At 39.8% G+C, this 72,089-nt stretch overlaps 1 protein-coding gene across 1 annotated transcript; it reads left to right on the forward strand.

Annotated features, from left to right (window-relative positions):
• The first annotated feature begins 10,266 nt into the window (after positions 1 to 10,266).
• Positions 10,267 to 52,440, forward strand: LOC106084165 (homeotic protein empty spiracles). The gene is made up of 3 exons (XM_013247679.2): positions 10,267 to 11,685; positions 39,279 to 39,436; positions 51,479 to 52,440. Exons 1-3 carry the CDS (start codon positions 10,653 to 10,655, stop codon positions 51,998 to 52,000), a joined length of 1,713 nt encoding a protein of 570 aa, XP_013103133.2. The 5' UTR covers positions 10,267 to 10,652; the 3' UTR covers positions 52,001 to 52,440.
• The last annotated feature ends 19,649 nt before the right edge of the window (positions 52,441 to 72,089 follow it).

The following is a 72,089-nucleotide window of genomic DNA, read 5'->3' on the forward strand; positions in this document are numbered from 1 at the left end:
GAGACCGCCTAGGACCAGTATCCAATCATGTTCATCAAGCCTGGCATCAATTTATGTGTGACTTGTTATCACGAAAATATTTATGCTTTGGTACTAAGGGAACGCAAACATTTCGGTTGTAGACCATGAGCGTGCTAATAAGACTAGGAACCGTCATATGAAGCACGCTTAAAAGGTAAAAAAATCATGTTCCGCACTTTATTTCATCCACACAGTGGCTGTCCAATTCACCAGATGCCACTCCGATGGAGGAAGGTAAGAACAAAACAAGTAAAAGCGTGCTAAGTTCGGCCGAGCCGAATCTTGGGAACCCACCACCATGCTGAAAAATCTGCTAAAAATTTACACAAAATAAATTTAGTTGAAGGGCATAATTTTATTGTACATACCAAACTTCTGTCAAACTAGCAAAAATTTAAGCTTCTAGGAGCCGAACAAGGATGATCGAGAGACCGGCTGTACATGGAAGCAATATCAGGTTATAGACTGATTTGGATCGTATTTGGTACATTTAATGGAAGTCGTAACAGAACACCGCATTCAAAATTTCAGCCAAATTGGAAAAAATTGAGGCTTGTAAGGACTCTAGAAGTCAAATAAGGAGATCGGTTTATATAGGGGGCTATATCAGGTTATAGGCCGATTTAGACCGTAATTGGCACAGTTGTTGAAAAACGTAACAAACCGTAACACCAAATGCTTAATTTCAGCCAAATCGGGCGAATATTTCGTCTTTTAAGAGTTCAAGAAGTCAAATCGGGAGATCGGTTTCTATGGGAACTACATCAGGTTATAGGCCGATTCGGATCGTATATTCGCACAGTGATTGGAAGTCATAACGGAACATCACATGCAATATTTCAGCCAAATCGGACAAAAATTGCAGCTTGTAAAGGCTCAAAAAGTCAAATCGGGAGATCGGTTTATATGGGAGCTATATCAGGTTCTAGGCCGATTTAGACCGTTTACTCGCACAGTGAATGGGAGTCAAAACGAAATATCACATGCAAAATTTTAGCCAAATCGGACAAAAATTGCGGCTTGTAAAGGCTCAAGAAGTCAAATCGGGAGATCAGTTTATATGGGAGCTATATCAGGTTAAAGACCGATTCGGATCGTATATTCGCACAGTGGAACATCACATGCAAAATTTCAGCCAAAACGGTAAAAAATTGTGTCTTGTAAGGGCTCAGAAGTCAAATCGGGAGATCGGTTTATACGGAAGCTGCATCAGGTTAAAGACCGTTTTGGACCGTAATCAACACAGTTGTTGGATGTCATAACAGAACACTACATGCAAAATTTCAGCTAAATTGGACAAAAATTGCGGCTTCCAGGGGCTCAAGAAATCAAATAGGGTGATCGGTTTACATGGGGGCCATATCTAAATCTGAATCGATATGGCCCATTTGCAGTCCCCAATGACCTCTATCAATATTAAGTATCTGTGCAAAATATTATGCGTCTAGCTTTACGCACTCCACCGCTGTCGTGATTTCGACAGACGGACGGACGGACATGGCAAGATCGACTCAGAACGTCGAGATGATTAAGAATATATATACTCTATGGGGTCTTAGACGAATATTTCGCGATGTTACAAACGGAACGAATAGATTAGTATACCCCCATCCAATGGTGGTGGGTATAAAAATATGCCAGTATGGAAGCACTGGAGAAAACCATTGTATGGGCATGGATCAAGATACCGGCATATTACCTTAATACAGCTTGGAACTCCTTATTTAATCGACTCAGAGCAATAGTCAAGGCAAAAAAGGGTCATATCGAGCACAACTAAATGGATTCTGAAATCTGATTACTTTCACACATTTTTTGTCATTTAAATCAATGAAAACTTAAAGCACTACACTTAAAAATTAGCAAAAAATATTAATTCTACACCATTTAATTTCTTTCTTTTCGCTTTAGAAATGACCAAAAAAAACCTTCTCCAATTTTGAACTCATCTTCCTATATAAAGTCATTCATCGATTTAGCTTTTATAATGCATGTATTTCTCCATCATTTCGATACATAACGATTAATATCAGCTGGCTGGTCACACTGCTACACTTTATAATCGTTATTTCAAGTGCCTATATAAGTTCCCCACTAACTCCATATTTAAAGATTAAAAACTTCCTTCATCTTCATTCAACTCCAAATTACTCCTTTCATGTTAATAAGAAGAACCTCATTGTCGTCACATTTACAACGTCATCTGCAGGAAGGCAGCACATAACCAACACCATTACAAAGCAAAGCATGGAAGTTTTCCACAGCATCCATTCCCATCTCCATTTCCAACGAACATAGCAACTCCTTAAGATGAGGTGTTTATTACCAGGCACTTACTTACAGAAATGAACAAATAACACCTCCGCCAGCTACAACACAACGATGATGGTGATGATGATGAGGACCAACGACATCGATATTCAGCCACCACAGCCAACAGATGAGATGAATCCCCCTTTTTTTCTTAATGGCTGCGCCAAAGTTTAAACTCCCGACACTTTTTGGATTTGCAGCGCCAATGTTACAACAGCCATACACTCGTTTAGGTAACGCCCACATTTTCAAATAAATTTTTCAGGCAATGCCAACCAGAAAAGGTATGAAGCATTTCTGTAGGTATATGTGTGGACTGTCATACCATTGCATAGGTAAGTGTGTATGCAGACACATACATAATTGCTTGCAGAGTTATATGTACAGTGGCTATATGTACAAGAATCGGGTTGAGGATGATGAACAGTGTTTTAAAATCACAACAAAATAAACTCTTAGGTAGATGGAACTAGGAGAAACCTGCACCAGATTATGAGACTTGTAACTGGTATTGGTTTTGAGAAGAAAGTCTAGCTAGTAGCCTTCAATCTAATATCAAGGGAATAAAAAGGCTGGAAGTAACCATGATCTGTACACATCTGTGTAACATATTAGTTAACGTCGCCGTGTTTCCAATCTCTCCACATCTGTATTTCGGGGAGATCAGTCGTTGCGACCACCTGCCCCGACTCTCATTCATCCACCTTTGTTACCTAAAACTAACAAGTAAGAGCGTGCTAAGTTCGGCCGGGCCGAATCTTATATACCCTCCACCATGGATCGCATCTGTCGAGTTCTTTGCGCAATATCTCTTTTTAGGCAAACAAATAATAATGAATATGGACGGAGGAGGAGGTGGAGCTATATCAAGTTATAGTCCGATTCGGGGCTCAAGAAGCAAAATCGGGAGATCGGTTTATATGGGAGCTGAGTCAAGCTATAGATCGATTCAGACAATATTGCACACGTATGTTAAAGACCATGGGAGAAGCCGTTGTACAATATCTGTGCCAAACCGGGTGAGAATTGCGCTCTCTAGAGGCTTAAGAACTCAAAATCCCAGATCGGTTTATATAGCAGCTATATCAGGGTATAGACCGATTTGGACCATGCTTCGCATAAATGTAGGAAGTGATACCAAAACACCAAGTGCAAAATAACAGCCAAGATCGGTTTAAATATAACCTGATATAGCAGGTTAAGGACCGATCTAAACCATACTTCGCACAGTTGTTGCAAGTGATATCAAAACAATATGTGCAACATTTCAGTCAAATTGGATGAGAATTGCGCCCTCTAGGGGCTCAAGTAGTCAAGACCAAAGATCGGTTTATATGGCAGCTATATCAGGTTATGGACCGATTTGGACCATACTTCGCACAGTTGTTGGAAGTGATACCAAAACACTATGTGCAAAATTTCAGTCAAATCGGATTAGAAATCCGCCTACTAAAAGCTCAGGAAGTCAAGACCCAAGATCGGTTTATATGGCAGCTATACCAGGTTATGAACAGATTTGAACCATACTTAGCACAGTTGTTGGAAGTAATACCAAAACACTATGTGCAAAATTTCATTCAATTGCGCCCTCTAGTGGCTCAAGAAGTCAAGACCCAAGATCGGTTTATATGGCAGCTATATCATTTTATGGACCGATTTGGACCATACTTCGCACAGTTGTTGGAAGTGATACCAAAACACTATGTGCAAAATTTCAGTCAAATCGGATAAGAATTCCGCCTTCTAGAAGCTCAAGAAGTCAAGACCCAAGATCGGTTTATATGGCAGCTGTACCAGGTTATTAACTGATTTGAACCATACTTCGCACAGTTGTTGGAAGTAATACCAAAACGCTATGTGCTTTGATATCACTTCATTCAAATCGGACGAGAATTGCGTCCTCTAGTAGCTCAAGAAGTCAAGACCCAAGATCGGTTTATATGGCAGCTATATCAAAACATGGACCGATTTGGCCCATTTACAATCCCAACCGACCTACACCAATAAGACGTTTTTTTCAAGCGGCTAGCTCTACTCCTTCAAAAATTAGCGTGCTTTCGACAGACAGACGGAAAAAATGTCACGACAATCAAGAATATCCTATGGTGGAGGGTATCAAAATCTTATGAACATTCCATTATGGAACAGGGGATACTTCCCTCATATCTCTGAGTGCAGTCCGATTAAAGTTTTCAGCTCAATAATAAGGGACCTCCTTTTTTTATGCCGAGTCTGAACGGCGTGCCGCATAGCGACACCACGTGGTAGAGAAGTTTTAACATGGCAGGATATCTTACAAATATAGCCAGCATTAGTAAGGGGATAACCACCGCTGAAAATTTTCTGATGTCATAAGCGGACATTCTAACATCTGCGACACGGTGGCCACCTTTGTTACCATCTCTCCAAAAGTCTGCTCTAGAATGGTCTGTGTATGATCCGGTTGAGCATCGTGCGGCGTAGAACCTGGCCCGCTCCATTGCCTGTCAGTCTATCGGAACCATTTCAGCTATTGCAAGGGCTATGGACTGCGCCACTGTCCGGAAGGATGATATGACACGCCGTCCTCTGTACCGAGAGCACGGATTTCACTCAGCATGTTGTCTGCAGTGTTTGACCCCATACTTTGCTCCCATAGAGGAGGAAGATATTCCATGTTTCAATTAAGAGTCGGTGCGTCAAGACTCTTAAGTCTAAGAGGCCACCGTAGCGCAGAGTTTAACATGTCCGCCTATGACGCTGAACGCCTGGGTTCGACTCCTGGCGAGACCATAAAAAAAAATTTTCAGCGGTGGTTTTCCCCTCCTAAAGCTGGCAACATTTGTGAGGTATAATGCCATGTAAAAATTTTTCCCAAATAGGTGTCGCACTGGAGGCCCCTTATCATTGAGCCTAAACTCGAATCGGAAAGGAATGTTCATGCGTTTGCATTGTTGTCTAAGATTTTCTCTGTATATATCAGTTTTGTATCCAGTCGGATCTCTTGATTGATATCTTAGTCTCCACTAGTGTGGTGTCTATACCCATGTCCACTTCTACTGGGATATTTTTTCACGTTAGGAGTAGCAACTCCGTCTTTTGCATCGCAAGTTGCAAGCCGTGGGAGTCCAGACAGTCCTTTGTTCTTAGCATCACCTGCCGCAGTTTGCACTCTGCCCCCTTCGTGTCTCTTGACGTGATGACCACAGCAATATCGTCCACATATCCTATATTCACTCGTTCCATCCTCAGGGTTAGAGATCACTACCATGTCACGCAGATAGTTTCTGATTATTATTATCAGATACGCCGGTTTATTAAAAAATGACCAGAGAGCATCAGACCATCTGAAGCTACTGAATATGTTATTCACATCAAAGTGTGGCCAAGGGGACAGTTGGCATAGGGTAGTGGTTTCTACGTTTAGCTTTCTCTACTATGTCCACCAGACCACCACTCTACTACCTCCAGCACACTCTGAGAGTGCCGATAGTGGATTTTCCTCTCGGGAAACCACGTTGTCTCATTGGGAGTCCAACTTCTGAAGCTGTAGCTTCAAGAGTCGCTCTAAAATCTTGCTGGCCGAATCCAGCATACATAGTGGCCTATGTGAGGATGTGGAATTTGACCTTGCTTATGAGAACCCACTTTTGTCTCTCCCATACCTCCGGTAAAACAGTTTCCAATAAGCACCGGTTAAATATTTTCAGAAAAAATTCCGGACTGTTTTCAACATCTGCTTGATGACTTCAGCGGGTATTTCTTATGTACCGGGGGCTTCTCTTTTCTGGGTGCTGTGAGCCGCATTCCTAAACGCATTCTATCGTAAAATCATAAACTTAATTTTCTCTGAGGTCGTGCGGGAAGACTACATCTGTGTCTACATCACCGTCGTTGGGCTGTCTCCGTGTGCCAAGTTTTTCCACCACAATTTTGTACCTATGGCTCCAAAGGCTTCGGTTTATGTCCTCTCTTAATTCCTTCCACTTTTCTTTCCTGCTCCTTTCTATTACGGCACCTATGTCCACCATACTTCCGATGCGCATATCAAAATCATCCTGACTACACCTTCGTAAAGCCAGTGGACCAACGATAAATGCCTAAATGTGGTACTTTCAGTTCCATCTTCTGTCAAATATCGCGTACAAATTACCTCTATCCGATATTGAGATCGTTTTGTTTATAATCGGAAGATGATAGTCCTAACGTCCATTCCTGCATCCTACAGACAGATCTCTGCTGAGACTTCACAGCTTGGCCCAGTCGCATACTAATTTCATATGAGCATACCATTTAGGAGCAGGAAATACTTCTCTCATATCAATGAGTGCTCAATGATAAGGGGCCTCCTTTTTTATGCCGAATCCGAACGACACTACTTGGCAGAGAAGTTTAACAATGTTCACGCCGGGATTTGAACCCAGGCGCTCGGCGCATAGGCGGACATGCTAACCTCTGCGCCACGTTGGCCTCCACATGCCTGTCAAAAGTCCTTTTCGGACACAAAACAATGAATATCCTTGCCCTTCCTCCAGAAGTCAAATTAGTTCATATCCCACCTCGATGATAATCCTTAGGAAGCTGTTTAAAACAATCTCCCACATCCAGCAACACCGGAACTCGAACCTCTTTTGTGAGATCCAAAGGTTATTCCTACAGAAATCTTAATGCATAATTCCTATACACGCCGTCATAATTGATATGGCCTAATACGAGGCTGTGACCCTCTTTGGAGTATTCAGTTCATCTGTCGTTATACTCGACTAGAAGGTCCTAGCAATCCGGCAGCCGAATAGCAATTTCCATCATAACATCACCTCCACACTGGGTATCATGTCTCTCGTCGAGGATAACATGTCTCTCGCCTAGCATAACCCTTCCCAAAATTATGTCATGAGCCTGAAATCTTATCAGGTATTCTACACTTTCCCCAACGCATATCGACCCCACCGTCCTCGAATCCCGCCATCCTCCAGTTGATTCCATGATTCTCTGACAAAATAGTACAGATCCCCACCTTACCATTGCCTGAACGCATGTCATTCCCTCTACCAGGTTCAGTAGTTCACCAAATAACTCGAATGGCAGATTTGGAAGTAGTTCGCTCGCTTTGGAAGATCCATTTTATTATTTTCGTCCATTATTCCATTTCCTAGAATGCCACCGCTTTTAGCAAACCGAGTCAGAGTTGTACCATAAACCTGAACTTTATTCAGGGCATTTTGACCCCATCGACTTTTAAAGTTGATTCCAGAACTCTCTGACAGTAATCCGGCAGGCAAGTACAAATGCACACCCCACCATTGCCTCCACATTGCCAACTGGTGCAAATGCCAAGGACGGCCCATTTCAATTCCTGGAATTTTGATATACAGGTATTCAATAGATTTCGCAACCCATACTGATACTCGTACGTTGTTGTAGCCATATTTGCATGTAGAGGTGGCAATCCTTATCTAGCTCCTGTAGCTCGATCCGTGCCAAAGGGCCGATCGCTGCGGAAACAGGGTGGCCATTGGCTATTTAAAGGCGCCAATAATCCGCCTGGTCATATCGAGCATCATAGGGACTCAGTCTCTATGCAAGAGACGGTGCCGCTCGGCCTCCCCACTGAGACTCTCCACTCAATACAGCTAATTGTCTACGGCTGCCGTTGCAGCTACTCCGAATGGACCATTCCACTAACCGCAACCTGTGGATGCTCGCAGCTAAGCTCCTTGTGACAGCGATGAAGATCTGAACTCGATGTTCCAGCCCGTGTGGTGCTGACAGCTATCCCATGCCAAATAGAAGGGCTTGAGTGCCGCCTTTGTGTCCACTAAATCTTGAAAGACTGTAGAGTCCCATTCGGCACTATTAACGACATGTAGATATCACATACCTCTGAGTAGGCACCGTCGCAGACTTCATCGTGGAGCTATGAATGAAAATCAAAATGTCGCCGTCCTCATATACAGAATCCATCGCCAAAAAATCTGTGTTGGCAATGTGTATCATAAAGATTCTATCTCTCATCGGTCTCGTTCTCAAGTAGTCTGAGGACCATGCATATCATTCTCTGGTATCCATAATGGGTCTATAACCATACCAAGCATTCCGATTCAATTCCATATCTGTTCTTATGCAGCTTTTGGTGTGAACCTCAGTGGCCCCGTGGCTCTGACGTAAATCCATCATGCGAAAGCCCCATATGTCAGCATGAGTCTAGCGGTGGTGACGTACAACTCTTACTCCAACTCCAACTCCCCACTACCTACCGAAAATCTTCCTGCATGAGTTGAAGGCGCAAATTGCCTTAAAGATTCTATCACCTGTCTTCCAGTTGATCATCCTTATACTAACTCCCTACTATAGCGACTGCTTCTTTAATCCATATTTCTTTTCCAGGACAATTTCGAACCATGCCTAGGAAGGTATTACGCCTCCTTTGACAACTGCAGAATGGTCTCGTTCATACACGTGTCTCTAAATGTCGTTGTTTATAATTTAACCTTCTCTTAAACACTGTCTCTTCTCTACAATTGGCTTTGTACTTTGAGGCAGTGTAGCAAAAACTTTCAGCTCCTTGTCTTCTTCGTGATTGTTGTTCTTGTTTAGGATAAATGTATCCAACCACTGTAGTTGTTTGTTTTTTACACAACTACCTACAACCGTTTTGTTCTCCTTTTACCAACTTCATCTACTTCTTCTGCATCATCTTCGCTGTCATTAGCTGGTGTGAAAATGTTTGCAGAAAATATACAGCAAACAAATAAATTGTTCAATACCAAAAAAAAAGAGCCTTAAGGCTGCTCTCATCTCTTGGTATGCAACTGAGTGTGTGTGTGTGTGTGTGTGTGTGTGTGTTTGATGGTGTGCTCCCACAACTCTGTCTGTGGGGCATTGGCAAGAGATTCCTTTCAACACAACACCAATATGTCTCTCTTTACCAATTGAAGTGGGGGGATTTTGTTTTGCATAGGGAGAGAGAGAGCGCGAGTATACAAATCCCTCAACTTAAAGATGTTACCACCTTAGGATTTGTTCGACTCTTTCGCTCTCATCAAAAGCTTTTGGGTGGCATTTGGTGGCAACCGTCAGGCATTGCATTGGTTAGAAGGTAACAGCAAGACATGAGTAGCCAGTCTGGTTGGATTGTTGCCCTGCCGTTTGGCAACGAATGCTACGAGCAACCATTTGTTGTCGTCGTCATCATCGTTGCCGTTGTCGTCGTCGTCTTCGATTGTTCGATGAGTCCATCATCATTGTCCGTGTTCAGCAGCTTTCTGGTGTTCACTTTGGTTTTAGTAGAGTTTGCCAAGTCAATTACCGAACAGTGAACGAGAAGACTTTTAGCGCGCGTTACCGGTTCAAGCGGCACAAAATTCCGTAAAACCTTAGCCTAACCATAACAAAGCGTTGTGTTGTGGAGAGAGGCGCGTGAGAAGAGTAGAAACACTCTCACACACTTATAGAGCGCTTTGGTTGTGTAGTGAAAATGGCCCATTAATTCGAAATCCGCTAATTGCTGCCACAACAAAACAAAACCGGGCAAGGCAGCTTGAGCGTCAGCAACTGCGATAACGACAGAACGACAAATGAACGGCCGGGCCAAACGGACAGACGGGCGAACGAAACGTTATTAGCGTTACATGTCAACCCAAATGTTACAGTTACAAGTTAAACGTTAATGTGCGTGAGTGTGAGCATGTGTGTTTGTGTGCCTGTGTTTGTTGTGTGCATGCAACTTTTCTCTGTCGTGGCAAACATCGCAATTGAGTGAGTGCATGTGTGTGTGTGTGTGCGAGTGTAACGGCATTTAAAACAATTTGTTCAAATTACCTTACATTGCAAGCAAGCCGAAAGCGAACGTTACGCGATTGTCGCCTCATTAGCCGCCTTTGGCTAGTCATCGACCAGAATTGCCAACGCCGAACGTTAACCGCAAAACAATGGTCTCAATGTGCCTACAATTCATTAGCGGCCATCCGAGTTCCCTCTCTGGCTTTTGTATCTCGTTTTGAATAGCGTCGGAGTTTGACGAAAGCGGCAAGCGACTAAACCCCTAAAGGCATTGTTATGATCGCCAACATTTCTAAGTGAATGAGCAATTGACTCGTTGAGTGTTATTAGACCCCATTTAAAAAGTCTGAAAACAATAGTAAAAAAATAAACGTCAATGAATTGTCATACGTTTACAAGAGTTTCTTTTGTTGACATTTCCCTCTAACAAAACAAAAATGTGCCAAATAAATTGAAATAAACGAATTTGTGGTAACTCCTCAAAATAATACAAAAAAATATAACAAAATACATTAAAAAAAAGTGTCATTATAAAACCCATCCCCCACGCTTTGCCAATGGTCACGTGTAGCCGTCAACCATTAACAATGCTGCCCCTGGTGCCGATCAACCCTTTTGCCGTTGCCACCAAGCCCAGCCCGGCCACACCGACGGCAGCTGCACCGGTTAAAAGTGTGGCAACCACTATTCCCGTTAGCACGCATACTAAGCCCAAATTGGCTTTCACCATAGACGCCTTGGTGGGCGAGCGTAAAACGGAGCAGGCTCCTCCGATACCCTTGAACCCTCGGCTAAGAGTTATAGCGCCACCAATACGCAGCCCTCCCCAGGATCAACTGCTGGCTGGGGAGTTACAAGAACCCTTGGAATTAAGAAATAGCCGTTGTGTGGCTCCTCCATCACCTACGCATTCAAGAACCTCTGTGATAAATCAAAGGGATCAGGCAGACCCCGAAGGTTCCTCAGCCTCTCCCATAAGAGAATGCAACAGTTCTTCCAGGGATCAAACTCAATCACCTTTGGCACCTGATAACCAGCCACATAGTAGTCGTTCTACCACCCCCCTACATTCCCCCAGAGAGGCCATTTCCCCGGTAGTGACAGAGCAGCGAATGTTTAAAAGTCTGCCTTCTTTGCCCCCGGGTTTGGTAAGGCCTTTTCCTTTGCCTGCACCCGCCGCTAGTATACCTATAATACGTTCAGCGGATGGCCAAGGGCCAGCCCCATTGGGTCATTCACCTTCAACATCGCTAATGCCACCCTCAGTCAATGGTCCATCACCTTCAAATCCTCATTTGCTGGCAGCCCAATTTCAAATGGCCGCTGTTTTGGCTCATCATCAGCAGCAGCAACAACAACAGCAGCATCATCAACATCCAGGGGGACCACATCCTCCACCTCCACCAGGTCCACCACCGCCACCGCCCTCACACCTGCCTCCACATCTAATGCATGGCCATCATTTGGGTATTTTTCCACCAGGGCCTCATCATCCACCCTTTGGTAATCCTCATCTGATACGCGATACGTATCCCTTGTATCCTTGGTTATTATCGCGTCATGGGCGAATATTTTCACATCGTTTTCCAGGTAAGGCATAGATGTTTTGAAAAAATTTTGGTTAAATAGGATTATTATAACAAATAGTAAAATACATATATTTGAAAACTGAAGCTAATTGGAGAGGAACATAAGGCTCATGACAGATCATTGTCTGATTCTTAGCTCGGATCATATTTGGATATAGCTGCACATATATACCGATTTTCCGATATTATTTCAAATTTCTACAAAATTGAAATTTGATAACTATATCAGTATATTGTCCAAACTGCTCCACATTCGGTTCGGACCACGAAACGCCTAATCCAATTCCTGTTCTAAATTTCTGCAAAGTTTTACTGTCAAAATTTTCTGGAAAAGTACGCGAACAGATCTAATTTAAAGTAAAAGTGTGATAAGTTTAGCCGGACCGAATCTTATATACCCTCCACCATGGTTTGCATTCGTCAAGTTCTTCGCCCAGTATCTCCTCATAGACAAACAAAGGATAATGGATAAAAATGACCATGCTATTGTCGCCATATCACGTTATGGACCGATTCGGACCACACTTAGTTTAAATGCTGGAGACCATAGTAGCCAAATCGGATAATAATTGAGCCCTATGGGGGCTCAAGAAATAATATTGGAAGATCGGTTTATATGAGAGCTGTATCCAATTATAAACTGAAGGTTGTAAGAGAAGTCATTGTACAAAATTTTAGCCAAATCAAATAAGACTTACGCGCTCTCAAGGCTCAAGAAGTATAACGGGGAGATCAGGTTATATGGGAGTTATATCAGGTTACAAACCGATTTCAACAATACTTGCCAAAGATTTCATGCAACATTTTAGCATAAATCGGATAATAATTGCGCTCTCTACAGGCTCAAGAAGTCAAGTTCCGAAATCGGATTATATGATCGCTATATCAAGTTACGAACCGATTTTGATCATACTTAGAACAGTTATTAGAAGTCATAACAAAACAGCTCAGAAAAAAATGTCAGACACATCCCACAAGAATTGCGCCGTCTAGAGGATCAAGAAGTTAAGATCCAAAATCGGTTTATAAGGCAGCTATACCAAAACATAGACCGTCCAACCGAACTGCACTAGTAGGAAGTAGAATTGCCTAGCTTTACTCCTTCGAAAGTTAGACGGACGGACGAGGCTAAATCGACTTAGAATGTCAAGCCGATTAAGAATATATACACTTTGTTGGGTCTCAGATCAATATTTCGATGTGTTACAAACGGAATGATGAAATTAGTATACCCCCATCCTACGGTGGAGGGTATAAAAATGGGCATTGGGTTCCAATTTTTCTGGGCATTATGACCGCAACATGGGCTGTCTTAACACCCAATTCCATTTTTGGCTTTATGACCATTGTCTGTTATGACAGGTCGCCTTTATGTGATTTTTCGGTTCATCAAGAGTATGCTCTCAATATTTACTTAAATATTATAGTTAAACAAGAAAGGACGGCAATGATGAACTTTTGATACCCTACACCAAATGGTATAGGCACAAAGTCGTCAAAATTACTTGAATCTAGCCCACCCTGTAGCAGTGCCCTCTTTTACAATACACGGTACAAAAATTTCCCTATATTTATAATCTAAGCTTGTAGTTCTGAAGGGCACATTTTAGCTTCAAAAAATTTTCACTGCCTCTCTTTCGATTCTTTCAAAAGCTGCGGTTGCTACTTACGGTGCGGTCACCTATGATATCGATGTCGTTTGCATAGGCTGCTACTCGCCTTTGCAGACTCTACTCTTGTGACCGACCTATGATATCGATGTCGTCGGTATAGGCTGCTACTCGCCTATGCCGACTTTTATCTTGTGACCGACCTATGATATCGATGTCTTCGGCATAGGCTGCTACTTGCCTAAGCCCACTGTTCTCTTGTGAATAATGTGCCATATCTAATCACATCTGCATCTCGTATAATCTTCTCAAACAGGATGTTAAACAGATAACACGATAGGCTGTCTCCTTGTCTGAAATCTCGTTTGGTATGAAGATAAAATTTAGCAAGGATACCAAGCTCAGACATGGCTTGAAATACCTTTCAAAGGGTATCGAAAGTGTCTTTGTAGTCTACAAAGAGATGATAGGTATCGATTTTTCCCTTCTCGGGTCATTTCCAGGATTTGGCGCAGTATGAATATCTGGTCCAGGGTGGATTTACCAGGTCTAAAGCCGCATTGTTAGGGCCCAATTATCTCATTGACTTTAATCTTTCACACAATACGCTCGAAAGCATCTTGTATGCGATAGGGAGAGGACTTATTCTTCTGTAGTTGGCACATTCCGCCTTGTCTCCTTTCTTGTGTACGGGACATATTATGCTGAATTTCTAATCATCGGGTATGCGTTCTTCTAGCCAGATTCCGCAGACAAGCTGACACACCGATAAGGTGTATCCCGCCTTGGGTCTTAAATGGTTTAGCGGGTAACCCGTCGGCTCCTGCTACCTTGTTGTTCTTCAGTCGGGTGACTGCTACTTGGACCTCATTCTGACTAGGAGGTAAACATTCTATAACATTATGAGGGATTGCTTCTGCGATATTCTCTTTCCCGCATCGTCGGACACTAACAGTTGGGCAAAATGTTCTTTCTCTATCCTCAGCTTCTTTGTCTCTGCAGGACGATGTGCCTGTACCAAAGCCATCGGTTTAATGTTTAATTCTTTGCCAGATTTTCCGGATTTTATTCAGACTCCTGTACATCTCAATTCGCTCACACCCACGTTGATATTTTTGTTATATTTTATCAAAATTGATTTAGATTTATATTAAGGTCTACATACTTTCATATGTCGCCGTACTTGCACATATATTGGGTTGCCCAAAAAGTAATTGCGGATTTTTTAAAAGAAAGTAAATGCATTTTTAATAAAACTTAGAATGAATTTTGATCAAATATACTTTTTTTACACTTTTTTCTAAAGCAAGCTAAAAGTAATAGCTGATAACTGACAGAAGAAATAATGCAATTACAGAGTCACAAGCTGTGAAAAAATTTGTCAACGCCGACTATATGAAAAGTCCGCAATTACTTTTTTGGCAACCCAATAGAATCCTAGTTATTACAATTTGGAAGTCATTTGCACGAAATTTAATACGGTGTGCTTTACAACCAATTTTTCAATTTCCACTTATAGGATAGGTGTAGCGTATTATATAGTCGGCACCGCCCGACATTTGTCTTTCCTTAATTGTTTTAATTGAAAACATTTTTATTTCCTACGACATTTTTAACTGAAAACAAGTAAAAGCGTGCTAAGTTCGGCCGGGCCAACTCTCATATACCCTCCACCATGGATCGAGTTTGTCGAGTTTTATGCGCGGTATCTCTTTTTGGGCAAACAAAGAACAATGAATAAAAACTGTTATGCTATTGGAGCTATATCAAGTTATAGTCCGATTCGGACCATAAATGAATGAATGCTGAACATTGTAGAAGTCATTGTGTAATATTTCAGTTCATTCGGAAAGCAAAAAGCAAAATCGGCAGATCGGTTTATATGGAAGCTGTATCAAGCAATAGATCGATTCAGACAATATTTCACATGTACAGCGGTCAAAAAAAGTATTCATCATTAGCAAAATTGATAATAAATTCACTTATTTTGGGTAATTGAAGAAAATTTAAAGTAAACAAATAATGCAGTTTTATGCAATAGTTTATTTTTCGTAATATGTTTTAAAATAAATTCAAAAAATAAATTTAATTAGCGCAAAAAATGCAATTTCATATAATAACACCAAAAACAGAACAAAAAAAGTATTCATCATTGATGTGCTATCATCAAAGTCAAATTCAAATATTATTTGGGAATCCCCCTTTTCTGTTTTATTTAGTAAAGGAGGCTTTGCCCTTGACAGCAAATATTTAATTTCATTGAAAATATAGTTTTTGTCAAAATGGGTCGTAAGCAAAACGAGGTTTCTGATGAGGTAAAAGTTTTGATAATAAAACACCACAGGAATGGTTTAACTCAAAAAACTATCAGTGAAATATTAAATAGACCACGATCTACTATACAATCCATCATCAGAAAGTGGACAGAAACGAAAACTGTTGACAATAAACCAAGATCTGGTCGACCAAAAGCACTTTCAGTTGGAGATGTGCGTTGGCTAGTGCGGCAAGTTCAGAAAACTCCGAAGACAAATGCGACCATTCTTCGTTAAAACACTATGGAATATTTAGGGAAGGAAGTTACTACACAAACAATTCGAAATACACTCAAAAGGCATAGTTACAGAGGAAGAACTGCACGTAAGAAGCCCTTTATAAATAAAATAAACCGATTGAAAAGGCTAAACTTCGCAAAAATGTATGTAAAACAGCCCGAATCATTTTGGAAAACAGTCATTTTTGCAGACGAGAGCAAGTTTAATCTTTTTGGGTGCGATGGAAAGGTCATAGTGTACAGAAAACCAAATACAGAGCTTGAAGAACGAAACACAGTTGCTACTGTAAAACATGGTGGAGGTGGTTTAATGGTTTGGGGGTGTATGGCGGCTTCAGGAGCGGGAAATCTTGAAATTATTAATGGAGTAATGGATCATAAGTATTACATTGACATTTTAAAGAGGAATTTAAAAGATAGTGCTGTAAAACTTGGGCTTGGTAATAACTTTCAATATTATCAAGATAATGACCCCAAACATTCTGCTTTAAATACCAAGATGTGGATGCTGTATAACTGCCCCAAAGTCATTAAAACTCCTCCTCAAAGTCCCGACTTGAACCCAATTGAACATCTTTGGGAACATCTCGAACGCAAATTGAGAACGCGCAATTTTTCGAGCAAGAGTCAAATGCAACAGGTGATAATGGAGGAATGGACTAATATAGACCAAAATATAACCGCTAAATTAGTCCAATCGATGTCAAACCGTTTAAAAGAAGTTATAAGACGCGGTGGTCGAATAACAAAGTATTAATTTTTTTAAATTATGTTATTTATTTTTTTGTTTTTTTGCAATGATGAATACTTTTTTTGTTTAATTTTTTGTGTTCAGCTGTAAAATGGCCCTTTTTGTTCCAATAAATACTATTTTTTTCTTTAAAAACAATGAAATTGTGTACATATATATCACACAAGCACTACTGCATCATTAGTTTAATATGTTTTTATTCCAATTGTCTTTTGTAGACTTATTAAAAAAAAAACATTGAATGATGAATACTTTTTTTGACCGCTGTATGTTGAAGGTCATGGGAGAAGCCGTTGTACAAAATTTCTGCCAAATCGGATGAGAATGGCGCCCTCCAGGCGCCAAAAAAGTCAAGATCTAAAATCGGTTTATAGGCAGCTATATCAGGTAATAGACCGATTTGAACCATACTTAGCACAGTTGTTGGATATCATAACAAAATACGTCGTGCAAAATTTCATTTCGGTCGGATAAGAATTGCGCCCTCTGGAGGCTCAAGAAGTCAAGACCCAAGATCGGTTTATATGACAGCTATATGAGGTTATGGACCGATTTGAACCAAACTCAAGACAGTTGTTCGAAATCATAACAAAACACCTCTTGCAAAATTTCAGCTGGAACGGAAAAGAATTGCGTTCTCTAGTGGCTCAAGAAGTCAAAATCCCTGATGGGTTAATATGGCAGCTATATCAAAACATGGACCGATATAACCCATTTACAATCCCAACCGACCTACACTAATAAAAAGTATTTGTGCAAAATTTCAAGCGGATAGGTTTACTGCTTCGAAAGTTAGCGTGCTTTCAACAAACAGACGTATAGACGGACGGACAAGGCTAGATCGACTTAAAATGTCATAGCGATCAAGAATATATATACTTTATGGGGTCTTAGACGAATATTTCGATGAGTTATAAACAGAATGACGAAATTAGTGTACCCCCATCCTATGGTGAGAGTATAACAAGTAAGAGCGTGCTAAGTTCGGCCGGGCCGTATCTTATATACCCTCCACCATGGATCCCATTTGACGAGTATCTCGCAGTATCTCGGTTTATAGGCAAACAAAGAATAATGAATGAGAACTGTTATCAAGTTATAGTCCGATTCGGACCATACATAAATGAATGCTGAACATTGTAAAAGTCATTGTGTAATATTTCAGTTCATTCGGATAAGAATTGAGCCTTATAGGAGCTCAAGAAGCAAAATCGGGAGATCGGTTTATATGGGAGCTGTTTCAAGCTATAGATCGATACAGACCATATTGGACACGTATGTTGAAGTCCATGACAGAAGCCGTTGTACAAAATTTCTGCCAAATCGGATGAGAATGGCGCCCTCTAGAGGCTAAAGAAGTCAAGATCCCAGATCGGTTAATATGACAGCTATATCAGGTTATGTACCAATTTGCGCCATTCTTAGCACAATTATTGGAAGTCATAACAAAACACCTCATGCAAAATTTCAGCAAAATCAGAGGAGAATTGCGCACTCCAGCGACTAAAGATATCAGGTTATAGACCGATTTGAACCATATTTGGCACAGTTGTTGCAAATCATAACAAAACATTTCTTGCAAAATTTCAGTCGGATCGGATAAGAATTGCGCCCTCTAGTGGCTCAAGAAGTCAAAATCCCAGATCGGTTTATATGACAGCTATATAAGGTTATGGACCGATTTAAACCAAACGCAACACAGTTGTTGGAAATCATAACAAAATACCTCTTGCAAAATTTCAGCAAAATCAGATGAGAATTGCGCCCTCCAGCGGCTCGAGAAGTCAAGATTTAAGATCGGTTTATATGGCAGCTATATCAAAACATAGACCGATTTGAACCATATTTGACACAGTTGTTGGAAGTCATAACAAAACACGTCATGCAATTTCAGCCAAATCGGAAATGAATTGCGCCCTCTAGAGGCTTAAGAAGTCAAGACCCCAGATCGGTTTATATGAAAGCTATATCAGGTTATAAATCGATTTAAACCATACATAGCACAGCTGTTGGAAGTAATCCCAGATCGGTTTATATGGCAGTTATATCAGGTTATGTACCAATTTGCGCAATACTAAGCACAATTATTGGAAATCATAACAAAACACGTTATGCAAAATTTCAGCCAAATCGGAAATGAATTGCGCTCTCTAGAGGCTCAAGAAGTGAAGACCACAGATCGGTTTATATGACAGCTATATAAGGTTATGGACCGATTTGAACCAAACTCAACACAGTTGTTGGAAATCATAACAAAACACCTCTTGGAAAATTTCAGCCGGTTCGGATAAGAATTGAGTCCTCTAGTGGCTCAAGAAGTCAAAATCTCAGATGGGTTAATATGGCAGCTATATCAAAACATGGACCTATTTGGCCTATTTACAATCCCAACCGACCTAAACCAAATAAAAAGTATTTGTGCAAAATTTCAAGCGGCTAGCTTTACTCCTTCGAAAGTTAGCGTGTTTTCAACAAACAGAAGGGCGGACGGACTGACAGACAGACGGACGGACATGGCTAAATCGACTTAAAATGACATGACGAACAAGAATATATATACTTTATGGGGTCTTAGACGATAATTTCGAGGAGTTACAAACAGAATGACGAAATTAGTGTACCCCCATCCTATGGTGGAGGGTATAAAAAAGTTTGTGATATTTTTCTCTGTGTCTTAGAGCAACGCTTCAAGGTGGAACAAGACTCTAGTCCATGATTACTCAATTACGATTACGATAATCCAACGATAGATCAATTCCAAATAATTAATGATCTATCAATTGACCAATACAAGAAGATTTAGTCATAAACGCCTCCATGGGCAATTCTAATAACCCTTTTACACAGTACAGATCAAAAAATTCACATAATCATGGTGTGTTTTTTTAATACACGTTTGGTTATGGCTAATAAGAATCTCCTTTTTCCAGAGGAGGAATTTATCTTCTGGCACATTGCTAAGAAATTTTCGAGCGAATGTGCGTGTGTGTATTCTCGCATTCACTCAGTCATTCCTTTGGCCATATGGACGCTTATGTATATCTTTAGGATAATGATTATATTTATGGTCATTTTCTGATATGTTACCCCCAGACTAGGAATTAGAGCAAGAGTTGGTCTGGTAATTGCTTCTTAATTAATGCGTTGTTGCATCTACCACCACATTTGCCACAGTTCAGACTTTGAATTTCAGGTGACTGATTGGTGTTGTTGGGTTTGGTTTGGTTTGGTTCGGTGTGTAAGTGTTTACCAACTGATCTATGGTCTTGACATGATACTTGGCTTGATTATAAGGAGTCGTGCAACACCAGCAACAGCAACAACAACAGCAAAAAACATTAACAAATAATAATAAATGATGAAGTTTAAAGATGAGCATGCGAGTAGTATACCTTTGAATGTGTGTGTGTTTGTGTATGCTTGCTGGCTTGTTGGTTATTTGCTCTGGTAAACCCCCAATTAAAAATGCATTAGCGTTAGCCGCATTTCCACACACACATCATTTAGAGTTTTTATTTTTTGTATTTTTTTTTTCGAGCTGCTGCTGCTGTTCGGAAAAAACAAAAACAAATAAATAAATGCTGCTCAAATACTTGTAGTTATAGCGCCTCATAACATTAACCAAAACCACAAAAAAAAGTCTGGTCCCTGAAAAAAGGAGCAGTCTCAAGTATCCATCCATCCATCCATCTACTTGGAGAGAGCTTCCAAAGATCTTTGCGTGAAGTTGAGACTATCATCATTAGCATAACAACGGCTTGATCGCTAGCTGGCTCGCTCGCTCGTTTGCTGGCTCACATTCAACGCATTCACCAGAACGCCTGACAGCTGGACAGACAAATTGAGTGAATATGTGTGTGCAGCTTGTCTGCCTGACAAAAGTCCAAGAAGCGTTTGCTTGTTGTATGTGCCCATTTGGTTGTTTTTGTGCTGTGTTTTTTTTTTGCTGCTCGTTTTCTACTTCAGTGTTCGAATTTTAACATGAAACGTTTTGGTCTCTGATAATGACGTTTAAACAATTTAATTAAAATGTAATTAATTTCACAGCCATAATATAAACAGGGTTGGGTCCGATTGGGCCCCTTGTTCCCCCCAACCTATGTTTTTCTCTTTATTTGCATCTATCTCGCCCATAAAACTGACCGTGCATGCTTATTAGGCGCCAAAACCTAGTGTTTGATTAGGGGCTTAGTGTTTACAGTTTTTCAAATAAAATCAATAGAAATGGAAGAAAACATGAGATTTTACACATAAGAGACCCAAATTGTGCCATGAGCAAAAAGTAACAAGTGGAAAATCACTCAATTAGGCCGTGTCGAACTTTGGATACCCCACAACCGTGGGCTTATTTATTATTCTATTTATAATAACTATCTACTGTATCCAAACGGCTATGTGTTCTTCTTGCCAGATTGCGCACATAAGCTGATATCAGCGTGTCGCCTCCGATCTTAAATAGTTCAGCCGGTAACCCGTCGGCTACTGCTGCCTTGTTGTTCTTTAGTCGGGTCACTGCTACTTGGACCTCATTCTGACTAGAAGGTAAACATTCTATACCATCATCAGGGATTGGTTCCACGGTATCCTCTTCGCCGCCAACGTCTTTCCATATCCTCAGCATGTTATCTGTGTCAGTTACCAGATTTCCTTCTTTGTCTCTGCTGGAGGATGTGCCTGCACCAAAGCCATCAGTTTGATGTTTATAACTTTGGGAGAATTTCCGGACTTCATTCTCACTCCTGTACATCACAATTCGCTCACACTCACTCACGTCTTTCCATTTTCTTTCGGCGGAATAAACGTTTCTCCTCTCTCCTTTTCTCCTTATACCTCTCCATCATCTGGTGCATTGCTACTGATTGCAGGGTTTCTCTATATGACGCATTCTTGGCTTCAGTAGCATCTCGACACTCTTGGTCATACCATGGGTTTCTTTGAGGAGGCTTCCGGTAACCAAGTACGGATTTCGCGGCATTTTCCATGGTATGGGCAATAGTTTGCCACTACGCCATTATATCGTTGGAACAAGGAGTGCTTTCATCAAGCAGTTGGGTTCGTCGTGTGGAGTATGCCCCTGCCATTTGTTGTGTTTGCAGCTTTTCAATGTCCAGCTTCCGTGCAGTGTCAGATCGTACTTTCCTCGCCATGTTCAAACCGTTGCGAATCTTTGCTGCAACAAGGTAATGATCCGAATCTATATTCGCTCCACGGATCGATCGTACATCTAACACGCTGGATGAATGCCTTCCAGCTATAACAACGTGATCAATTTAGTTTCTCGTGTTTTGAAATCTGGTGCTACTAACTACCATGTTTTCTGCCGCTGCGAAATCTATCAGCCTCAACCCATTACTGGACGTTATCTCGTGGAGTCTAAACTTTTCGACTGTTGGACCAAAAATGTCTTCCTTCCCTGTCTTCGCATTAAAGTCTTCCAGAACGATTTTAATATAATGGGTGGGGCAGCGGTCATATTCTCTCTCTAGACGCTCGTAGAAAATATCCTTGGTCTGCTCGTCTTTGTCTTCCGTCGGGGCATGGGCACAAATAAGGCTGATGTTGAAGAATTTAGCTTTTAAGCGGATTGTGGCTAGCCTCTCATCCAACGGAGTAAAGCTGGAGACGAGGTGTTTCCGTCTCCGACTAACCACAAATCCACAGCCAAATTCATGCCTCGTGTTGTGGCAGCTATAGTATAATTCGTTACCGCTTGGTGTTGTAGTGACGCCTTAAGACGGTAATATCTGCCTTGTACTTCTCTAATAATCCGCCAGCACGTATACTGCACCTTCACTATAAAGAGTGGCAACATTCCAGGTGCTGATCCGCCAACCATGGTCCTTTTTTCGTTTGCGTGGGTCGTCAACGTTGGGGAGGTCCGTTTTTATACCCTCCACCAAAGGATGGGGTATACAAATATCGTCATTCTGTTTGTAACTCCTCGAAATATTCATCTAAGACCCCATAAATTATATATATTCTTGATCGTCGTGACATTTTATGTCGATCTAGCAATGTGCGTCCGTCTGTCCTTCTGTCTGTCGAAAGCACGCTAACTTTCGAAGGAGTAAAGCTAGCCACTTGAAAATTTTCCCAAATACTTTTTAATTAGTGTAGGTCTGTTGGGATTGTAAATGGGCCAAATCGGTTCATGTTTTGATATAGCTGCCATAATAACCGATCTTGGGTCTTGACTTCTTGATCCTCTAGAGGGCGCAATTTTTGTCCGATTTGACTGAAATTTTGCACGTGGTGTTTTGTGTCACTTCCAACAAATGTACTAAATATGATTCAATTCGGTTCATAATCTGGTACAGCTATCATATAAACCAATCTTGGATCTTGACTTCTTGAGCCAATAGAGCATGCAATTCTCATCCGATTTGGCTGAAATTTCGCATGACGTGTTTTATTATGACTTCCAATAACTGTGCTAAGTGTGGCGCAAATCGTTATTGAACATGATATAGCTGCCATATAAACCGATCTGGGATCTTGACTTCTTTAGCCTCTAGTGGGCGCAATTCTTATCCGATTTGGCTGAAATTTTGGACAACGGTTTCTCTCGTGGCCTTGAATATGTCTAATATGGTCTGAATCGATCAATAGCTTGATACAGCTCAATAAAAACCTATCTCCCGATTTTGCTTTTTGAGCTTCTACAAGGCGTAATTCTTATCCGAATGATCTGAAATATTACACAATGACTTCTACAATGTTCAGCATTCATTTATGGTCCGAATCAGACTATAACTTCTTCTATTATATTAAATCCTTCCTATTTTTGCAGAGATATTTATAGCCTACACCACCACTGTGGTACAGGGTATTATAAGTTTGTGCATTTGTTTTCAACGCTAAGAAGGAGAAGAGCTAGAACCATTGATAAGTATACCGATAGACTCAGAATCACTTTCTGATTCGATTTAGCAATGTCCGTCTGTCCGTCCGTCTGTGAGTCCATGTATTCTTGTAATCAAAGTGCAGGTCGTATTTGTTATCCAATCATCATGAAATTTTTCACATATCACCTTTTTGGCCCAAAAACGAACGCTATTGATTTTGGTAAAAATCTGTTCAGATTTAGATATGGCTCCCATATGTATGTATCGCCCGATCTTCACTTAAATGGCCGTAGTAACTACAATTTTTAACCGATCTGAACAAAATTTGGCACGGATTATTTTGTTACTGATCTTAATATATCTGCGAGATTTCATCAAAATCGGTTCAGATTTGGATATTGCTTCTATGTATATGTGTAGCTGTAATAAACACAATTTGTAACCGATCTGCACAAACTTTGGCACTGTAGTAACAAGAATTTTATTTTTTAGATATAGCTCTCATATACGTATTATATATATATATATATATATATATATATATATATATATATATATATATATATATATATATATATATATATATATATATATATATATATATATATATATATACGTATATGAGAGCTATATGTAAAAAATAAAATTGTTGTTACTACAGTGCCAAAGTTTGTGCAGATCGGTTACAAATTGTGTTTATTACAGCTACACATATACATAGAAGCAATATCCAAATCTGAACCGATTTTGATAAAATCTCTATCTATATATATATATATATATATATATATATATATATATATATATATATATATATATATATATATATATATATATATTTAAAAGTGTAGTGTAGGTGTAAGGTATTATATAGTCGGCTCCGTCCGACTTTTGCCTTTCCTTACTGGTTTTAATTGATGTTGGGATTTGCAAATAGGCCAAAACGTTTCACATTTAGAAAAAGTTACCATGAAAAATGGTTCTCCGCCTTGACTAAGTGGGTCTCTAGAAGCCGCATTCATTGTCCTATTTGGTGGAATATCGGCAAGTAGTATCGTTTCAATCGTTTTATAATCAGATATAGCAAAAATCAAAATAAAATAACGTTGACAGTTAGGAAACCGATCTTGGTGCAAGACAACAGTGAACCAAAGTTAAAGTCGCAAAATATATTTAAAATAGGATGGTCTCTAAATGTTTAATTTGTTTAGGTTAAGATGTTAAGTTTAAAAAAAAATGAATTTTTTGAAAAATAATATTTGGAAGTCCTATAGAAGTAAAATAAGATATGAAAAAAATAAGAATCAGCGATAAAAATTTAAAATCGATCGTCACGTCTGTTAGTAAATAGGAAATTAAATTTAAAGATGGCATTGTAATTTTAAAGTTTTGGTTCTTTGTCTAGTTTTCATTTCTTAATCCTACGAATAATGAAAAATCTTAAATTTTGTGGCTAAAGGAACAGTATAAAGTAATTGATATTTTTAAGATTTCAACTCATTTCATTAAAATGCTGTCGACAGAAATTACAATAAAATAGATTTTATATACCCTAAACATCATTAAAATAAATGCCTTTGTCATGACCAGAACTAATCTAATATTTCATTGTAATTTGGGTACAATTTGATGTATTTAATGACATGACATGAAACTCTTTCTTTTTCTAACTTGAAGTACACATCACAGACATGCAACAATAAACCCATGATGGGTTTTCCTTTGTAGTCCTTCAGAGAATGGAAACAATGTTGGGAGCACAATTCAATACCAATGTAACAGACATGCATAACAATTTCGTCCCTAGGCAATGGCGTAGGAATGAAATAAGATTTGAGGGAGAATACAAGAAATTTTGACTTAGCCTATGGAAAACATCTTATCTTATATATAATAAAAATCAATATATGTTTGTTTGTTGGTTTGTCCGTTTGTTTGTGTGTTCCGTATAGACTCAAAAACGGCTGAAGGGGAGGCGGACCCTCCCCCTTACCCTAATTTTCATAAACGCCAGATCTCGGAGATGGGTGATGCGATTTAAGCGAAATTTTGTGTGATCTCTTATAGTAACCTAAAATAAAAGATTTGGTATCTAAATTTCGGATGGGGTACCTAGGGGAGACGCCCCACCCCCAAAACCTACCAAATATATATAAAAAGCAATCACGACAATAGGGGACTCAAGTGAAAGATATTTAAGATTAGAAAACTTATCTGATATCCAATTGTCGGATCAAGTGTTTGGGGGACCGCCCCAACCCACAAAGGAACCCGAAATCGGGCATATATACCGACCATGGTAATATGGTACTCAAATAAAAGGTATTTGCGAGCAGAATACGAATATGGTGTCCAAATGTGCGAGCAAGTGTTTGGGGGGCCGCCCCTTCCCAAAAACACCCCCAAACAGGTCAAACTTACGACCATAACAATATGGGTCGCAAATGGAAGTTCTTTGGGAATAAAGCACGAATCTGATATCAATGATCGGGAAAAAGTGCCTATGGGGCCACCACACCCCCATAACACCATCTGAATAGGACGTATTTGCTGAGGATTACAATATGGGGCTCAATTATGAGGTATTTTAGAACAAAACATGAATCTGATAGATTCACACTTAAATCGGACCTATTTACCGACCCCAGCCCTACACTGACCTGTAGGGCTCAAATGAATTGGCCATTTCCACTTATTTACTGACCATCGTAATATGGGGCTTAAATAAAGGTATTTTGGAGTAGAATACGAATCTGATATCCAAATGTCTGACCATGTATTTGGGGCACGCCACAAAGAGTACAAATTTACCGACCATGGCAATATGTGGCTCAAATAAAAGGTATTTGGGATTAAAAAACGAATTTGATAACCAATTTTGTGGCCAAGTGTTGGGTGACTCCTCATCCCATAAACTCCCCTTATGACAATATGGGGTTTAAATAAATGGTAGGGTATTTTAGAGTAGAGCACGATGCAGATATTTTTTTCAGGCTAAGCGTACCACCTCAACTCTGAAAAAACGCTAAAACGGACATACCTATTTATCGCTCATGGCAATGTGGGGCTCAAATGAAAGGCACTTAGGAGTAGAGCACGAAATTCATACCCACTTTCAAAGATTTAGATAATTAACAAAACAAAAAAAAAATAAATAATGGTTAGGCGGTGCACCCGGACACCTCCCTCTAAAAGTGGACACTAAAATTGTTATTCCATCGAAATCGTAATTTCCGACCCAACGGGGTGTACCGGAGAAACTCGAAAAATCGGGTAAATTACGACCGCCATTGCGCACACACTGATTAAGTAGATTTTTGAAATTCGAGTCCCCTCTTTGCAGCATATCAATTGGTATGTTGGCAATGACTTTGCGAATGTTGTTCTTGAGGTAGTGCTGGCAAACTATCGAAATTCGAAACATTCGATATTTCCGATAATAAATACCGGTAGTATTGATACTATCGTTTATTTTCTATCACATACATTTAAAACGAAATGAGAAGTAAAAATCAGGATATCAGTTTATATAGGAACAATATCAATGCTCAAGAGTTAAAAACGGGATATTTAATAAGGAAGCTTTATCAGATTATGGGCCGATTCAAATCATACTGGTTAAATTTTACAAATAGTGTAACTTTGCCGACAGTATTGATAGGAAAACCAGTAAGGAAAGGCAAAGGTCGGGCGAAGCCGATTATATAATTCCCTACACCTACCCTACAATTATAAATTCGGTCAATAAATAAAAGTATATGAGAACTATACCGTAATCTTTACCGACTATTTTCGAACATATCGTTTGAAAATTGTAGTTACTACAGCCATTAAAGTGCAAATCGGTCGATACATATATATGGGAGCTATATCCAAATCTGAACCGATTTCAATAAAATGTTGCAGATATGTGTAGTTCAGTAGCAAAACAATCCATACCAAATTTTGTGCAGATCGGTTGAAAATTGTAGTTACTACGACCATTAAAGTGCAAATCAAGCGACACATATATATGGGAGCTATAACTAAATCTGAACCGATTTTGATGAATTATTGCAGATATGGGTAGATCAATAACAAATGCCAAAATTGTGGTTACTACAACCATTAAAGTGCAAATCGGGCGATACATATATATGGGAGCTATATATAAATCTGAACCGATTTTGATGAAATCTTGCTGATATGTTAAAATCAGTAACAAAACAATCCATGCCAAATTTTGTGCAGATCGGTTGAACATTTTAGTTACTACGGCCATTAAGGTGCAAATCGGGCGATACATTTATTTGAGAGCTATATCTAAATCTGAACCGATTTTTCCAAAATCAATAGCGTTCGTTCTTCATCCAAAAAAGTGGCATGTGCAAAATTTCGTGACGATTCGACAACAAATAGGACCTCTACCTTGATTACAAGAATACATGAACTCACAGACGGACATGGCTAAATGGAATCAGAAATTGATTCCGAGCGAACGTTATATTTGATAAATGGTTCTAGATCTTCTCCTTCTTAGCGTTGCAAAGAAATGCACAAACTTATAATACCCTGTACCACAGTGGTGGTGTAGGGTGTATATAGCAATCGATATTCAGCCAATAACTAAATTTATCGATAGTGCCATCGATATTTTGCCAGCTTGAGGTGTGCTATGGACCGGTCGATCGACATAAAAAGAAATCACACCGACTCAAATCTGGATAGCGTGCCGGCTATTGAAGATCGCCTCTGAGATAGAGCTCAATAATCGAAATATTCTATATTTTCGATAAATTTAATAATAAATATCGATACTATCGTTAACTTCCCCATTGAAACGAAAACGAGAAGTAAAAATCTGGAGATCGATTTACATAGAAGCAATACCAATGCACAGACCAAATAAAACCACGGTTAATAAGGCCAGTTGGAAGTCATGAGAAAAATTATTGTACAAAATGTTAGCCTAATCGCATGAAAATTGCGCCCTCTATAGGCTCAATGTATCGGATCGCTTATTTTCGTTTAGTTTTGCAAAAAAATTAAACTTTTGCGATAGCATCCATCGAAAAAATATCAATCGATATTCAGTCAAAAAATTTAACATCGATAGTATCGATAGTGCCGTCGATATTTTGCCAGCTCTACTCTAAGAGAGATCACATTTTGAGGGGCAAAAAAATCGCGTTGAGTTAATTCTTGCTCAGCAGCCAATTTATAGAAATAAAATTTTAAGGTCTTGATGGAGAATTCGTCGAACAGAGGTGTTAAAAATTCCCATAGCTGCTGCGTGTCTGCTAGCCGAACGCCCAAGAAAACGCACAACAACTGTGTCACTCTTACGATATTTTCTGGAGTTCTGATGGTCGCTTGAAGTTAATTTCTGGGTTTAGCAACACTTCCACACTCCCGAAATGAGTTAACATACGACAAAATCGAATTACAGCCAGGAACGAGTCTGTAGGAAGGAGTTCCGAAACGAGAGCGGAAGGCGCGTTGCGTAACAACAAGTAAGTGACCGTTAGAAAAGAAGCTCAGACGTCCCTTCGCCTGCAAATTGCAAATTTTGCCAATGAACATTCCACTAAGGAACAGGAACGAACTTCTCACATATCAATAAGTGCAGTCCGATTCAAGTTTAAGCTCAATGGGGCCTTCTTTTTAAAGCCGAGTCCGAGCTGCGTATCGCAGAGCGACACCTTTTTGAAGAGAAGTTTTATATGGCATAGTACCTCACAAATGTTGCCAGCATTAGAAGGGGAAAAACACCGCTGAAAATTTTTTCTGATGGTCTCGCCAGGATTCGAACCCAAGCGTTCAGCATCATAGGGGGACATGCTAACCTCTACGCTACGGTGATCTCAGTTCGTTTATTTATTGAAATAACGCTACATTCTTAAAAACTAAAGATATTGAGCTGAAACTGGCCGCTCGAAGATGGGCGATATCGGACTCCCCCATAGAGGCCCATAAAAACCGCATTTATAATACGATTTGGCTGAAAGTTGGCACATCGAGTTGTATTAGGCCCCTCGATAATCGTTTCCAGTATATTCTAGATAGGACTTTATTTGGATATAGCCGATTTCCCGATTTAAGGTCTTACGCCCATAGACGCCACATTTATTTCCCGATTTCGCTGAAATTTGGCACAGTGAATTATGTTAAGATCCCCTATGGTGCGTCGAGTGTATTCTGGATCGGACCTCTCGATTTTAAGCCTAAGGCCCACTAAAGCCGCATTTATTACCAAATTTCGCTTAAATTTCCACATTGTGTCGTGCAAAGGCGTCCAATATTCGTGCTAACTATGGTCTAGATCTAAATCGGATGCATTTAATACCCGAATCCGCTGAAATTTGACTCAGTAAGCCGTGTTTTGCTCTTTGACGTCCGTGCCGAATATGGTTTAGATCGAACCATTTTGGGTTTATCCCCCATATAGGCTAATCTCGCGGTTGAAGGTCATTCTCCCATTCCCGAATTTGTGCTTTTACCTTTGCAAATTTGACCATGAACATTCCATTAAGGAACCGGGGCAAACTTTTCACATTTCAATTAGTGCTGGCCGATTCAAGTTTAATCTCTATGATAAGGGCTTCCTTTTTATAGCCAAGTCCGAACGGCTAGCCGCAAACACAAATATCGCCAACATTAAGAGGGGATAACCACTGCTGAAAAAACGTTAAGCGTCAGAGGCGGACATGCTTACCTCTGAGCTGCGGTGGCTTTCGAAACCAAAACCAGATATTTATAGCTCTTATATTGTATAAACCGATCTCCCGATTATAAAGGGTGATTTTTTAGCTTGTATCTTTTTGGCAACACCGGTTATGTCAAACATCTTCAGTATGGTGTATAATTTAACAATGAATCATCTTACAAACGCACAACGTTTGCAAATTATTGAATTTCATTATCAAAATGGGTGTTCTGTTAAGAAAGTTCATCACGCGCTCTTTCCATTGAGCGACAATGCATCTTTTGGCTCAATGGGTACGTAAATAAGCAGAATTGTCGATTTTGCAGTGAAGATCAGCCAGAAGAATTGCAAGAGCTACCAACGCACCCACAAGAAGTCACAGTTTGGAGCGGTTCATGGGCTGGTGGCATCATTGGACCGTACTTCTTGTCAAAGCTCATGTCTATAAAGCAAGCCCGCTTCAATTGCCGCAATGGGAGACAACATTGAAGCATTTATTCGTGAGAAACCGGCCGAAATGTAGGAAAGAGTATGAGATAGACCATTTGAGGCGCAGTCACGGTCAAAATTTGCATGAAATAATCTTCAAATATTAAATTACATGAACCGTACTATCGATTCAAATAAAAGCGTCATGCATTTTTCTGAATTTTATGTGTTTTTTTTTTTTTGAAAAACTTTTCTATAGCTCTTAAAAAATCACCCTTTACTTCTTGAGGGAGCAGTTCTTATCCAAATTGGCTTAGGCTTTGAACAATGAATTCTCCTATGATTCCCAATATACATGTAAATATGTATGGCTTGAATCGGTCTATACCCCGATCAAACTTCCAAATAAACCGATCTCCCGAGCTTAATTCTTAGGCCTCTAAAAGGCACAATTCTTATCTGACTTTAGCTGAAATTTTGCACAATAACTTCTACTATACTCTTCAACATCCAAACCAAGTCCAATAGCATGGCAATTTTTATCCATTATCCTTTTGTTTGCCTATAAAGAGATACCGAGCGAAGAAGTTGACAAATGCGATCCATGGTGGATGGTACATAAGGTTCGGCCCGACCAAACTTATTACGTCGTTACTTGTTTGTTGACAATATATTAGCTCTATTGAATATTCATAGAGCTAAGACCCCCTTACACCTACGCTAATGGTCTCAAGTGATATTCCGAAGACGAATAACTCTAATAAAATTAAACGTTCTGTTGCATATCTAATAAAAAAAATTAAACTCAAGAGAAAAAAACCTTAATTCCCAAAGGTGTCGGTGAGAAAGGATTAATTCCAAACTGGGGTGAGATAGATATAAAAAACCAACAACAAACAACAATAGAAATTCCAAACACTCGAGCATGCTGTTTTCACAACAAGGTGTATGATATGTTGATACCCTCAAATGAAAAAAAAAACCAACAGACGGACAGACACTATTTTAATAAAATAATGAAATAGCCCCTAATTTGCTTTGGCTGCTTTGATATCCCAACAGCATCAACATCCAGCCAATATTAGTTCTAATATTTTCCATTGTAGAGCATTGTGTATTCCCAATTCCAGCGGCGCATAACCGTGAAACGCCCTTTCATACCATCGATCTTGTGGCGCAAATGCACGGCAGGGTAGCCGCAAAGGCGCATGGACATCTAAAGCACAGCAGCCAGCGGTGGCGGCGGCGGCGGCATGCTTATGGGTTCACGGGGCTTAACACATATCAACGTCAAGTGTTTCCTAGAATTCCTGGAAAAAGTCATAGGGAAAAGACTCATATTCGTGTGGAGATGATGACGGTAGTCAATCAAAAAAAAAACAAAAAATTGTAGGTGAGTGAGGTGATGCCCCAACTCAAATGAGTTCTTCATTAGGTGAGCATTCTTAGGGAATTAATTTGAAAGAAAAATTCTTCTTGAAATGAACTCTTTTACAAGGAATTTAATGTAGTCTAATAAAGAGAAAAAACATTTAAACATTTAAAATTAAAAAAAGAGTTTAAAAGGGTTTTTTTATAGAAAGACAGACAGAGTTATAGGAAAATCTACCCCCAAACTCTTTAAGAAGCTTGTTAGGTTGCGTGTTAGTTGCAAGGTTTGTTTGGTTGACCTTACTCACATGTGTGCTTATAAGCCAGGCCATCTTTTGGCCTTTTGTGTTGAAGCGCTTGAAGATGTATGCCCTTTGACCATATATACATTTAAACACATATCACATGTGATTGCATTCCCTTTGAAACATGGCCATTAAACAATGGTTCCTTTTGTTGTTATGGTTTTATTGGCATCCTCCACTTCATATTTATTTATGCCCTGCACATTCTTTGACGTCTATCACGATTTATAATGTTACTGTTGTTGGTCTTCATCATTGATTATTGACACTGTAAAAATTCTCAAAAAAAGGGAGTTTAAAACAAGTAAAAGCGTGCTAAGTTCGGCTGGGCCGAATCTTATATACCCTCCACCATGGATCGCATTTGTCGAGTTCTTTTCCCGGCATCTCTTCTTAGACAAAAAAACAAGGATATAAGAAAAGATTTTCTCTGCGATTAGAGCGATATTAAGATATGGTCCGGTTTGGGCCACAATTAAATTATATTTATGTTGGAGACCTGTGTAAAATGTCAGCCAATTCGAATAAGAATTGCGCTCTTTGTGGGCTCAAGAAGTAAAATAGAGAGATCGATTTATATGGGAGCTGTATCGGGCTATAGACCGATTCAGACCATAATAAACACGAATGTTAATGGCCATGAGAGAATCCGTCGTACAAAATTTCAGGCAAATCGGATAATAATTGCGACCTCTGGAGGCTCAAGAAGTCAAAATCCCAGATCGGTTTATATGGCAGCTATATCAGGTTATGGACCGATTTGAACCATACTTGGCACAGTTGTTGGATATAATAACGAAACACGTCGTACAAAATTTCAGGCAAATCGGATAATAATTGCGACCTCTGGAGGCTCAAGAAGTCAAGATCCCAGATCGGTTTATATGACAGCTATATAAGGTTATAGACCGATTTGAACCATACTTGGCACAGTTGTTGGATATCATAACAAAACACGTTGTGCAAAATTTCATTCCAATCGGATAAGAATTGCACACTCTAGAGGCTCAAGAAGACAAGACCCAAGATCGGTTTATATGGCAGCTATATCAAAACATGAACCGATATGGCCCATTTACAATACCAACCGACCTACACTAATAAGAAGTATTTGTGCAAAATATCAAGCGGCTAGCTTTACTCCTTCGGAAGTTAGCGTGCTTTCGACAGACAGACGGACGGACGGACATGGCTAGATCGACATAAAATTTCACGACGATCAAGAATATATATACTTTATAGGGTCTAAGACGAATATTTCGAGTAGTTACAATCAGAATGACGAAATTAGTATACCCCCCATCTTATGGTGGAGGGTATAAAAAATGTTTGTGTACTCTCCACATGCAAATTTTTCCCATGAACATTCCACTAAGGAACAAGGGCAAACTTCTCACACATCAATGAATGATATGGGGCCTCCTTTTTATAGCCGAGTCCGAACGGCGTACCGCAGTGCGACACATGGCATAGCACCTCACAAATGTTGCCAGCATTAGGAGGGGAAAACCACCGCTGAACATTTTTTTCTGATGGTCTCGTCAGGATTCGAACCCAGGCGTTTAGCGTCATAGGCGGACATGCTAATCTCTGCGCTACGGGTTTTAAAACTCTCATAATAGGTTAGATTTGGTTAGGTTGAAAAGAGTTTGCTGATATTAATCTGCTCCATGCCATTATAGACATACATAAGCCAGTAATCGGCTTGTTGTAGGCGGACGGACGGACATAGATAGATCGACTTAAAACGACATGAAGATCAAGAATATATATATATATTTTATGGGGTCTCAGACGCATATTTCGAGGTGTTACAAAGAGAATGACGAAATTAGTATACCCCCATCCTATGGTGGTGGGTATAAAAATACAGAAAACAAGTAAGAGCGTGCTAAGTTCGGACGGTCCGAACCTTATATACCCTCCACCATGGATCGCATTTGTCGAGTTCTATGCGCGGTACCTATTTTTAGGCAAACAAAGAATATTGAATAAGAACTGTTATGTTATTGGAGATATACCAAGTTATAGTCCGATTCGGACCATAAATGAATGAATTGTAGAATTCCTTGTGTAATATTTCAGTTCATTCAGATAAGAATTGCGTCTTGTAGGGGCTCAAGAAGCAAAATCGGGAGATAGCTTTATATGGGAGCTGTATCAAGCTATTGATCGATGCAGACCATATTAGACACGTGTGTTGAAGGTCATGGGAGAAGCCGTGGTACAAAATTTCTGCCAAATCGGATGAGAATTGTGCCCTCTAGAGGCTCATGAAGTCAAGATCCCAGATCGGTTTATATGGCAGCTACATCAGGTTACGTACCGATTTACGCCATACTTAGCACAGTTATTGGAAGTCATAACAAAACATCTCATGCAAAATTTCAGTCAAATCGGATGGAAATTGCGCCCTCTAGAGGCTCAAGAAGTCAATGCCTAAGATCGGTTTATATGGCAGCTGTATCTAAATATATTACATTCTGAACCATATTTGAGTCAGTTATCGGGAAGCCTTAAACTACTCACTGTATCAAATTTCGGCAAAATCGGATGAAAAATAAAGTTTTTATGGGTATTAGACCCTTTTTATCGGAAAATCGGTCTATATAGCAACTATATCCAAATAGGGTCCGTTCAAGAACTTAACCAGCGTGCATAAAAAAGACGTATCTGTGGCAAATTTCAGCTTAATATCTCAGTTTTTGAAGGCTCTAGAGGGATTACAACGGACGGACGGACATCGTTAATCGTCTTAGTATTTTACGACGATCCGAAATATATATACTTTGTAAGGTCGGAAATTAATATTTCGATTCCTACGGTTGTGGGTATAAAAACAATTAATCGTTAACGGTACGCGGTGGCGTTATTTATATTTTCGTTTGCATATTTTTGTATGCATATTTATGTAGATCCCGTCAAACCATTTCTCTAGAGTCCTAAATCATGCAAATCGGTTCAATAGAAATAGACCTGCAAACTATCGAAAATCACAACAATCAATATTTTCGATAGTTTTAATAATGAATATCGATTGTAGCGATACTATTGTTAATTTCAGGAGATCGATTTATATAGAAGCAATTTCAATGCACAGACCAAATAAAACCAAGTTTAATAAAGTCAGTTGTAAGTCATGAGAGAAATCATTGTACAAAATGTTAGCCTAATTGGATAAAAATTGCGACCTCTATAGGTGCCATGTATCTTAAAGAAAATATTCAGTGTCGGATTGCTTATTATATCCTCCACCATGGGATTACTAATTTCACTAATTTCATCATATCGTTTGCAACACCTCGAAATATGCGTCTAAGACCTCAAAAGGTATTTATATTCTTGATCGTCATGACATTTTAAGTCGATCTAGCCATGTCCGTCCGTCCGTCCGTATGTCTGTCAAAAGCACGCTAACTTTCGAAGGAGTAAAGCTAGACGCTTGAAATTTTGCATAATTACTTCTTATTAGTGTAGTTCGTTTGGGGTTGTAAATAGGCCAAATCGATCCATGTTGTGATATAGCTGCCATATAAACCGATCTTGGACCTTGACTTCTTGAGCCACTAGAGGGCGCCATTCTAATTCGGTTTGCCTGAAATTTTGTATAAGATGTTTCGTTATGATTTCCAATAACTATGCTGAGTATGGTTGAAATCGGCCCATAACCTGATATAGCTGTCATACAAAACGATCTGGGGTCTTGCCTTCTTGAGCCTCTAGAAGGAGCAATTGACATTCGATGTGGCTGAAATCCGGCATGACTTATTTTGTTATGACTTCCAACAACTGTGCTAAGTATGGTTCAAATCGGTGCATAACGTGATATATCTGGCATATAAATCGATGTTACATCTTGATTTCATGAGCCACTAGAGGGCGCAATTCTTATGTGATTTAGCTGAGATTTTGCATGTTGTTTTATTTTATAAAAATCAGTCCAGAATTAGATATAGCTTTATATATATATCTTTCGTCCGATACGGCATTTAAAGGCTTCATAAAGCCACAATTTTTGTACGTACATCGTAAGAAAATCTTTCAAGTTTCTATTCGATACTTCAATAGGTATGCAAAATTTAAGTCTGACTAGATTCCTATGAATCCTATGGATTAAAAGTTGTACATAGAGTCGGTGGTGTAGGGTGTTACATAGTCGACTGCAACTGACTTTTAACTTTCCTAACTGGTTTTTATGTATAAGATAGATTCCATAAAATTTTTTTTTTTGGAAAAAATATCATTTAATATTTATACCTACCACCGTAGGATAGGGCGTATATTCATTTAGTCATTCCGTTTACAACACATCGAAAGATCAATTTCCGACCCTACAAAGTATATATATTTCGGATCGTCGTAAAATTCTAAGACGTGTGCCTGTCCGTCAGTCCATCCGCCTGTTGTGATCACTCTAGAATCTTCAAAAAACTTAACGCTGATTAAGTTCTTGAACGGGCCAAATCGGACTATATTTGGATATAGCTGCCATATAGACCGATCTCCCGATAAAGGGTCTAAAGCCCATAAAAGCTTTATTTATTACCTGATTTCGCTGAAATTCGCAACATTGGGTTATTTTAGCCTCCCCACATCTGACCTATATCTAAATATGGACTGGATTAGATCAGTCCATATTTAGATATAGCTGCCATATAGACCGATCTGTCGATAAGGGGTCTGAAGCCTATAAAAGCTTTATTTATTATCTGATTTCGCTGAAATTTGAAACAGTGAGTAGGTTAATACCTCCCAACATCCGACCTAAATATGGTTCTGATCGGATTATATTTAGATATAGGTGCCATAGAGACCGATCTGCCGATAAGGGGACTGAAGCCTATAAAAGCTTTATTTATTACCCGATTTCGCTGAAATTTTTCTGAGTCTAACGATATTCGACCTTAATATGGTTCAGATCGGTTTATAATTGGATATATCTGCCAAAAAGACCAATGTTTTGTTCTACAAATTTGAATAGTGACATATATATTAGACCACTCAATGTCCGTGCCGAATTTGGGACTTAAGTTATCCAATTTTTTACCCGATTGTGACGAAATGGTGTTTACATATGTACTCGAAGTGGTGGGTATCCAAAGTTCGGTCCGGCCGAACTTAATGCCCTTTTATTCCTTACATCACTAGTGTGGTACAAGGTATTATTACTTATATATGTCACAATCCGGTGAATATTGGATAACTTCAGCACCCAAATTCGGCACGGATATTGAGTGGTCTAATATATGTCACTATTCAAATTTGTATAAACCGATCTGAACCATATTAAGGTCGGATATCGTGAGGCTTAGAAAAACTCACTGTTTCAAATTTCAACGAAATCGGTTAATAAATATAGCTTTTATGGTCTTCAGACCCTTTATCGGTAGATCGGTCTATATGGCTGCTATATCTAAATATAGTACTATCTGAACCGTATTTGAGTTAGTAATTGGGAAGCCATAAACTACTCATGGATTAGATCAGTCCATAGTTAGATATAGCTGTCATATAGACCGATCTGCCGATAAGGGGACTGAAACCCATAGAAGCTTCATTTTTTAACCGATTTCGCTGAAATTTGAATCAGTGAGTTTTTCCAAGCCTTACGATATCCGACATTAATATGGTTCAGATCGGTTTATACAAATTTGAATAGTGACATATATTAGACCACTCAATATCCGTGCCGAATTTGGGTGCTGAAGTTATCCAATTTTCACCGGATTGTGACATATATACCCGAGGTGGTGGGTATCCAAAGTTCGGCCCGGTCGAACTTAATGCCTTTTTACTTGTTGGTTTTGATAGTTTTCTCACAATTTAAAAATATGCATAAAAATTTTGTCTTGTGAGAAAATTTTATATATATTTTTTTAAGATTTTGTTTGACACTTTTAAGGACTGAAAGCGGAAGATCAGTTAGCAGATTTTTGTAGAAAACCATGGTTAATATAAACTCCTTAATATACTGGTGTGAATTTTATGCATAAGCGCCTGAATGTATGCACCGTAAAATTTCAGTGCTTTTGCACCATTTTACCAGCCAATATTTCCTTTGTATTGAAAACTCTTCGTTTCTTTAAGTGTACGATTTAGTTTAGTTCTTGGCAGCAGCAAAAAAAAAAATAAAATAAAAACAAACAAATATTTCCAATTGAGCGGATATTTGTATAGTGATAAGACACATTAAAAAGTCAAAGCGCTACCGTTGCACTCGCCCGTTTTATATGCCGCATATTATTATTATTATTGTGGTTATCAAGTTTTCTTGGGTTTTTATTTTGCATGTTATGCCGTTGCAGCCAACTGCAATCCTGCTCCTTCTTCTCTGCTGCGGTTGATAGACTGCAGTGGAAGCCTTAACAACAAACACGACCAGGTCCGCCTCATCCGACCTACCATCATTTGGGTATTGATGATTGTTGTCGATTGGTCGCTGAGGAATTCTAGGAAAAGCAACCAACCGAACTCGTTACCATTCATGGTAACGAGGATTGCTTTGGAGAATAATAAATATTCGTATTCCGCACCAAAATCAATAGCCAGGCAAACGGCTAAAGAACCAATAATGCATGCATCCCATCGTGCGATGGATGGATGGGATCATGTGTAAGGATAAGGAAGAGGTGGAGAAGGAAATGCTAAAATATACAAAATAATTTGTTAACATTTGGTATAAACGCGGTTTATGGCTCGTATTATTTAGAATACGAGTGCTTGTAACTGAAGACGCTGACGCCATGATGTGTTAAACATTGTTGAGAAATCTTTTGTTTGATTTTTGATTTAATAACGAATAAGGCAATGTTATAATTAATCATGAAAGACTTCCAATATTCTTTTAAGCAAATATGTTATTAAAGCAATACATGGAAATTTTAAGAAGAGTAATATGAGTAATCCTTAAAGACGATGGTGAAAAATAATACCAATTTTTAAGGATTTCTTTTTTATATGGAGCTTCAATTTTCTTGGCCCAACTGCTAACTTTATCCTATGAATATTTTCTTTAAACTAAGTTATAATTTACTTTTTTTGTAGGTTTCCTACTGCAACCTTTCCGCAAACCAAAACGAGTACGAACCGCCTTTTCACCCACGCAACTCTTAAAATTGGAACATGCTTTCGAAGAGAATCACTATGTGGTAGGTGCAGAACGCAAGCAATTGGCCCAAAACTTAAGTCTGACTGAAACTCAGGTAAATATGAAAAAATTTTGTATCGTCAACCATCTCCGTGCCAAATAATTCTTGAAAAATAGAAAGGCGTTGATTTCGGCCGGGCCGAACTTTGGATACCCACCACCTCGGGTATATATGTAAACCACCTTTCGTCCAAATCCAGTGAAAAATGTATACCTTATGCCCCATAGCAGTTATATCGAAATATGTTCCGATTTGGACCAAATACTTATAAGTACAAGACATTGTTCTATTGTGTGTAGCACAATTTTGGTATTTTAAGTAGCTTTATCTAACCGATATTAACCGATATGAACCATATATGACATGTATGTCGAAAAGTCTAACATAAGTTACTGTGTCAAATTTCGAGGAAATCGGATTATAAATGCGCCTTTTATGGGACCAGAACCTAAAATCGAGAGATCGGTATATATGGCAGCTATATCGAAATCTGGATCGATCTGAGCCAAATTTACGAAGGATGTCGAAAGACTTAAAACAACTCACTGTCCCAAATTTCAGCAAAATCGGATAATAAATGCGCCTTTTATGGGCGTAAGACCTTAAATCGAGAGATCGGTCTATATGGCAGCTATATCCAAATCTGGATCGATCTGAGCCAAATTGAAGAAGGATGTCGAAAGGCTTAACACAACTCACTGTCCTAAATTTTGGCAAAATCCGATAATAAATGCGCCTTTTATGGGCGTAAGACCTTAAATCGAGAGATCGGTCTATATGGCAGCTGTATACAAATCTGGATCGATCTGAACCAAATTGAAGAAGGATGTCGAAAGACTTAAAACAACTCACTGTCCCAAATTTCAGCAAAATCGGACAATAAATGCGCATTTAATGGGACCAGAACCTTAAGTCGAAAGATCGGTCTATATGGCAGCTAAATCGAAATCTGGATCGATCTGGGCCAAATTGAAGAAGGATGTCGAAAGGCTTAACACAACTCACTGTCCCAAATTTTGGCAAAATCGGATAATAAATGCGTCTTTTATGAACGTAAGACCTTAAATCGAGAGATAAGTCTATATGGCAGCTATCTCCAAATCTGGACCGATCTGGGCCAAATTGACGAAGGATGTCGAAGGGCCTAACAAAACTCACTTTCCCAATTTCAGCAAAATCTGATAATAAATGTGGTTTTTGTTGGCCTAAGACCCTAAATCGGCGGATCGGTCTATATGGGGGCTATATCAAGATATGGTCCGATATAGCCCATCTTCGAACTTAACCTGCTTATGGACAAAAAAAGAATCTGTGCAAAATTTCAGCTCAATATTTCTGTTTTTAAAGACTGTAGCGTGATTTCAACAGACAGACGGACACACGGCGGACATGGCTACATCGTCTTAGACTTTTACGCTGATCAAGAATATATATACTTTATAGGATCGGAAATGGATATTTGGATGTGTTGCAAATGGAATAACAAAATGAATATATCCCCATCCTTCGGAAGTGGGTATAAAAAGAGAAGACAAGAGCTTACTGCTTGCAAAGGACAATTCCATAGCAATGTTAGTGCACATTGTAGTGCAAATGCAAATTTGCTCATGAAAATTCCATTAAGGACCAGGGACAAACTTCTCGCACATCAATGAGTGCTGTCCAATTCAAGTTTAAAGACAATGATAAGGGACCTTCTTTTTATAACCGAGTCCGAAAGGAGTGCCGCAGTGCGGAACCTTTTTATACCCTCCACCATAGGATGGGGGGTATACTAATTTCGTCATTCTGTTTGTAACTACTCGAAATATTCGTCTGAGACCCCATAAAGTATATATATTCTTGATCGTCGCGACATTTTATGTCGATCTAGCCATGTCCGTCCATCTGCCTTTCGAAAGCACGCTAACTTCCGAAGGAGTAAAGCTAGCCCCCTGAAATTTTGCACAAATACTTCTTATTAGTGTAGGTCGGTTGGTATTGTAAATGGGCCACATCGGTCCATGTTTTGATATAGCTGCCATATAAACCGATCTTGGGTCTTGACTTCTTGAGCCTCTAGAGGGCGCAATTCTCATCCGATTTGACTAAAATTTTGCGTGAAATGTTTTGTTATAATATCCAATAACTGTGGCACGTATGGTCCTAATTGGTTCATAACCAGATATAGCTCCCATAAAAACCGATCTTGGGTCTTGACTTCTTGAGCCTCTAGAGAATTCCCGTCCGATTTGACTGAAATTTTGCACATAGTGTTTTGATATCACTTTGAACAACTGTGCAAAGTATGGTCCTAATCGGTCCATAACCTAATATAGCTACAATATAAACCGATCTTGGGTATTGACTTCTTGGGCCTCTAGAGAGCGCAATTCTCATCCGATTTGGCACAAAATTTTATACAACGGCTTCTCCCATGGGCAACATACGTGTGCAATATGGTCAGAATCGATCTAAAGCTTGATTCAGCTCCCATATAAACCGATCTCCCGATTTCGCTTCTTGAGCCCCGAATCGGACTATAACTTGATGTAGCTGCTCCTCCGTCCTTATTCATTATACTTTGTTTGCCTAAAAACAGATACAGTGCAAAGAACTCGACAGATGCGACCATGGTGGAGGGTATATAAGATTCGGCCCGGCCGAACTTTGCACGCTCTTACTTGTTGTGAATAAGTTTTTACAAAGCTGCTATTCCAAATTGTACAGTACTTCACAAATGTCGCCTGCATTAGGAATTGATAACCACCACTGAAAATCTATTCTAATGTTCTTGCCAGAAATCGAACCCAGGCGTTCAGCGTTATAGGCGGTCATGCGCTACGGTGGCACATAGTGGTACCGTTATGTAGAGAGCAAAGGGGTTTATATGGGAGCTATATCAGGTTCTAGACCGATTTGAACCGTACTCGTCACAATTGTTGGAAGTCGTAACAGAACAACACATGCAAAATTTCAGCCAAAGCGGACAAAAATTGTTTATATGAGAGCTATATCTAAATCTGAACCAATATGGCCCACTTGCAATGCCCAACGACCTACATCATTAGTAGGTTAGGTTAGGTTGAAAAGAGGATGCAGATATTAATCTGCCCCATGCCACTATAAACATACACATAAGCCAGTAATCAGCTTGTTGTGCGTTCTAAAAACTAAAAAGTAACCTCGAAAACGGTCTGCGGACCTCTTTCCCAGTATTGCGAATCTCCCCGGTCATCCAGGGTTTTTTTTGGGCTGATTTCCTTTCCCGAAGAGGACAACTATCTTCAAAGGACCCCACCAGTGTAGTCGTAATCCTGTTGAAATTTTCGTCAATGTCTTCTATGCTTGGACAATCTAAATCATCTTGCCCAAGTCTTCTTCCGAGTAGCCTTCCGAATTTTGTCCAGTTGAAAACCATTTATTCCGAAAGCTTATCGGATTCGGCGCTGGCTGTGCTATTCTAAACCTAATGTAGCGATGGTCAAAGAAAGAGTGTTCCATGGAGACCCGCCAATCCAGAAACTAGTCGATAAGATTTTCCGAACATATCGTCACTTCTAGACCACCATAGCGCAGAGGTTAGCATGTCCGCCTATGACGCTGAACGCCTGGGTTCGAATCCTGGCGAGACCATCAGAAAAAATTTTCAGCGGTTGTTCACCCTCCTAATGCTGGCAACATTTGTGAGGTACTATGCCATGTAAAACTTCTCTCCAAAGAAGGCCCCCTATCATTGAGCTTAAAAATTTAAATCGGACTGCACTCATTGATATGTGAGAAGTTTGCCAGCTGTTCCTTAGTGGAATTTTCATTGGCAAAATTTGTTTTGTTTTGTATCGTCACTTCTAATACCTCCTCCCTAAACCTATTAACAAAGGAGTTACCAATATTAAGTGTTATTAGGTCGCTAGTATTCAAGAACCCTGCCAGGGCTTGGCCCTTTTATTGGTGTTGGTACTACCCCACGAAATGTGGTTCGCATAGCGCCCTATTAGAACCTCATTTCCTGTCTGTTTTGCTTCCCCCACAGCCGTTGCAATTCCAATGTGGGTGGCGGTGTCGGAAAATCGAAAGCCAGATAATGTAATGCCAGTTAAGCTTCACCGTCTCTCTGCCTCATTACTGTTGCGTCCGACGTTGACAACTCTGGGGAAAATATACAATTTAAATTTTTATGACAAATAACGCAGTTCCCCGACCTAGTATCAGTGTTTGCATAGAATAATTGGCAGTCCAGAAACTATGTTCCGGGTCGTCCATGGCTCCCGAATTAAGGCAATATGAATCTTGCCCTTGCTGATTTTCTCCAACAGAGCGTGTGTAGCAGTCTCGCTCCGGTAGAGGTTTATCTGGATTACCTCAATCATTGGTCCTGCAGTAGATGGATATCCTGGGAGTAGGTGATGATCTCATCGTCTGCTCCCTGTTCTTTATACTGCATTGACTTTCCTGTCACTGCACTGCCTGATGTCATCGCATTAGATTCTTTGCCTATCCTAGTCCTCCGAATCTTCATAAAGTCAGTAATAGTTCCATCGTCGGGTCACTGTTCGTTAGGCTGTATTGAGTTTCCATTCCCTGCACTGCCTGGTGTTTCAATACTAGGATCTTTACCTATTTAAGTCTTCCAAATCTGAAGTAAGGAGAAGGTGAAGGTACCATCGTCGTCAACTTGTTCGTTAGGCTGCATTGAGACTCCTGTCGCTACTCGGCCAAATGTTTCAATATTAGGATCTTTACTTTTCCTAGTCTTCCAAATCTTGGAGTTGGTGATGAGTCCGTCGTCGAGTTCCTGTTTGTTAGACTGTAAAGTGTTTCTCGCCACTGCACTGCCTATTATTTTAGTATTAGCATCTTTGCTTATCATAGTCTTTCCAATATTGAGAGGTATTAAATCACTGCACGGTTTGATGTCTCAATTTGAGGATTTCTGTCTATTCTAGTCTTCCCAATCTTAAAAAAGGCAGCCTTGCTCCCGTAAAGCGCCATGCCTTTAGGTCCTTTGCATGGTGTCAGAGACGAGTAACACCATATATGCAAAATTCCCATGCCCTCAAGTCTGAGAAACACCACCCATCCTGTAGGGTTCCTTGATTCACATGCTTTGGCATCATGCTATTTGGCATTGTCGCGTTTATAAATCTATTCTGCAGCATGGTAGCTATACAGTTCCAGAGGAAAAATGCCAGGCCAAAGTCAATTAGATTAGGTTAAGTTGAAAATAGGGTGCGGGTATTAATCCGCCCCATGACACTATGGACATACACCTAAGCCGGTAATCGGTTTGTTGTGGGTTCTAAAAACTAAAAAGTAACCTCGAAAAAGAAAATTTTAAATTAGGAATTCCGTGCTGTCCGGTATTGTGTCCCCACCTAAGTTTCGGTGTCTTTTAACCGCAAAAGTCGGTTGCACATCTTCTCCACATGTCCTACACATGCTATCACTTGCCGCACCGATTTTGCAATTCTATGTGTTTCGTTATGATGCTAAAAGCTATACTGATCTCCTTCTTACTTCCTTTCAGTAAAATAATCACCTGCCCTGTTGTGCCCTCCGTTCGTGTACAAGTTAGCCACTGTCAATTATTCGAACAAGGTCACCTCTGTACATAGAGTTGGCCATTGGTTCGCTCGCTTTTCGAGCTCTGTCTACATTTACGTCCGTTTTCTAGTTTTCTGGTATGTTCTCATGACCAGGTACCCAAGTAAATGTAGTGAACTGAACTTTTAATCTTAAAGTCAAAATATGAGTAAAATTTCAATAAAATACTCCTAACGTCGTTTCATTTAAAACATGTTAACATTTTATAAAGATCGCCCATCGAAGATTTTTGGGGGCCTTAACTGCTGGATTAAAGTGTCTCATTAAGTGAAATATGCCCCCCATGGCATATTTTACTTAGTTTTCGATATTGAATAGTTGACTTACTTTATAAAACATTAAGGTGTAAATGACCATCTATCAACCCCTTTCAGCATTTTTGTGGCAATAAAGAACTAACAACTAATAGAAACTTTCAACTCTCCGAAATCGTTATGAAATCAACGCCATTAGGGCCAACACCACCCACCCCCTTAAGAATGAAACAGCAAAACGGGGGAGGTGAAAACAATTTTACAAACATCTTGAAGTAGACGACTTCGTCGTCTTACCAAACCCTTAAGTGATTGCATGTCAACTGGTCGTTAAGTGGGCTTAAGTGGCTTGAATTATTTGCTCTATTCAACCATGCACCGATGGACGGACAAGCCTTTCAAAGAATTCCAAACACCCCATCAACCCATCCTATATTCCCATCCTTCCTTATGGCCCACCATGGCATTAAGGGTTGATTTGCAAATTACTGTTAGCTACCAACCAACAGCCATAAATGACTCCTGACACCCTTTAAGGACAATGCTTACCCGTCGTCGCAACCCTTGTCGAGCAATGAATGCCTCTGATGAATGCCAAGAGCTATTTGCTGTCTCTACCCAACCCTAACTTGTGAGGTGGCAGCAACTATGAAGAGCATTATAAATTGCAAGAAAATTACAGTTGGCAATAAAAGTAAACGCCTGCTAAATATTCCATCGTTATTAAGTGAGAATTTACATGGCCATAACTTGTGTGCACTTCACTCACAGCTGAAGTGGGTTGAGCTTAAAGTTGCTTTAAAGGACTAAGGGTTATGGAATATCAATGGCGTAGGTAAAATTTTTATACAGGGGGTAATAAAGAATCACCATAAGCCCATGGCAGCCGGTTGTACGCACCGGATTGAACCGATGGAACCCTTCATTGGCAAGGACTGCCGACCAAGTGTACGTGTTCTTCTTTTTTCGTTATGGAAGAGGCACATTCCGGAGTGCCTTCTCCGCACGCTTCTGATCCATGCCCTGGACCCCGGTTCTGTTCGGTTTGCCACAACCGCCTCCATCATCGGTCTGTGTCTGTGAGGTGTAACCGGTGCATGGAGTGGGTACATTTCCAATCTTGCTCTGAGCTCACTTCACTACGGGAGTATAGTCGTACTGGATATGTTGCAAGGCGCTGTGTGAACTTAGCCAGCAGTGGGTCACAAGCGTCCTCGTCGTCGCCTTCTGCGTCCTCGTAGTCGGACTACGTGACCCACCCGACCTCTGCCGTGCGGCAATATACGCAACAGCAGCATCCCAGCCCCAATATTGCCAGGTCAGTGCTGGGAAGTGTATAATTTTTGCAACTAAACTGCAATGGTCTCCGTGGAAAGACCGATGAGTCGGAAGAACATATTGGTCGCAGCGATCCAGAGACAAAGCTGACCAACACCTGTAGCTTGCCCAGTTGTCACGAATACAATGTGCTACGTAAGGAATGGAGGTGGGGATTGGTCTTTGTGATACACCATTCCGTGCAATATAGACCCATCTCGCCTGCGCCTGGCGCTAATGGCCCCTACATGGAGTGCATGGTGATAGCAGTCAGGTCCGGTAGTGCCGAGATAGAGCTATACAACGTGTACACACCGCCGGTTGATAGCTGTGTCCCAATTAATGGCCAAGCTTACAACCCCGAGATAAGTGGGTTACTATCTGGCCATAATCGTCTGGTTCTAGGGGACTTTAATGCGAATCACAACTTCATGGCATTCTGCCCTAGGTAACGACCAGCGTTGCATAGCTTTGGCAGAGCAGATTGTAGGCTCCACGTTTTGCACGGTGAATGAGGATGCCCCCACTAGGATTACGAGGAGGTGTAGCCGCTCACTAGACATTTCCATAGCATCCCCTGATCTACCGACTGACCTATCCTAGCAAGCCGTCATCTCTTTGGGGTCAGACCGCCCGACTTCATTACCTCTGAACGCCGGACGTTTATCAATCAGAAGAAGACCGATTAGGCTGGCTTCAGAGAGTATAACAATCGCCGCTTCAGTGAACTGCCACCCCCCTCGGATGTGGTAGCAGCCGAGAGAAAATTCCGAGACATCATTTACGTAGCAGCCTCTCGCTTTATACCAGCCGGTCGAATACCCCAAGTGCGGCTCAATTTCTCGGCGCAGGCAGTGGTATTCGCAGACGAGCGTGATGGGAGCTGAATCTGGAAATAAACAGGTTAGTCAACGAACATAAGCGGAACTTGTGGCTGGAAAACTTGGAGCAATGTAACATAGGCACCGGTTTAGGCAAGCTGTGGTCTACTGTAAAGTCACTCTCGAACCCCGGTGATGGGATGACAGGACCTCAGTCACTTTTGGCGAAGTAACCGTGACTGATCCGAAGAGACGCGCCAGGTTGTTCAACCGTCAATTTATTGTACATCCCGAGAGTGACAGGGCAAGAAGAAGAGCCATTCGCAGTATTCGTGGTTTCCGAGCCGATGGACAACCATCACAATTTACCGTGGACGAAGTTACGAATGTAATCTGTAGCGTCAAATCATCCAAGGCCTTGGGCCCCGACGGAATCTCTACATTGATGTTGAAGTATTTGGATTTACCTGGAGTTGAGAACCTCACTTCTGTTCTCAACCTGTCTTTGAACACTCTTATAGTTCCCGATGTCTGGACATTGGGCTGAGTGATACCGCTACTGAAGCCTGAAAAGGTCCCGAATTTGAGGAGGTCGTACTGACCGATCTCCCTTCTTTCACCAGTAGCAAAGAGGCATGAGGCATTACTCCTCCCGAGCCTCGTAGGAGAATTTCTTTTCGCCGAGCATCAACATGAGTCGCGAATTATCTGTGTGGTCGTCAGTCATTTGTGGAATTTAGGGATAAGAAGTCGAAGTAACGTAGAGTGCAACAGGGAGTTCAGCAAGGTGAGGTGATATCTCCGGCACTTTTTAACCTCTACCTATCCTCCATTCCACCCCCTACAGACGCCATAGTGATTGTATAATATGCGGACGATTGTACGATAAGTTGAACGTCTACCTCAACGAACTTGCCTCATATTTCGCTGCTAAAAATCTGAACATATCTGCCACCAAATTTCAACCACATTGTTCACTACAAATACGCGTGAGGTGAATACTGAGCTGACTGTGATGGTCGATGGAGAAATGATTCCGACCATCAAATGCCCCAAAATACTTGTCGTCACATTTGAGAACTCTTACACATTCTCCTCACATGCCACAGCATTTTGCGATTAAGTCAAAAGTAGAAACAAGGTCCTCAGGTCACTTGCTGGCAGCACTTGGGGTGCAGACAAAGAAACCTTGTTGACCACATACAAAGCAATTGGCCGGTCTGTGGTGAGTTATGCAGCGCCAGTGTGATTTCGCGGAATTTTATTTCCACTTTTATTGTTAACCAAAAGTAAAAAATTGGTATAAAAATTTGTTTGAGGCACTGGGGGACCTCCCCACGAAATTTTATTTGCAACCCAAAACCCGCCAACGGAATATATAGACCAATCATGACAATACGGTACTCAAATGAAAGGTATTTGGAGCAGAAAACGAATTTGATATCCACTTTTCGGGGCAAGCATTTCCGGGTTCTCGCTCCTCTCAAAATGCCCAGCGACAGGACAAAATTTACCGACACGAATGTCGAGTTTTACGCAGATACCAGCCATCACGACCCAAACTTGCGAGGCCCAACGCCCCCACATGTGGTAACCCACACATGAGTACCAATTCGATCCAACGTATTTGGAGGTATTCACCTCCGGTTGAAAAAGCAACTCCACTCCGAGCTAATGCTTTACCCACGATTTGGGTACAAACCACAGCCACCACGTTGCTCCCTATTGGGGCCTCACAATTGTCAGGCTGGAACCGAAGTTCCAGGGGCTTCTGACACCCATGGTACCAGATTAAAGTCTCTGGTCAGACTTCGTAACCTTAAAAGAAGACTACCAGTTGAACCCCAAACAGTTCCGGACTGGTCACCTGGACGAGAAGAAATGCCCTAAGCCGACCTCAAGCCAGCATACAAAAGTATGCATCAAACATACAACAGAACGATATACACAAATAGGACACGACAGCCCTCACAGGCTACGCCAAATATATCAGCATCAACATGGGACTTTACAATCAACGCGGCTAAGGGAACCAACAATGGACAAACGCCGCTGCATCAACATGGGCAAGACAGGTGCCAGGCCATGTCATGCGCAGCACCAAATCACTCGGTCGCACCAGCACAACAAAACCTCGTTATGGATAACTAGCGTGTATTCATCCCTTCACTAAGTCTTGCCCGCCTCCTAAGAAATACTTCCCGCGAAAAGGTGGCCAGCCTTGCAACAGTCGTCTCGTCCTCAAGGGCCCTACTGAAATCCCACACCGCCTCGCTAATCCCCATCGCGCCTAAATTTCTAATGTCTGCATAGTACGGGCATTCTGTCAGTACATGCCTCCAGTCCTCAGGTCTCCCACAGTCGCACAAATCAGTCGCGGACAAGATCCTCTGATGCAAAAATGCATTAAAGGAACCATGTCCCGTCAGTATGAAGCCCATACTTTGGCAGAAGCCAAAGTCAGGGCGGTCTCGTACGAACGTCGCGTCACGAATAAATTCGTAAGTTACCCGACCATTTTCACTGTTCGTCCATCTAGTTCTCCACCTATCATCAAGATGCTCCAAAAGGAGTGCCTTGAGCCGCCCAACATCCCCATCTGCAAGCTCCGAAGCGGTGAGCCAGTCCTCACGCACTAATGAAATTCCCTTTTTCACACTATACAGAACGGCCATATAACTTACGAGTAAATCAAGCGGGGGCGCGCCAAGCAATGCCTGTAGTGCATCTGTCGAAACAGTCCTACACACAGGCAAGCAAGCCAGCATTGCCACCCTCTGACAAGAGAGGATCTTCTTTCGTCCTAAGACTGTCGCAGCAATTCCGTGCCATACAGGCGCTCCATAAGTTGCGCAAGCAACAAATAGACCACCATATATGGACCGAACAGCGCGACGACTAAGACCCCAATCGCTACTCAGAACACGCTTAACCATACCGGCTACTCCAGTCAACTTCTCCTTCACCCGTTCCAAATGGACCAGGAAATCCATTCTCTCCGGAACAGTCACCCCCAGACATTTAACGAGTGCTACATTCCTAATGCTAGCTCTACCAGATCGAATCGCGGGTGGACGATTCCGCGACAAGATGCCCTTGAGCAACATTGTCACGGTTTTGTCCTCTGCGACGTCAACACCAACACGATCGCTCCATTCGCGTACAATGGCCATGGCAAGCTCACCACGAGTTTACAGAGCAAGTCTGGAATCGCCTTCAACCAGGATGAGAAGTATGGATCTTAAATGAAAGCTATATGGGAGTAGATAACGGAATTGATTTGCATTCCGGAACCAAGTGTCTGGGGGTCCGCCGCATGGCCCTAACTCCCCAAACTAGATTTCTTTACTGGTCACGTAAATATGGGGCTAATATACAAGAAATTTGGGAATAGAGGACCAATCTGATACCATACCCAAAACGGAAAAATTCATCGACCATGGCAATATGGGGCTCATTTAAAGGTATTTGAAAGTATTACACAACTTTTGATATCCACAATCGGGCCAATCGTGGGCCATCCCACACCAAAACACCCCCAAACAACATCGACCATGGCCATACAGAGCCCAAATTTAAAAAGAGAAAGAAGGGTAACGGAGCGGGCATGGTTCAGCTAGACCATATATTGGGTTGCCCAAAAAGTAATTGCGGATTTTTCATATAGTCGACGTTGACAAATTTTTTCACAGGTTGTGACTTTGTAATTGCATACTTTCTTCTGTCAGTTATCAGCTGTAACTTTTAGCTTGCTTTAGGAAAAACGTGTAAAAAAATTAAAGTTCATTCTAAGTTTTATTAAAAATGCATTTACTTTCTTTTAAAAATTCCGCAATTACTTTTTGGGCAACCCAATACAAATATTTAGGATCCATAAAAATAGCTTCACACATCTCTGAATTCTGTTTTTCTTTGTAAATCACCAAAATCAAAGAATTTGTTGCTTTCTTTTGTACCACTTGAACATAAAATCATTCCTTCTATCTACGCCCATGCTGACTTAAAATCAACCCTTACTAGTAAAAAAAGAAACTTAATGGCACTATTACCAACATTGAGCTATCATAAGATTATTTATTCAATTGTTTAATGTTCCTTGTTTTCCTTTCTATTCCTTGCAGGTGAAAGTTTGGTTTCAAAATCGTCGCACCAAACACAAACGCATGCAACAGGAGGGCGATAGTGATACGAAGAGTCAGAAAGGCAGTCAGTCCGGTGATAATGAGGGTAAGAATGATGGCTCACAAACTAGCTTTGAGGATCAGGATGACTTGGATATGGCCGATGGCGATGACATTGATGAAGATGAGGATGAAGTTATCGACATGGATGACTATGATGATCATGAGCTGATGGATGCCGAGGAAAGGAAACGCATGATGAGCGAACATTTTCAAGAGATGCAGCAGAGGCATTTTGCCCAGGGCCAAATGTTTCAACAGCAAAGCCAACAGCATCAACAGTTTTTGCAGCAGCATTTTTTCCAACAACAACAGCAGCAGCAACAACAACAACAACAACAGCAACTTTATGCTCAAGGTGAGCACCAAAGACAACAGCAGCAGCAGCAGCAAACACAACAGCAGCCACATAATCAAGAACGTTCTCCACAGCAACAGCAACATTCTTCACCAAAACATTAACCCTGCGCTTAGATTCAACATCCTTTACCCATTAGCATCATTTAGCCAATTGTATTTATTTGTTTCATTTACTATAAGTTTATGCTCCAATTGATAAGAGATTTCCGCATAGCTATTCCGGCTAAGGAAACACAGCCAACTTAAAATTATATGTTGGCACTTGTGGTTGAAACCAGTGTATTGTAAATATTGTATTGATCCCAAATTAAATGTATTGTATGTATTATTATGTTCCTTTAGTTACATTATACGACCCATCTATGTTTTAATGGCTCCCTCGAAAGTAATAGTTTCGTTTATACTCTTAACGTACAAATCAAGAAAAAAAATATTATTACACGTCACCCTCATCCTTTTAGGCACCCTTCTACGAAGATAGACGAACAAAGATTATAAACAATATATGACATTCGTATTTATGAATAATACTATTTGTATAATAATACTATTTGTATAAAATAAATAAATTTAATGTAAGAAAATACTGTACGACATGTTAACTTTTTATTAAAATTAAGGTAAGTGATTTTGTCCGTTGTTTAAAAGGGGATTAGTTTTACTTTTATAAACAAGGCTGCCTGACAGACGAAGATGATACTATACAAGACAAGGTTCCGAGTGGTACTTGTGAAAGCAGACGAGGCAGTGCTTGGAGTGTTTGAGAGAAAGATTCTTCGTAAAATTTAATGACTAGTTTTCAGTGATGACATATGAAAATATAACGGTTGTATTGGCTAGGTCATGAATGAAGACGCTCCAGAGAGAAAGTCTTTTGAATGCGATCACGATAGTAGCCGTAAACCGGGACGGCTAAAAGCTCGATCAAAAAAATTAACTGGTATGAGACATCTCGAAACTTGATGTCAGAAATTATAGAAGGAGAGCCGAATATCGGGCACTTGGAACACTATTCTTAGTTCGGCTAATGTTACATGTATGTAATGTTACAAATATTTTGTCATTGCCAATTAAAGTAAAATAGGTTAGGTTGAAGAGGGTGCAGATATTAATCCACCCCATGCCACAATGGACATGCAACTAAGTCAGTAATCGGTTCGTTGTGCGCTCTAAAAACTATAAAGTAACCTCTAACAAGTAAAAAGGAAGTAAGTTTGGCCAGACCAAACTTTAGATACCTCCCAGCTCGGGTATATATGTAAACCCCCTTTCGGCACAGTCCGATGACAATTGGATAACTTATGCACCCAAATTCGGCACGGACATTGAGTGGTCTTATAAATATAAGTCACTGTTGAAATTTTTATTTCAAAAATCGGGTAATAAATAAAGCTTTTATGAGCTTCAAAACCTTAACCGGCATAACGGTTTATATGACAGTTATATCTAAATTCATTCCTATTTTTGCCATATTTTGGTCAGATGGCGGGTGGCCTAAAACTACTCACTGTTTCAAATTTCAGTGAAATTGAAAATAATGCTTTTATGGGCTTCAGCCCTTTATCCGGAGATCGATCTATAAGACAGCTATATCTAAATACAGTCCTATTTTTACCATATTTGGGTCGGATGGCAGGTGGCCTAAAATTACTCACTGTTTAAAATTTCGGCGAAATTGGATAAAGAATAATGCTTTTGAGGGCTTCAGACCCTTCATCGGGAGATCGATCTATATGGCAGCTATATCTAAATATAGTCCGATCTCAACCATATTTGGGTCACATGTTAGGGGGCCTAAAACTACTCACTGTTTCAAATTTCAACGAAATCGATTAAAAAATAAAGCTTTTATGGGCTTCAGATCCTTTATCGGGAGATCGGTGTATATGGCAGCTATATCTAAATATCATATTAAGGTTCGAAGTTGAAAGGCCTAAAACCACTCACTGTTTCAAATTTCAGCGAAATCAGTTAAAAAATAAAGCTTTTATGGGCTTCAGACCCCTTATCGGCAGATCGGTTTATATGGGAGCTATATCTAAATATAGTCCGATCTGAACCATACTTAAGTCAGATGTCGGAAGGCCTAAAATAACTCACTGTTTCAAATTTCAGCGGACAATTCATAAAGCTTTTATGGGCTTCGGACCCTATATCGGCAGATCGAAACCACTTCCCCTCCTTCAAGGTTTCCTAACGTCGCCTCGATTATTCCGCGATGGTATGAGCTGCTCCCATTCTCAATCCATTCTCCCATCGCCTTACATGTCATAGCCGCAGTGGCCTCCACACACTTAATAATGGGTCGGATATCTAGAATAGTCTCCAGTGCCCTGGTGGGCGTGGTGCTCATCGCTCCGCCTATGCCAAGACAACATGTTCTCTGAACCTGTTGTATGGTATGTTGCGCTTTTTCTCCATAACAGTCCACCAAACTTCTGAGGCGTAAGTAAGTTTTGGTCTAATCACGCTCCTGTAGAGCCAGTGGACTATCCTCGGATTCAGGCCCCATTTCGAGCCTACGGCCCGTCTACATAGTGCCCAACATCTGTAAGACATCTCAGTACGCTTCTGAGTGTGATACTTCCAATTCAGTTACCTGTCCAAGATCAAACCCCACATTGTGCCGATCGGTCCACTTTTGATTTAGGGCGCCCCTTTTGGGTTGGTTTTGGGCTTGGGGTGGCATCTAATTTCCTGGACGCAATTTTTAATACTATATTCTACCAATCAGGGCCACCGTGGCGCAGAGGTTAGCATGTCCCCATATGACGCCGAACGCCTGGGTGAACATCAGACGTTCAGGGTGTTTGTGGCCCCCATGTCCACAATATAAATGATCACCTTTTAAGGTCTGCAGAACGTATTCCGAAACGAATCCATTTCTTCTGTCCAGCCACAGAAGGACCACATGTACTTTCACTTAGGCTGAAGCTAATATAACAATAATCAGAAAGCTGGTTTGTTTTACACTATCCGGATCCGAGGTATACAAAGCAAACAAGTACAGAAGCCGTCAAGTTCGGGCGGGCCGAACTTTGAATACCCACCACCTCGTGTATATACAATATGTAAACCACCTTTCATCAAAATCCTGTGAAAATTGCATGCCTTATGTGTCACAGCAGTTATATCGAAATATGTTCCGATTTGGGCCAAAGACCTTTCATTTGAGCCCCATGTGGCTATGGTCGTAAATGTGTCCCCTTTGGGGGAGGTTTTTGGGGAGAGGCGACCCCCCAAACACTTGGTCTCATATTTGGATATTAGATTCTAATTCTACACTCAAATACCTTTTATTTAAACCCCATATTCCCATGGTCAGTAAGTAAGTCCTGTTTCGGGGGTGGTTTGGGGAAGGGGTGAACCCCCAGAAACGTGGTCCCACATTTGGATATCAGATTCGTATTCTACTCGCAAATACCTTTCATTTGACTCCCACATTGCCATGGTCGGTAAATATGTCCGATTTAGTGGTGTTTTGGTGATTGGAGTGGTCCTAGCACTTGGTTCAACAAATGGATATCAGATACGTTTTCTTATCCTAAATACCTATCATTTGAGTCCCATATTGTCGTGATTGGTCTAAATATATGTTTGGTAGGTTTTAGGTTGGGGCGGCCCCCCTAGGTACCCCATCCGCAATTTGGATACCAAATTTTTATTTTTAGGGTACTATATGAGAGCACACAAAATTTCGCTTAAATCGCACCACCCATCTCCGAGATCTGGCGTTTCTGAAAATTAGGGTAAGGGGGAGGGTCCGCCCCCCCCCCCTTCAGATATCAAAAAATGTAGTACCCTATTTTCACCCCGGGATCATTATGCACCATCTGTGAAAACTTCAAGAAAGTCGGTTTAGCCGTTTCTGAGTCTATAAGAAACACACAAACATACAAACAAACGAACAAACAATTGATTTTTATATATAAGAAAATAGGGTCGGAAATGGATATTTCGATGTGTTACAAACGGAATGACAAAATGAATATACCCCCATCCTTCGGTGGTGGGTATAAAAATTGAGGGTTTATTTACACGTTCTTAAGTTATCTATTCATAAAATGTGCAACCCCTAGGTCGAATTAAACTACCTGTATCTACATTTATCACTGAATTTACCAGAGTTGCCTATATATATTTTCACTTTAATGCCTTCTACACTTTGTAATAAACTAAATTTGCACTTATTTCTAAATAACACTAATTAATAACAACACTGATAATGATTAAACACTCCATTTTATTTTTATAGCTTTTGTACGTGAAAACTATTTTGACCCCTTAAATGTTAAATGGCTGCTAGTGCGAAAAGTTTATAAGCGTATTAAGATGATTAACCATCATTCAGTAAAATGCACAACAACTAAAAAATTAAAAACATAATACATCATTATTAAGACTTTGAATGTACGATTAAAAGACATGCATTACAAATGATATGAGCATTTAATAAAAAATAATAAAAAAAGCGAATGCATAATACGAGACTTCGTAATACAATATCAACTGTAATTATGGGGTTTGTACGCGTCCATTTTATTTTTTAATGACTATTTTCATTGCAAACTGACTTTTTGCTCAAATGACACATAAAAAATATATATTACTTTGCCTCACTTTTGTTCATCATTCATGGCGACAAAGAAACCATGGGGGAAAAAACAAACAACGAACAAGAAAACTATTCAACTGGTATTCATATGTATATCATCATTCAATCCTAATTTCAATTTTAATTATTTTAATGACATTAAACCGGATCATAAGTACCGTGCCATGGTGGGGAGGGGGTAGCGTAACTGACATCAATCTAACAGCGTTTCTTTCGTTTTTGGAGGGGTTTGACGAAATTTAATAACAACATTTTAATGTTTGGTAAACGTTATAATTACCATAATGATGTTATAACAACCTCGTGTGCGCTCTATCCGTTGACATTTGGCGTAACAACTGGTCTGGTCATTGTATAGTTACCATGTCAAATGATGTTGTTTTCCCAGTGACTCCTAAAATAAGACATTCTATTATTTATAGAGCGAGAAGTGTCGCGCATATAATCTGTTAGAAATTGTAACGCGTAGAACGGGCGAAAAGAGAATGATTAAGCAAATGAGTAAGTTTGTTAATGACATAGACCAAGATATATATTGGGTTGCCCAAAAAGTAATTGCGGATTTTTTAAAAGAAATTAAATGCATTTTTAATAAAACTTAGAATGAACTTTAATCAAATATACTTTTTTACACTTTTTTTCTAAAGCAAGCTTAAAGTAACAGCTGATAACTGACAGAAGAAAGAATGCAATTATAGAGTCACAAGCTGTGAAAAAATTTGTCAACGCCGACTATATGAAAAATCCGCAATTACTTTTTGGGCAACCCAATATTTTGGTAAGGAATTCTTCCGTTTAGGGTTGGCAACGATCAAAACTCTGGAACATAGGCCTTATGCTTGGCTGGCCGAATCTTGTATACTCTCCAACTGAAATCAAGTTGCGTACTTACGGACTTTTTTAATTTTACTTTATACAAGCGAAAAAGTTGAATAGAACACTTAAAAAATTTTAAGTTGAAAGTGACATTTGGTGATTTTACTTTAAGTTTTAAAGAAATGTTAAAAATGTAAGAATGACGCCAATCATATTAAAAGATAAAAATTTTAACAGATGAAAAGAATGTTTGTAAGGAATAATCAATTCATTACCAGTTGACTCGTAACATTTTTTAGAAAATTTGGGAATAAAGCGTGAGGCAGCAAATTATGATCCGGAAGTGGTAAATGAATTATAGCTGTGATAGTTTACGATATCGAAATAAAAGCCCAATCGCCCCAAAGACAAGAAAACAGGTAGTCAATTTTAATGGCCACAAGAATGTAAAAATAAAAACAAGTAAAAAGGCATTAAATTCGGCCGGGCCGAACTTTGGATACCCACCACCTCGGGTGTATATGTAAACCCCAATTCGCTACAATCTGGTGAAAATTGGATAATTTATGCACCCAAATTCGGCACGGAAATTGAGTGGTCTTTTAAATATAAGTCACTGTTGAATTTTGTAATTCAAATTTCAGCGAAATCGGATAAAACATAAGGCTTTTATGGGCTTCAGACCCTTCATCGGCAGATCGCTCTGTATGGAAGCTATATCTAAATATTGTCCGATACAAACCATATTCGGGGCGGACGTCGGGAGACCTAAAGCTACCCACTGTTTCAAATTTCAACGAAATCGGACAATAAATAAAGCTGCCATATAGACGGATCTCCCGATAAAGGGTCTGATTATCGGGAGATCCGTCTATATGGCAGCTATTGGTTGCCCAAAAAGTAATTGCGGATTTTTTAAAAGAAAGTAAATGCATTTTTAATAAGACTTAGAATGAACTTTAATCAAATATACTTTTTTTACACTTTTTTCTAAAGCAAGCTAAAAGTAACAGCTGATAACTGACAGAAGAAAGAATGCAATTACAGAGTCACAAGCTGTGAAAAAATTTGTCAACGCCGACTATATGAAAAATCCGCAATTACTTTTTGGGCAACCCAATATATTTGAATATAGACCAATCTGAACCATATTTGAGTAGTATGGTGGGAGGCGTAAAATTACCATTGTTTCAAATTTCAGCGAAATAGATTTAAAAACAAAGCTTTTATGGGCTTCAGACTCTTTAACGGGTGATCGGTCTATATGGTAAATATATATAAATATTGTCCGATCTCAACCATATTAGCGTCAATTCTCGGGAAGCCTTAAACTACTCACTGTTTCAAATTTCAGCGAAATCGGGGAATAAATAAAGCATTTATGGTCTTCAGACCCTTTATCGGGAGATAGGTCTATATGGCAGCTATATCTAAATATAGTCCGATCTAAACCATATTTGGTTCAGATGTCAGGAGGCTTAAAATAACCCACTGTTTTAAATTTCAGCGAAATCGGGTAAAAAACAAAGCTTTTATTGGCTTCAGACCCTTTATCTCGAGATCGGTCTATATGGCAGCTATATCTAAATATAGTCCGATCTGAACCATATTTGGGTCAGTTATCTGGAAGCCTTAAACTACTCACTGTTTCAAATTTCAGCGAAATCGGGTAATAAATAAAGCTTTTATGGGCTTCAGACCCTTTATCTCGAGATCGGTCTATATGGCAGCTATATCTAAATATAGTCCGATCTGAACCATATTTGGCTCAGTTATCTGGAAGCCTTAAACTACTCACTGTTTCAAATTTCAGCGAAATTGGGTAATAAATAAAGCTTTTATGGGCTTCAGACCCTTTATCTCGAGATCGGTCTATATGGCAGCTATATCTAAATATAGTCCGATCTGAACCATATTTGGCTCAGTTATCTGGAAGCCTTAAACTACTCACTGTTTCAAATTTCAGCGAAATTGGGTAATAAATAAAGCTTTTATGGGCTTCAGACTCCTTATTTGGAGATCGGTCTATATGGCAGCTATATCTAAATATAGTCCGATCTAAACCATATTTGGTTCAGATGTCAGGAGGCTTAAAATAACCTTCTGTTTTTAATTTCAACGAAACCGGGAAATATGTAAAGCTTCTATGGTCTTCAGACTCTTTATCGGGAGATCGGTCTATATGGTAGCTATATCTAAATATAGTCCAATATGAACCATACTTGGTTCAGTTGTCGGGAAGCCTTAAACTACTCACTGTTTCGAATTTCAACAAAATCGGATGGAAAATAAAGTTTTTATGGGCATAAAGGGTCTACCCTTTATAGGAAAATCGGTCTATATAGCAGCTATATTCAAATATGGTCCGATTAAGCCCGTTTAATTTTTTTGAAGGCTCTAGAGTGATTTTTGAAGGCTTACAACAGACGGAAGGACAGACGGACAGACACACGGACATCGTTAAATCGTCTTGGAATTTTACGACGATCCGAATACTTGTAGGGTCGGAAATTGATATTTCAATGTGTTGCAAATGGAATGACTAAATGAATATACCCCTATCCTGCGGTGGTGGGTATAATATCCTACGGTGGTGGGTATAAAAAAGTCCAAAGTTTGGCCGGGTAAAATCTTGTGAAGCTACAAGTGGATTTAAATAACGCAAAATTGGAGTCCATTCATGGCACTCTGAGGATTGCAAATGGGCCATATCGGTTCAGATTTGGATATGACTTCCATCTGAACCGATCGCCCGATTTTATTTATTTCTTGAGCCCCTGGAAGCCGCAATTTTTGTCCGATTTGACTGAAATTTTGCACATAATGTTCTGCTACGACTTCCAACAACTGTGCAAAGTACAGTCTCAATCGGTCTATGACCTGATATAGCTTCCATATAAACCGATCTCCCGATTTGACTTCTTTAACCACTGGAAGCCTCAATTTTCATTCGGTTTGCCTTAAATTTTACACACAGTGATCGGTTACGACTTCCAACAACTGTGCTAAGTACGGTCCAAATCGGTCAAAAACTTGATATAGCTCCCATATAAACCGATCCTCCGATTTGATTTCTTGAGCCCCTGAAAGCCGCAATTTTTGTCCGATTTGGCTGAAATTTTGCACATAGGGTTCTGTTATGACTTCCAACAACTGTGGCAAGTACGGTTCAATGGTTTTATTGCATTTTTCTTCTCGGTACTTATGATACTTAAACCAAGTCTACATAAGGCTTGAAACAAGTGTAAATGAGATAGAATTTAACTATGTATGGGATCAAATCAAGTACTAATCGGCTTAATTCAAGTATGGGTAGATTAATTTCTAGTAAGTATAAAGCTTAAACGAATCTAGAACGAACTTAAATTAAGCTGTGTGTATTTAAATCAAGCTGGAGATTACTTAAAAAAAGCAATGGGTCGGATTAAATAAAGTACGATCACACTTAAATCCAGCGCTAGGAAGGCTTAAATCAAGCGCCACCATTTTCAAAAAATTTTAAAATCAAGAAATTCGCACTTCATTTTTCGTACTTGAATCAAGGATGCGCTCGGATTGAGAAACCCGTTCATATTGTACTTATTTTACCGCTGAAGCTAGGGACCCACGAAGCAATTTTAAAGGAACACTTTACATGGGAGCTTTATCTAAATATGAACTGATATGACCCATTTTCAATCCCCAATGACCTACATCAATAAGAAGTATGCGTGCAAAATTTCAAGCTGATATCTTTACTTTTTCGACCGCAATGGTGATTTCCACAAATGGACGGACGAGGTCCCAAATCCATATTTCGATGTGTTACAAACTGAATGACTAGATTGGTAGTTAGGGTATGATGTAGTATGCTATAGTTGATGTGCAACACGCTGTCATACCATGACATACTACATCATACCATAACTATTAGTGGTGGGTGATATAATAATTAAAGAGTTCGATATCAAAAGATTTTCTTTTATTTATAAATAATTAAATAAATGGCTTTTACTATACCTAAATGCTTTCTAAATTTGGTTTTCTCTAAATTGTTTTTTTTTTCTCCGGGTTCCACGCGTATTCGAAAATATTTTGATAGTGTCATGGCTTCTCTTTGTCTTTTGGCTAGCAAGGACCATGGCCTTCAAATACGAATACACTTTCGACTACGTTCACGACCTGTCTGCTATTTCTTATCAACTTTGTGAACCAGATCGGTCACTGTACGTGTCAAGGGACCACCTTCATCTATATCCACCTCTTCGATATTGTCAATGGAACCCAGCATATCAATGTCATCGGCATCAAATAATCCTTCATGGCCAATAAGCGAAGTTCGATTTCCATTCAGAACACTGGCAACTTCCAAAAAGTTCTTAAAACCAGGAGTAGTAACATCAAAAGTTCCCGGCGATTTCGATTCAGGATACATTTTGGCACTAAGGATATAATGTTGATAGGAATAGCCATTGTAAAAATCGACAGCATATTCCACTCGAGGATATAAAGCCCGCGACACCACAATACCATCGGGAGAAGCTAGACCTTCATTGTCATTGCAGGTGACTAATTTGTGATAGGCACAAATGTGATAATCCTTGGAGCCCAGATGATATTCGAAAATCTTCTCATGACCTTGGACATTGAAATCTCCAGTGATTATATACAGGCCAGGGAAGTGTTGTTTGATGTACTGCAACATCTCACTAAGGGCCTTATAGGCATTTGGATGCAAATAACCACCATGGGTTTGGGTCAATTGTATGAAATAGTATTCCTTGTCATCCAAATATCTGCGATACTTAGTCAAATAACACCAATTGCCATTTTTACCCACCAACTTATGGGTCTTGGATATGGGATAGGCCGATTTAAGGGAAACCGCTACATAATCCTCTTCATCCTTTACCTCCCAATAACCTTGGGTATATTGAGGACGATATGTGGTAAAATCTTCCGGTAAGCTATGATGGTGAATATTTCCCAAAGAGTACTTGGCAATGCCGCAATCGTAGACATTCTCAGCCAACAAACGATTCATGGAAATGTAGGTAAGTTGACGATTTGGTGTGCCACCAGTCCATAGCAGATAGTAAAGGAAAATATTGTAAATCGAACGAAAAACAGTCTCCGTCTCCGAGGATAGATGAACTAAAGTATCGTACAGCTCCATAGCGACTGCTGTTTTACCTCACTATTCCCATACTATAAAACTATCGTTGAATTATTTATTCAATCTTTGAAGTTTGCTCCAATATATTCATCAAAGAAGTATGGCGTGAATTTTTTTCAATTAATTAAAAATCATAAAAATACGAGATTTGATAAAACATCCAGAGGCAGGGACACAGTGTTTAAAAAAAATAATTTGAAATTTCGATTTATTGGTGTGTGGGCAATTACAAAAGCTTCGATAAGGAATCTTTGGTATTTTCAGGAATACCACGAATCTACTGAAGCGAAGCGAAGGAAGCATATAGGGGATCACAAGGCAATATGTAAAGGGGTTTTAAACAGCGACACTGCAAAAGTAGACCGTTAGGGACAGCAAACGATGACATGTTTTTGCCGTTCTTTTGACACTTCTCTTCAGTAAGGTTTGCCATTTCCTGATGGAAAGATACACGAGCCAACAATGAGTCGAAATTATTAAAATGTTTTACCGAAATTCGTAGTCTGTGCCCTCAAGCTTAAGAGCACTACGATGAGGATCATTTCTGGCTGATTGGCTTCGTCAATGACCAAAATATGAGTTAATGGTCAGACAGCAATCCACATCCCGAAAAAATTACGGTTTGGTGCGGTTTATGGGCTGGCAGCGCCAATGGGCCATACTTCTTCCGTGATGATCAAGACCGACACGTTACAGTGAATGGAAATCGATACCGTTTAACGATAAAAGAGTATTTTTGGCATCAATTGGATGATATGGACTGGGATGACATGTGGGATGACACAAGCCACACATCGAATGTCACAATCAATTTATTGGAAACCAAATTTGAAGAACGTGCTATTTTACGAAATGGTACAGTCGATTGGCCGCCTCGGTGGCCAAGCTTTTGCCTGTTAGGGCGAAGACCATTTTTAATTTTACGATTTTCGTTTGTTCTCTTTCTTCTTCTATGATATAAATACCACATTAACCTAAGAAAGGTCCAAATCCTGGGTAGCATTCTGCATCTCCGTGGAGGATACATCTGATGCCTCTAGGCTACGGATGATTTTGTCCTCAAGACCTATTACGGTGGGGTATATTCAGAAGTCAGAGAATGTATGGACAATGTTTAGTGAGGAAACACTAGAACTACTCGTTGATATATATTTCCCGGGAAATTCTCCAACGGACAACGTAGTGCCAGACGAAATTGTCACTGGTATGCATTCGTCGGAGGTTATTAGGGAAATTGTTTCTGAGCCGAAAATCCTTTGGGCGATAAGAAGTTTCGACTCCTTTAAGTTGGCAGGCCCTGATGATGTATTACCTGTTGAATGACAAGCTGTGTCTGATAGACTGGTTCCCTGGCTTAGGGAGATATACTCTGCTTGTATCAGAATGTCATATATACCTTTATGATGGACAGGGACACGAAGGTCATTTCCATTCCGAAAGCAGGAAAACCTTATCACAAGAAGGCGAAAGATTTTCGTCCTATGAGTCTGTCATTCTTTTTGCTGAAGACTCTTGAGAGGTTGATAGAAACATACCTTAGGGCAAAGATCCCTGGAAATCGCCTGTCGCGGCAGCAGCATGCCTATAGTAAGGGCAAGTCGACTGAAACAGCCCTTCACGACCTAGTCGGCTACGTAGAGGGTTCTCTCGGAATATACAATGGTAGTATTTCTTGACATTGAAGGTGCTATCAATAATGTAAAACCGATATCAATTGTGAAGGAGATGGAGTTTCTAGGTATCAACTCTACCGGAGTTTCTAGGTATCAACTCTACTTACTAAAATATGCATTACGGCAGGCTGTAGATCTAAAAAGATGGGTCAGCAGAGGAATACCTCAATGACAGCAATCCACATCCCGAAAAAATTACGGTTTGGTGCGGTTTATGGGCTGGCAGCGCCAATGGGCCATACTTCTTCCGTGATGATCAAGACCGACACGTTACAGTGAATGGAAATCGATACCGTTTAACGATAAAAGAGTATTTTTGGCATCAATTGGATGATATGGACTGGGATGACATGTGGGATGACACAAGCCACACATCGAATGTCACAATCAATTTATTGGAAACCAAATTTGAAGAACGTGCTATTTTACGAAATGGTACAGTCGATTGGCCGCCTCGGTGGCCAAGCTTTTGCCTGTTAGGGCGAAGACCATTTTTAATTTTACGATTTTCGTTTGTTCTCTTTCTTCTTCTATGATATAAATACCACATTAACCTAAGAAAGGTCCAAATCCTGGGTAGCATTCTGCATCTCCGTGGAGGATACATCTGATGCCTCTAGGCTACGGATGATTTTGTCCTCAAGACCTATTACGGTGGGGTATATTCAGAAGTCAGAGAATGTATGGACAATGTTTAGTGAGGAAACACTAGAACTACTCGTTGATATATATTTCCCGGGAAATTCTCCAACGGACAACGTAGTGCCAGACGAAATTGTCACTGGTATGCATTCGTCGGAGGTTATTAGGGAAATTGTTTCTGAGCCGAAAATCCTTTGGGCGATAAGAAGTTTCGACTCCTTTAAGTTGGCAGGCCCTGATGATGTATTACCTGTTGAATGACAAGCTGTGTCTGATAGACTGGTTCCCTGGCTTAGGGAGATATACTCTGCTTGTATCAGAATGTCATATATACCTTTATGATGGACAGGGACACGAAGGTCATTTCCATTCCGAAAGCAGGAAAACCTTATCACAAGAAGGCGAAAGATTTTCGTCCTATGAGTCTGTCATTCTTTTTGCTGAAGACTCTTGAGAGGTTGATAGAAACATACCTTAGGGCAAAGATCCCTGGAAATCGCCTGTCGCGGCAGCAGCATGCCTATAGTAAGGGCAAGTCGACTGAAACAGCCCTTCACGACCTAGTCGGCTACGTAGAGGGTTCTCTCGGAATATACAATGGTAGTATTTCTTGACATTGAAGGTGCTATCAATAATGTAAAACCGATATCAATTGTGAAGGAGATGGAGTTTCTAGGTATCAACTCTACCGGAGTTTCTAGGTATCAACTCTACTTACTAAAATATGCATTACGGCAGGCTGTAGATCTAAAAAGATGGGTCAGCAGAGGAATACCTCAATGAGGTGTACTGTCTCCTATACTTTGGAATATAGCCATTAACAATATATTATTATCTCTAAAAGAAAAAGATATAAAAGTGGTCACGTATGCTGATGACGTGGCAATTGCGGTTAGGGGAAGGTTTCCCAACAGCGAAGTGGGCTACCGAAACTGATCTAGGTATAAATCCGTGCAAGGCAGAAGTTGTTCTTTTCAGCAGGAGATACAAGTTGCCTACAGTGGAACCTGCCTCTTTGGATGGAGAGTATGTTACATTTAACGAAAGCGCAAAATAGCTGTGTATTTTGCTGCACAGGAAATTTAACTTCGATATCCCTGGTAACAGAAGTAGAACATAGACTTCTATACGGATGGTTCCAAACTAGATGACCAGGTGGGTTTTGCGGTGTACTCTCAAGATCTAGAAATTGTCATATCGAATGGGTTACCCGACTACTGCATTGTGTTTCAAGCGGAGATCCTTGCAATTAAGGAAGTGGTGGAATGGCTAAGATACGATGTCATAACAACGATTGGCATAAATATCTTCTCAAGGCAGCCAGGCAGCCATTAAATCCCTGCAGAACGTATTTCTGAACACACCTGGCAGAAGAAAGAATGCAATTACAGGGTCACAAGCTGTGAAAAAATTTGTCAACGCCGACTATATAAAAAAACCGCAATTACTTTTTGGGCAACCCAATATATATATGTGATTCATTTTCAACATTTGAAGATTTCTTTTTCATTTCATTTTTTCCTTTAATCTAAATTTTTAGTTTTCAAAACCACTGTCTACACACTAATGATGATTATGAATATTCATAGAAATTTTTCATTATTAAAGATGCATTAATAGATATTTTTGATTGATATGGAAATTAATGCGTAGTGTGGCCAAAAACCACTTTTATGACAATTTATGGCATTCAAGTATTTGTTTGAATATTTTTTTGTAAATACGCATGTATTGTTTAAAATATGTCATGGCAAGATTCGGGTTGAGTTAATTGTCTTAAATAGGCGCTTGTCTTTAGATAATTATTTATTCCCTTTGGAATCATTATTATCACATTTATATGTAGGTGGATGTTTGACTTCTTTGGCTTGACCCAGGTTAGATAAGTTTCGTTGGGTGTTAGTGGGGGGAATGAAATCAAAAGTTTAATGAAAAAGTCTACCCACAATATTAATTTGAATCCATTTTTTATTCCATCCAACACATAAAAGAAAGTGAGACCTGAAAAGAGTTAACAGAGATGGAATAGTTTTTCCATATTAGGGTACAGGTAATATCGGTACCTTGTAGAGCATGATTATACCCTACACCACTACTGTGGTACAGGGTATTATAAGTTAGTGAATTAGTTTGTAACACCCAAAAGGAAGATAGATAGACCCATTGATAAATATACCGATCGACTCAGAATCACCTTCTGATTCGATATAGCTATGTTCGTAAAAAGATATAGCTATGTTTGTGTAAAAAGTACAGGTCGCAGTTTTCATCCGATCGTCTTCAAATTTGGTACAGGCATGTTTTTCGGCCTACAGACGAAGTCTGTTGAAATCGGAAAAAATCGCTTCAAATTTGGATATAGCTTCCATACATATGTTCGTCCGATTTGCAGTAAAACTGCAATAAAATGGTCATTTATTAACCGATTCTCTCGAAATTTGTCAGGAAGGATTTTTTTATGATTACCGACAATACGAATGATTTTCATCGAAATCGATTCAGATTTGGATATAGCTCCCATATATATGTTCGCCCGATTTGCAGTAATAATGCAATAAAATGACCATTTGTTAACCGATTCTTTTGAAAATTGGTAGGAAGGATTTTCTCTCGACTCTCGACATACTGGTGAATTTCATGGAAATCGGTCCAGATTTAGATATAGCTCTCATATATTTCGCTCGATTTTCACTCCTAGAGCCACTGCAAGGGCATTTATTGACTAATCTTCCCAAATTTTCGACGACATCTACAATGTCTGTAAAGTTAGCTAGAAATCGGTTCAGATTTAGACATAGCTCCCACATATATGTTCGCCCGATTTGCAGTAATATTGCAATAAAATGGTTATTAGTTAGCTGATTCTCTTGAAATTTGTTAGGAAGGATTTTCTCTGGACTCTCGAGATTACTGGTGAATTTCATGGAAATCGGTTCAGGTTTATATATAGCTGTCATATATGGATATCGCCCGATTTTTACTTTTAGAGTCACAGCAAGCGTAGTTATTGACCAATCTTGCCAAAACGCTTTCCCCGACGACTGCCACAATAAACATAGAGTTTGGTCAAAATCGGTTCAGATTTAGATAAAGCTACCATATATACGTTCGTCAGATTTGCCATAATGTTGTCATTTGTCAAACGTAGTTTTTTACAGTTTGAACATATTTGCTCGCCGAGGTCCATCAAAATTGGTTCAGAATTGGACATAGGTCCTACATTGTACTTATAGGATAGATGTAGGGTATTATAGAGTTGGCACCGCCCGACTTTTGCCCTTCCTTACTGGTTTTGCATTTGAACTTCTTGCCTTTACCAAAGAGCTTCTATTGGTAACTTATACTCGGTGCAAAAATGATCGCAATAAGTAACAAAGACTTCAGGTTTGGCCGGACCGAATTTTGGATAATCACCACCTCGGATAAATATATCAACCACATTTCGCCATAATAGGTTAAAAATTTATTATTTATAAACCCATACGGTTTCATTTTGCTGTTGGATTCATCCAGCTTAGACCAATGGTCTTAATTTTTTGCCTACTTCAAATGGAAAAGCAAACAATAAAAACCCTTAAAAGAGTTTCAACTATCAATGATCGCGATTTCGTCCTTTGCCAGAGGGCTCATCAGATTGCTATATCAACAAAAGATTACATGCTTCCACCTAGTGGCATAGCAACCAAATTCATCATTGTACCAAATTCATCGGTTAAACAAAGCACCTCTTATGGGCCCAAAAACTTAAATCGGGAGATCGGTATATGTATGTGGCAGCTATATCCAAAGAACCAGCTATAAACTGAACCATATAGGATACGGGTATGGAAGAGCTTTACAGGGCTCACTGGCCCAAATTTCAGCGATATGGGGCAATAAATACGCGTCTTATAGGTTCAATACCTTAAATCGAAAGATCGGTCCATATGGCAGCTATATCTTAATATAGACTGATATTGAGCAATATTGAACACCAATGTCGAAGAGCCTTACCCAGCCCACTGTGTCAAATTTCAGCGAAATCGAATAAGAAACATGCCTTTCTGGTCCCAATAACTTAAATCGGAGATCGGTATATATGGCTGATATATCCAAATCTGGACCGATCTGGACCGCATAGAACAGGGATGTCTAGGAGCCTTACACAACTCATTGTGCTAAATTGAAGCGAAATCGGTTAATAAATTCTCATTTTATGGGCATATATATGGCAGCTACATCCAGATCTGGACCGTATTGAACTGGGATGTCGAGTGGCGTAACACAACTCGCTGTCCCATTTTCAGCGAAATCGGACCATAAATGCGCCTATTATGGGCCCAATACCTTAAATTGAGAGATCGGTCTATATGGCAGTTATATCGAAATATAAATAGATAAATCTTAACCATACTCGATACGAATGTCCAGGGGCTTTACGCAACTCATTGAGCTTAATTTCAGAAAAATCGGTTAATAAATTCACCTTTTATGGGTCCCAAACCTTAAACCGGGAGATTAACACAACTACCAACACACAACCTACCATCCCAAATTCCAAGACCTTAAACAGAGAGGTCGGTCTATATAGCAGCTATCTTCAAATCTGGACCGATCTAGGCCAAATCAAACAAGAATGTCGGGGGGCCTAATATAACTTACTGTCCCAAATTTCAGCGAAATCAGATAATAAATGTGGCTATAATGGGCCTAAGACCGTTAATCGGCAGATTGGTCTACAAGGGGGCTACATCAAGATGTAGTCCGATATAGCACATCTTCGAACTTAACCTGCCTTTGGACAAAACATGTAAAAGCGTACTAAGTTCGACCGGGCCGAATCTTGAGAACCCACCATGTATAATGCCAAAAATGTATACAAAATAAATCTATTGGGTTACCCAAAAAGTAATTGCGGATTTTTTAAAAGAAAGTAAATGTATTTTTAATTAAACTTAGAATGAACTTTAATCAAATATACTTTCTTTTACACTTTCTTTCTAAAGCAAGATAAAAGTAACAGCTGATAACTGACAGAAGAAAGAATGCAATTACAGAGTCACAAGCTGTGAAAAAATTTGTCAACGCCGACTATATGAAAAATCCGCAATTACTTTTTGGGCAACCAATAGTTGTAGGGCATAATTTTATTCTACATAACAAATTTCTGTCAAACCAGCAAAAATTACAGCTTCTAGGAACCGAACCAAGATGATCGATAGATCGCTTTACATGAGAGCTATATCCATACTTGGCACAACTATTAAATTTCACTACTATTACTATTATAAAATGACACTATTAAATTTCGTAGAACAAAATATTGGTCTCTTTGGCAGATATATCCAATTATAAACCGATCTGAACAATATTAAGGTCGGATATCGCGAGGCTTAGAAAAACTCACTGTTCCAAATTTCAGCGAAATCTGGTAATAAATAAAGCTTTTATGGGCATCAGTCCCCTTATCGGCAGATCGGTCTATACGGCAGCAATATTTAAATATAGTCCGATCTGAACCATATTTAGGTCGGATGTTGGGAGGTCTTAACCTACTCACTGTTTCAAATCGGGGAAATCGGTTAAAAAATAAAGCTTTTATGGGCTTCGGACCCTTTATCGGCAGATCTGTCTATATGGCAGCTATCTCTAAATATAGTCCGATCTGAACCATATTTACGTCAGATGTCGGAAGGCTTAAAATAACCCACTGTTTTAAATTTCAACGAAATCGGATAATACATAAAGCTTTTATGGCCTTCAGACCCTTTATCGGGAGACCGGTCTATATGACAGCTATATCTAAATATAAACCGACCTAAACCATATTTACAAAGGATGTCGGGAGGCTTAAAATAACCCACTGTTGCAAATTTCAGCGAAATTGGGTAATAAATAAATATTTTATGGTCTTCAGACCCTTGCAGGGAGATCGGTTTATATGGTAGCTTTATCTAAATATAGTCCGATCTGAACCATATTTACGTCAGATGTCGGGAGGCTTAAAATAACCAACTGTTTTAAATTTCAGCAAAATCGGGTAATAAATAAAGCTTTTATGGCCTTATGGCTTCAGACCTCTATCGGGATATCGGTTGATATGGCAGCTATATATAAAAATAGTCCGATTCTGAACCATATTTACGAAGGATGTCGGGAGGCTTAAAATAACCAACTGTTTTAAATTTCAGCGACATCGAGTAATACATAAAGCTTTTATGGCCTTCAGACCCTTTATCGGGAGATCGGTCTATATGGCAGATATAACTAAATATGGACCGATCTAATCCATATTTAGGTCAAATGTTGGGAGGCTTAAAATAACCCACTGTTGCAAATTTCTGCAAATATGGCAGCTATATCTAAATATAGTCCGATCTGAACCATATTTAGGTCGGATGTTGGGAGGTCTTTACCTACTCACTGTTTCAAATTGGATAATTAATAAAGCTTTTATGGGCTTCAGACCCTTTATCGACAGATCGGTATATATGGCAGCTATATAGTAATATAGTCCGATATGGACCATATTTGGGTCAGATGTCTACTCACTGTTTCAAATTTCAGCAAAATCGGATGAAAAATAAAGTTTTTATGGGCAATAGACCCTTTATCGGAAAATCGGTCTATATAGCAGCTATATCCAAATATGGTCCGATTTGGCCCGTTTAAGAACCTAACTAGCGTGCATCAAAAAGACGTATCTGTGCCAAATTTCAATTAAACTGAACTGAGAAAAAGGCGTATCTGTGTCAAATTTCAGCTCAATATCTCAATTTTTGTAGGCTCTGGAGTGATTACAACAGACAGACGGACAGACACACGGACATCGTTAAATCGTCTTAGAATTTAACGACGATCCGAAATATATACTGATATTTCGATGTGTTGCAAACGGAATGACTAAATGAATATACCCCCGATCCTACGGTGGTGGGTATAAAAAAGCTTCACAACATTGTCATCCCTAATTAAACGCTAAAACCACGACTTCATCAAATAATGTTGGTATTTATGTTATATTTCTAGTATTTTAGACTTTAGTATTGTTTAAACGGCAGCTACTTTTATTTTAGCCCTTTTTATGTTTTGGCTGTTGTAACTTTCCTCTGCCGGTTAACACGGGGAAATGTTGAGTGGAAAAACAAACAACAAAAAGGCCGAATATGTGAATTCAGTCGTCTGTACCACTCATTGGGGCTAATTACTTTATCAAGCTGTTTTTAAGCTAATTTTTTAGGTATGGAGCAGCTTGTTTTTGTTACTTTTATGTTTTGTTTAACATTTGCGCTTCCTCCTTCCGCCACCACC

This window comes from Stomoxys calcitrans, chromosome 2 (genome assembly GCF_963082655.1).
Source record: "Stomoxys calcitrans chromosome 2, idStoCalc2.1, whole genome shotgun sequence".
Classification (NCBI taxonomy): Eukaryota; Metazoa; Arthropoda; class Insecta; order Diptera; family Muscidae; genus Stomoxys; species Stomoxys calcitrans.

Coding starts and splice junctions, on each gene's coding strand:
- LOC106084165 (XM_013247679.2), top strand. CDS start 10,653: ATGGTCACGTGTAGCCGTCAACCATTAACAATGCTGCCCCTGGTGCCG. Junction 11,686..39,278: donor ATTTTCACATCGTTTTCCAG/GTAAGGCATAGA, acceptor CTTTTTTTGTAG/GTTTCCTACTGCAACCTTTC. Junction 39,437..51,478: donor TAAGTCTGACTGAAACTCAG/GTAAATATGAAA, acceptor TATTCCTTGCAG/GTGAAAGTTTGGTTTCAAAA.